Below are 72,089 nucleotides of genomic sequence, written 5' to 3'. Positions count from 1 at the left end.
ACTATTTTTTACTTCTTTTCGGAATATTTTATATTCTAACTTGAATCTAATTCAATGTAGAATAAGGAGAACATTTTTGGAGAGAAAAGAGAGCAAATTTTGTGGCTTAGGTGCTGGTCATACATGATATGTGTGTAGATTTGTATATTACATACAATTGAATTTCATAATTTAATAACTACCAAGTTTGTCTCCAAGTCAACCTATACACAAACATGCATATAGCCTTCAACCATCATGAAATAACCACTCCATTATCTTCATCATGGTGAAGAGTTTCAACTCCTTAACTTGCTCCAACCTCCCTCAAATGGGCTTGGAATTCAAGTATGGACCGAGGTTGATTTAACGAAATTAAATTAAGCCCAACAAAAATACATTGCATAATAATTAATTAAATTAATTTTTTCCCAACTAAGTCTAAAAATTTACCTAATTAAATTAAATAAATCTAAGCTCAAACTCTAATTAATTGACCAATCAATTAATTAAGCAAAACCAAATAAATTGATCCAATTAATTTAAAGGTGCTAAGCACAAACTTAATTAAACCAATTAATTAATTCTTTAGCCATCCATCAAATAAATAATCCAGTTATTTATATATTTTCTTCTTGAATTAATTTAATTCAATTAAATTATTTCGTTTCTTCTCGAATTAATTCCACCAATTCTATAGTGATTTGTGTGTGACTCTTTAGGTTCACCCTCAGCTGGACTTGGGCATTGTTTCCACCACAAATAATTAATTTAATATAATTTAATTAGTTATTTCAAATAACTATTAATAGAAAATGCCCGTAACCATGGGTGGTCGTCTAGCAACAGTCCATGGTACTAGAGACTAAGTGAATGTTGGCGTGAAAATTTAGGCTCTCGAGTTTCATATGAATGCAGTCCTTCCATCAACCATCTCCTAACCTGAGTCTAGGACATGGAATTGGGCGGCGGTTCAATCCTGGACTAGCCAACTATGTTGAATACTTGAGATGCATTTACTGTATTAATGGATAAGGAAAACCATTTCCTGTCCGACCAATTGCTCTGACCATAGATCCAGAGAGTCTAAACCATCTCAAAGAGCATAGGAGATATATCTATCATATACTGATAGGGGACGAATTCTATTTTGAAATGCACCTTCGTAAATACATAATCCAACTACACCGGAGAAGACTAATAATGACAACATCAAAGACATAGTCATCTCTCGCCAGATCCAAGATATAGCCATCATATGCATGCGACTGCCATGATTCCTTAAGTCTAAGGACAAATCCTATACTATCGGAGTCAGGAATTGAAGTTATACCCACCAAGCCTCTAAGGCTTACATTTGACGATTTCCATGGGTTAGTTCAATCAGTTAACAACCTTGTCAACTAATTCACTAAAATTGCATAGACATCCCATGTCTTTTGCCGATGAAACACGACACTCATCTAATGAATGAAATACTTAGTGCAAGTCTCTATAGGAGTCTCGATGCCCAGTTTCAGGGTCCTCGACATGAAATATTTCAGACCAACCCTCAAAAGGTGGTTTCAGAGCTGTCATCTAATGCGCAACCCAACTATATCTGTTGGTCAATTGGTTTGTGGGCATTTTTCGTAACGTTAAAACACTGTTCAACATCAATAGTAAGTACAACAAAGTATGGTGCCACAGATGAATGCTTACTAGATTCATCAAGATAATATCACATTCATAAAGATTGCTAAATGCTTCCCAAAACTACCAATCCAATTGACTTTCTGGTCACCATTTCTAAAAATCTCCAACTTGACCTAAAGCCAATTGCCCATACACCTCAAACTTATCTGAGTGAGCAATCTGCGATACCTGCTCGATCTCATGGGTCTACCATATTTTTTCTGTCGAAACGATGTGGTCCAACTATACGTCACCTCTTCCTACAATTGTTCCAAATTGATGGTGGCGTCTAAGAATACTCCTTGGATCTGTGATGAGATCTCGGTCCTTTTGCTTGTGCGATTGCCTAGATTTTATCCTCCAGGTAACTACTGGCTTGGCTATGCTAGGATGGACATTCAATTATTGGATGTGGTTTTTATCAAAAACACTTTCTGAGCAACTATTAAAGTCACTATACATTTGACTTCCTTGGTGAAAACCATTGTGGCATCCCGCTTGAAGTCATTCCAAGCCACCACAGCATCATTACGTCTGAATGTACATTCAAATTGAGACTAGTTACCATTCACATATAACTGGAAGCTCGCCATAGCCTTACAGAATCAACTCTCCATTGACTTGCATCAAGAACGCTTCTTTAATCCTTATTCAGGTACTAAAGAGTAATCTTAACTGTTATGCAGTGCCTTCTCCATACACTCGATATCCATTGTTATGCTCGAAGCACATACTGCACTCAGTCTAGTGTATCAAACCACAAACCACGCCTCGTTCACACATACTTTCATTATTTTATTTATGCAGTATTCAGAGCTTGTCTTGCTATACTTTATTATGGGGTTACTTATGTGTTTAAGTATATTAATTGTTGATGAGATGTTGTGACTTCTAAGCTTTTGTTAGTTGATACAACTTGCTCTGAGGTTACTCATGACTTTATCTTTTGAGCATTTGTTATGATCAAACTCACCTATATAGACTAGACAATGATCTTTAACTGTAGAAATATCTAAATATCAAAAAGTGTTCCTTTCTTTTCTTCTCTGTATAGTTGTGCTTCTTTTAATCAAAAGTCAGTGAGATGACCTGGCACCGACTTATACTTTGGTATATATTTACTCTACTGTGTTGTACCTATTTTCATCGAATGAAAAATTTTTCCCTTTCCTTTCCTGAATATCGAAGAATTCATATGTTTTTTTGACTTTGCTCATTTATGATGCTCACAATGCAGTAAATATGATGTTATTGTGAGATAAAGATAATTAGATACGCGAACTCGAGAGTTAGGTACCTGAACCAGTAGGTACTCTACAATGGTACCCACCATACTCGGGTTCGAGAACGGTTATGATTTTGCACAACTTGACTAATCGGGTACCAAACCTAATTTACTCAAACCAGAAGAACCTAACCCGACTCCCACCCCTAAGAACGATTACTTATCTATGCATACCAATATGACAACTATATAAATTAAGAGTATTACATCATGGTGCATGGCATGCTATATTATGATAATGATATAGTGTATATAGAGGTACTATGTGAGTTACAGTATAGAGATATGATAATATGGTATTACATGACCCTATGCCCAACATGGCCTTATATGGTGGCCCATAATATTATACAATGTGGACGGTATGCGGTGTATTATTGATACTTTTTGTATTCACCGAATATGTCAACATATGACTTATGCCCATAGCACTATATATTCGTATATTAATGTGAGTCACCATCTTCCACATGTGACATACTATATGGTACATATGGGTACCTGACAATGTAGTATCCATAACCATGTGTGTGGAATATGTGGGTATACCGATAATGTGACCCCTAACTTATTATATATATTGTATCACTAATGTACACACCATAAATCATAAGTATACTCGATATTGTCATGGGTGTGGTCCTACATAATATACACTACGAGATGGTCATATGGGACATATCGTCATATGTGGGCCATATGTATGCACTACATTATCTAAGTATAAATAATCCTTTATATTCTAAATTATATATCCAATTTGGATAATTGCCCGGATTGCTCAACTGCATGGGAGACATTATTGAAATTACCTATGCGACACATGAATATATGGCAGTTAACATTTTAATTACCGTAAGATGACGACCACCATGAATTCTGGATTGTCCATATAGATATTATTGACCTTATAGCATCAACACTTTAATGAACAACTATAGTGCTTGTCACACTAGAGGATCACCATTATAATATATTATATAGTAATTTTTTTACAATATCATGTATGTATATTACAATGTATTATTACACAATCTCCACATGGGATATTTATATAAACACGTTACACATATATAAACCATCTGAGTATTATAAAAATAAGTGCGATTAAAATGCACATGTGTTGTGTTGCGCATATTTGCATTTTAAGTAATGCTACGATCATATAAATATTTTGTATGCAAAGTATTCAGTGAGATCATGCAGGTATTTACCTAATTTGCAAGACACAAAAGGGTCATATGTGTGCTGTGCGGCCACATCATGTTGTGTCCTTTTGGTATTATACGTCCAATTAATGAGTTAAAAAAATAGGGTAAACTACAATTTGCGATCCGAATTATGCTCGTTTTTACACTTCACCATAAAAAATATTGTTTCTTGTCAACTTACCATCTCAACTTTGTGAAATATGCACTTTGCATGTACGATCGTTTTTTGTTGCTTTATTTGCAGGAAAAACATCACATGTTGTGCATAAGTAAAAAATATCACATCACATATCCCTTAAATATCACATTTGCGGTACATGTGATTTTTTTCGATAAAAAACTTGATTGAAAATCAGTTATAAATGACAAATTCCAAAGTTTTATAAAGTTGAGAGGGTAAGTTCACAAGAAAAAGAGTATAGATACCAAAATAAAAAAACAGATCATATGACAACAAATCATAGTTTGGATGGCAAGACGTAATTAACCTTAAAAAATATAAACTATCATAATGGTTATTGATGGGTGTATTTGGCATCTATTAATCATTCTAAATAGTTGACATGATTGTAATTAAGTTGGACATTATTACACTCCACTGCCGGGTGATTCGTACAATCGCCTCAATGTTATGTTCATAGTGATATATCCATTCTTGCTCACCATGGTACCACTACTGCTTTGGATAATATGTGTTTTTTCAATATGCACTTGGGCATAATAATTGCAACCAAAAACTATATATCGTTCAATGTTGGTAGTTGCTCAGCATAATTAAGTATATGTAACACGACACCAAAATTGCAACATGTTCATGTGCATATTTGGGCCTATATAGTTGAAAATGGTTGACGTGCATAGGATATGTAATATGCATAGGACATATGGCACAAGTGATCACAAAGTCATATGTGCATGTGTTGGAACCAACACATATATCGACGTGTGAAATAATGTCCTAAGTAGCATTAGATACTCAATTAGAACTTTAACACATACCACACATACTATACTTGACTGCAACGTGAATGGTCGTTCCCAACCACTGCGGAATTGTTAGGGCCTGTACTTGAACATTGACATATAATTGTATTGACAGTTGTAAATATATAATATTGGACAAACATCCATAATAGTTCGCATATTGTGGGACATCAGTCACAAATTACTAGGTATAATGCAATTGCCTTATGTACTAGGTACTATAAAATTATAGTTGTTCACATGGGGACTATCATATGCTATACACCTATCCATTATGTGATAATATGATACACACTATAAGATCTGTGTGCTTTTTATTATAAACTATTTTGTTATGCCAAAGAACATGGAGCAAAAAATGTTTTTCACTAGGAATTTTATCCCATAGCAAGACATCCCACAAGACAACATCATTTTAAGTTTTTGCTACCTTTTTATTTTGTTACAATAGAACCGTACTTATTAATAAAATAAAATCTCTGAAAAAACGACACACATTGAAACACTCTACTTCCCATCTTTGTTTGATTTCTCTCTTCAATTTTTCTCATCTTGTTCAATCCCTCTTTGTAAAGGTATTAGCTAGTATTGTGTCTATGCACATATGCACTCTCATCGTTTGTTGTATCTGTGCGCACAGGCTATTTCGTCTTTTGTGTTTTGCTTGTGCACTCCAATCTTATTAATTAACTTTATCCAATAAAAACTAAAGGTATTATTTTGGGTATTTTAAACTTTATTAGCATGTTGCTTGTCTTAGGTATGTCTTCGATTTTTTTTTGTATCGGATAAAGTTGATTTATTTGTTAATTTCTTTTTTACCAGATTCTAAAATATTAATCAGATAAAGATGTTCCTAGAGAATAAGGTAAAAACATTGAAAATGCTATGAAAAATTGTAATTCTGACTACCGATATTTATAATATCCATACTTATCACTTATAATTCACACCTGTCAATCTATTATTTAATTAATCACGTCTCTTTGGCTTGTTCATTCTAATAACTTTTATTGGCATTATTTAATCGAGCATCCAAAAATTTATAGCAATTGAAATCCTAGCACATATTTGCAACGAATGCCTACATGTAATCTCCTTGGTCAAACCAATAAGGTTATACTCATTGTAGATCTTATATATAGGACACTTTTTCTGTTCACTTGTTTTCTTGAATAACTTGTAACTCATTCAATATGCATGTAATGATATATAGACTAATAGCACAAGTGGCCATCGAAGAAAAGATGATGCAAATGACAAAAGAGAAAAATGATCCTGCAATATCTTGTTGTTGGAAGTCTGAAAGCACAAAATATTAACTAGGTAAGTTGTTTTAGCCTTGAAATGGTATATGCTTTTAATCCGATAACAAGCATATATTCTTCTGATTGTTTCACATACTTTATTTATTTATTTTATTGTGACTGATGACTGTATTTGCAAAATGGTGCTTCCTATAAGAATAAACTTAGCAATGTTAGGAATTATACACTTATTCTTATTCATGTCATCCGTGTTTGAAACTAAATAAATGCTATAATTAATCCTATAATGGAGATGAACAGTTGTCTACTTAGATGGAGACAAGGCCTAAATAACTAATTAATTAATAAAGTGATTAACTTTATGCAAATGGGAGTAATACTTTAAGAAAATGAAGGTCAAATATATTATAATGAAGCGTTTCCTTTGTGCTATGTAAACAACGTTTATTGTGTGCATCACACAAAAATTGTGCATAAATCCTAATTCTAAAAATACCAAATTTTTATGCAATATTTATTTTGCAAACAAGTTGCACAATTACTTTATTTTTCATTTTACGTTGATATCTTCGTTAATGTTGCTTTCTAAACATCATATGTTTAAGTATATTAATTGTTTGATGAGATGTTGTGACTTTGAAGCTTTTGTTAGTTGATACACCTTGTACTGGAGTTACTCATGACTTTATCTTTTGAATATTTGTTGTGATCAAACTCACCTATATAGACTAGACAGTGATCTCTAACTGTAGAAATATGTAAATATCAAGAAATATTTATTTCTTTTCTTCTCTGTATAGTTGTGCTTCTTTTAATCAAAAGTCAGTGAGATTACCTGGCACCGACTTATTCTTTGATATATATTTACTCTACTGTGTTGTACCTCTTTTCATCTAATGAAAAATTTTCGCTTTCCTTTCTTGAATATCGAAGAATTTCTATGTTTTGTTGACTTTGCGCATTTATGATGCTCACAATGCTATACAAATGATGTTGTTGTGAGATAAAGAAAATTAGATACTCGAACTTGAGGGTTAGGTACCTGAACGCATAGGTACTCTACAATTGTTACCAACCATACTCGGGTTGGAGATCGGGTATAGTTTTGCACTACTCGACTGATCGGGTACCAAACCTAATTAACCGAGACCAGAGGAACACAACCCGACTCCCACCCCTAACAACGGTTACTTATCTATGCATACCAATATGGAAACTATATAAATTAAGAGTAATACATCATAGTGTATGGCATGCTATATTATGATAAGGATATAGTGTATATAGAAGTATACTATGTGGTTACATTATAGCCATATGATAATGGGGAATTACATGATCCTATGCCCAACATGGCCCTATATGATGTGACGATATGCACAACGTGGCCCATAATATTATACTATGTGGATTGTATGTGGTGTATTGTTGATACTTATTGTCTTCACCGAATATGTCAACATATGACATATAGCACTATATATTCGTATATTAATATGAGTCACCATCTGCCACATGTGACATAATATATGGTACATATGGGTACCTGATAATGCAGTATCCATAACCATGTGTTTTGAATATATGGGTACACAGATAATGTGACCCATAACTTATTAAATATATTGTATCACTAATGTACACACCATAAATCATAAGTATACTCGACATTGTCATGGGTGTGGTCCTACATAATATACACTACGAGATGGTCATATGGGACATATCGTAATAGTGGACCATATGTATGCACTACATTATGTAAGTGTAAATACTCTTTCAGTTTCTAAATTATAAAAATCCAATTTAGATAATTGCCTGGATTGCTCAACTGCATGGGGACATTATTGAAATTACCGATGCGACAAATGAATACATGGCATTTAACATTTTAATTACAGTAAGACGATGACCACTATGAATTATGGATTGTCGATATAGATATTTTTGACCTTATAGAAGCAACACTTTAATGAACAACTATAGCGCTTCTCACACTATAGGATCACCATTATAATATAATATATAGTATTTTTTTTACAATATCATGTATGTATATTACAATGTATTATTACACAATCTCCACATGGGAGATTTATATAAACACTTTACACATATATAAACCATGTGAGTATTATAAAAAATAAGTGCGCTTAAAATGCACATGGGTTGTGTTGCGCATATTGCATTTTAAGGAATGCTACGATTGAATAAATATTTTGTATGCAAATTACTCAATAAGATCATGCACGTATTTTTGTAATTTGCAAGACACAAGAGGGTCAAAAGTGTGCCGTGTGGCCACATCATAAATTTAGGTTGTGTCCTTGTTGTATTATACGTCCAATTAATGAGTTAAAAAAAATAGGGTAAACTGCATTTTGCCATCCGACTATGCTCATTTTTACATTTCGCTATCAAAACTATTTTTTAGTGTCAACTTACCATCTCAACTTTTTGAAATGTGCACATTGCCATGTACTATCATTTTTTGTTGATTTGTTTTCCGAAAAAAATCAGATGTTGTGTCTAAGTATAAAATATCACATCACATATCCCTTAAATATCACATTTGCGCTACATGTGATATTTTTTTCGACAAAAAACTTAATTGAAAATCTGTTATAATTGACAAAGTCCAAAATTTTGTATAGTTGAGATGGTAAGTTGACACAAAAAAACGTATAGATACCAAAATGCAAAAATAAATCATACAACAACAAATCGTAGCTCGGATGGCAAAATGTGATTAACTTTAAAAAATATAAACTATATGTGTTCACATAATGGTTATTGATGGGTGTGTTTGAACCCTATTAGTCATTCTAAATAGTTGACATGATTATAATTAGGTTGGACATTATTACACTCCACTGCCGGGTGATCCGTACAACCGCCTCAATTTCATGTTCATAGTCATATATCCATTCTTGCTCACCATGGTACCACTACTGCTTTGGGTAATACGTGTTTTCCCAATATGCACTTGGACATAATAATTGCAACCAACAACTATATATCATTCAATGTTGGTAGTTGTTCAGCATAATTAAGTATATGTAGCATGACACCAAAATTGCAACATGTTCATGTGCACATGTTGGCCTATGTAGTTGAAAACGGTCGACGTGCATAGGATATGTAATATGCATTCGAGAAATATGGCACAAGTGTTCACAAAGTCATAAGTGGATGTGTTGGAACACACACATATTCACGTGTGAAATAATGTCCTAAGTAGCATTGGATACTCAATTAGAACTTGAAGACATACCACACATACTACACTTGTCTGCAGCGTGAATGGTCGTTCCGAACCACTATGGAATGTTGGGGACTATATTCGAACATTGAAATTGTATTCGTAGTTGTAAACATATAATATTGGATAAACATCCATACGAGTTCGCATATTGTGTGACATGAGTCACAAATTACTAGGTATAGGTACATATGGTCGACGTGCATAGGATATATAATATGCATTCGGGAAATATTGCACAAGTGTTCACAAAGTCATATGTGGATGTGTTGGAACACACACATATTGACATGTGAAAAAATGTCCTAAGTAGCATTGGATACTCAATTAGAACTTGAACACATACCACACATACTATACTTGTCTGCAGCGTGAATGGTCGTTACGAACCACTATGGAATGTGGGGGACTATATTCGAACATTGACGTATAATTGTATTCACAGTTGTAAACATATAATATTGGATAAACATCCATACGAGTTCGCATATTGTGTGACATGAGTCACAAATTACTAGGTATAGTGCAATTGCCTTATGTACTAGGCACTATAAAATTATAGTTGTTCACATGGGGACTATCATATGCTATACACCTATCTATTATATGATAATATGATACAAACTATAAGAAAGTGTGCTTTTTATTACAAACTATTTTTCTATGCCAAAGAACCTGGAACAAAAACTATTTTTCACTGCGAATTTTTTCCTGTAGCAAGACATCCCACGAGACAACATTATTTTAAGTTTTTTCTACCTTATTATTTTATTACAATGGAACCGTACTTATTAAAAAGAAAATCCCTGAAAAAACGACACACGTTGATATATTCTACTTTCCATCTTTGTTTGATTTCTCTCTACAATTTTTCTCATCTTATTCAATCCCTCTTTGTTGAGGTATTCATCAACATTGTGTCTATGCACATAGGCACTCTCATCTCTTGTTGTGTCTGTGCGCACAGGCCATTTCGCCTTTTGTGTTGTGCTTGTGTGCTCCAATCTTGTTAATTAACTCTATCCAATAAAAACTAAAGGTATTATTTTTGGTATTTAAACTTTATTAGCATGTTGCTTGTCTTAGGTGTGTCTTTGAATTTTTTTTTTGTATCGGATAAAGTTGATTTATGGGATATAATATTGGATAAACATCCATAACAGTTCGCATATTGTGGGACATGAGTGATAAATTACTAGGTATAGTGCAATTGCCTTATGTACTAGGTACTATAAAATTATAGTTGTTTACATGGGGACTATCATATGCCATACTATCATAGTCCAATCTTATTAACTAATTTTATCCAATATAAACAAAAGATATTATTTAGGGTATTTTACACTTTGTTAGCATGTTGCTTGTCTCAGGTATGTCTTTAATTTTTTTTTTTGTATCGCATAAAGTTGATTTATTTGTAAATGAGTTTCTATGTCTCATACTGTAAATTTCTTTCATTTTTTGATTCTAAAATACTTTTACCAGATTCTAAAATATTAATCAAATAAAAATGTTCTTAGAAAATAAGGTTAAAAGATTGAAAATTCTATGCAAAATTGTAATTCTGACTACTGAATATTTATAATATTCGTACTTTTCTCTTATAATTCAAACCTGTCAATCTATTATTCAATTAATCACATCTCTTTGGCTTGTTCCTTCTAATAACTTGTGTTGGCATTATTTAATCGTGCATCCAAAAATTTATAGCAATTGAAATCCTAGAACAGATTTGCATCTAATGGCTACATGTAATCTCCTCGGTCAAACCAATAAGGTTATACTCATTGTAAATCTTATATATAGGACACTTTTTCTGTTTATTTGTTTTCTTGAATAAGGGACCATCAAAGAAAGGACGATGCAAATGACAAAAAAGAAAAATGATCCTGCAGTATCTTGTTGTTGGAAGGCTGAAAGCACAAAACATTAACTAGGTAACTTGTTTTAGCCTAGAAATAGTATATGCTTTTAATCCGTTAACAAGCATATTTTCTTCTAATTGTTTTTCAACATGGTTTATTTATATATTTTTTTGTGACTAATGACTGTATTTGCAAAATATTACTTCCTATCAGAATAAACTTAGCAAAGTTAGGACTTATACACTTATTCGTATTCATGTCATCCGTGTCTGAAACTAAATAAATCCTATAATTAGTGTAATAATAGAGAAGAATATAAGGGTTGGCTACTTAGATGGAGACAAGGCCTAAACAACTAATTAATTAAAAAAGTGATTAACTTTATGCAAATGGGAGTAATATTTAAAGAAAATGAAGGTAAGATATTTTATAATAAAGCATTTCCTTTGTGCTATGCAAAAAACCGCCATTGTGTGCAAAGCACAAAAAGTATGCATAGATCCTAATTCTAAAAATATGAGATTTTTATGCAATATTTATTTTGCAAACAAGTTGCACAATTATTTTATTTTTATTTTACGTTGATATCTTCGTTAATGTTGCTTTCTATACTTGGTTTGTTCAAGTAAGTAACTAAATTTTAGTTTATTAATGTATACAGACATATATGTATATAATTTTGATGCTTCTCACAACAAATTCGTATTTCCGGGTGCATCAAGCTTGTAACAATCGATTTTGAGTGGACATAAAGATGTTTCATCTTCCAAACTAAAAGAACTCTATTTATATGTCATTTTTCGTATTTTAACTATACCATTGTTGGAATAGGTGACTGGCAAGTCAATGTTGTTAGAATAGATAACAACAAAGCCCATTAGACTCGGTTTTTGTAATCTATTTTCGGCAATTTTGATGTAATGTAATATTTATATTTTCACTAGAGTAATATTCAATTAATAGCATGATTCTTTGTTGTATTTACTTTATTATGTTAATTCTTTCTTACTTGACAAGAAAGACAAACCAAATGTTAAGTCCAGAAAGTCGGGTTGCGCATTAGTTGGTAGCCATCTTACTAACTTCTACCGATTGGTCTGAAACGTTACAAGTCGAAGACCTCAAGACAAGCATCAAGTGTCTTACAGAGAGTTGCATTAAGTGTTGCACCTGTATTTCGTCGACAGGAGATGTAGGTCGTCTATGAAGTACTTAGTGAGTTGGTTGATAAGGTAGTTGACTGATTCAGCTAATTCGTGGGAATCACTATATGAAAATTTCTTAAGGCTTGGTCAGTATAACTGGAATTTTCGACTACGATAGTTCGAGAGTAGTCCCTAGACTTGAGGAACCATAGCACTCACGTAGACATGATAGTTGTAGCTTAGATTTGGTGACCAATGTCAATGTCAAAAGATACAATCATTATAAGCATTAACTAATGTAGCCGAAGTGTGTAGTGAGAACAGTACATTACACGATGGAATTCGTACTCTATTAGTATTATGACAGTACCATCTCTTATATGCTCTGAAATCCATTTTTCGTATAATATGTGGCCACAATGACGAAATCAATGGGATAGGTTTCTCTGTGACAATTTAGTAGACTAAACGAGAGGTCTCGTGTTACTAATATACATACCTAGTCCAGGATGGGACCTGCCCCTAATTCTCCTTAGACTAAGGTTTGGAGATGATCGATAGAAGGATCATACTCATATGAATTCAGTTGCCTAAATGTTCATCATTATTCACCTCATCTCTAGTGCTATGAAATGTTGCTAGACAGGCTATTTCTAATTATGAGATAATAAGAAAAATTAAATTTAATTTAATTTAAGTAATCGTGTTGGGAACATACTTAAGTCTAGCAGAATGTGAATTTAAAGAGTCGCACCCTTATCATTGCACCATGATAGAATTAATTTAGAATTAATTCCGGAAGGTAGATATTAATTTAATTGGACTAAATAAGTTCTTAAATAGAATAAATTATTGAATAATTTATATAAATCCATAGGTTGGAATTTTCCAAATTGGATTTAATTCAGATCCATTGAACATGGGGCTTGATTTATTGGAGCCTAGTGTACTTTAGACCAAGCCCATGACCTAGTTTGACCTTATCTAGGTCAAATAACATGTTGGTTGAGTTTTGGAGAGGGGGTGCACGAAATTTAGACTTTGGAACACTGAAATTTTCATCTAGGGTTTGTGAGAAGAGAGGTTGGATAGGCTAGGTCTTATCTCTCACCCACACTTTACTCACGAATTTGAACCCTCAATCTCTCTTCATACTCGTTCCTTTGGTTCATCAAAATAAAGAAGAACCGAAGATAAATCAAGGCCATTAACTTAAAATGTGTTCTCAATTTTTTTTCCTTCACTTTCCCAGTCTTCCTAGAAATTGATAAGAAAGACTCCCTGGTAATTGTAGTGCATAAATTAGAGGGTTTTAAGGTTGAAACCTCGTGGAGAAAGGTATGGTTGAAAAGGGAACAACACTGGTAGCTGGTTGAAGAAACAACAAAGGTAAAGTTCTCATTATGGTTTTGTGCCTCTCGTCTTCCTTGCTTTGATTTGGCCTATTTTTTTGTTTATAGGACACGAAGAACGTCCGGGAATGATCAAGGGTAAATCTCTTGATTGGGTATTAATATATTTAATTCAATAATTTTCAAGTTCTCATGATTTTTGGGCCGACTATCTTCGTTCAAGTGGGTTGTCCCCTATCATCTATGGTACACGACAATCTTTTCAAAATATTGTCTATATAATGAATAAAGTAAAATTCATTTTGCCATTGTTGGCCATGCTTACTTATGGCTTTTGTATGCGTGTCACGGACAAAGCCCACAATCTATCAAAAGCAATAAAGTGCATATGACAATAACCATGAAAGCAACTTTCGAGTCTCGATTTGAAATGTTCCCAGTTGAGAACCCAGTGACTAGGCATTGAGGGTTCTATTTGGATTTACACTAAGTAATGTATTCATATGATGGGTGTATTGGTTCATTAATCACAGATGTCTGACTTCTATACATTACTAGTGGGTGATTGACAAAAAGTTTTCAAGATGACCAAACTAACTTGCAAGCAGTTGTCCTATGGAAATCTGTTTGATCCGATCGGTATAACTTGAACTCTTCAGCACTGATAGTACAGTATTTACTCCTCGAACTTGAGGATCTACAGTAGCATCATGCATTGGCTACTGTGTCTTGATCTTGGAAAATGGTGATTGTGTTTTGATGCGGTCACTATGAGCCACGTATTACTGCAGTCAAAACACGTATAGAGGCTAGTGATTCAAAATATAGAATCCATAGTCTACAATGACATAATAGCAATCTTCTATATTTTCTGAGGCGTGTTCAACTTCGGAATGTCCGTGGCCATGGTTGACAATCAAATAGGAAAAAAGTTACTTATGTTTTTCAAGGGAGAAGCATAATTAGATTTGATAGATAGATGTTCAGTCCATGATGGGATTCAATATTCAAATTTCATGCCCTAGACTAAGATTAAAAAATGACGAGTGCAGGATCCAACAAGTTCACCCTATATTCACATATTCTCTAGTAGCATTAATTGTTGCTAGGCGAATGAACATGAACTAAATTAATGAGATTAATCATATCCAAGCCCAATCCATCATGAGCTAAGAGCTAGTCCACCAACTGTAACTTGCGCATTAGATTGAAGACTAAATATCGAATTTGGATATTGCCTTGAATGCTCAACTACATTAGGATTATTATTCAAATTACCTATGTGACACATGAGTGTGCCATTTAACATTTATTATATCCAACAACAATAGTGTTTGTGACTATAGTTATCATTACCCACACTACACATTCCCAAAAAAAAGGCATTATTGGGATAGTTTTTGGATACAGCTAACATTTCTCGCAATTTTCGTTCCAAGTTAGGACGACTCAGGATAAATTTGGAATGGAAAATCTTGCTCTGGCACCTACCGTCAATAAAAGATTCATCCCAAATTCCGTCCAAAAATTTGACAAACAAAAGTAATCGTACGGAACCATCCCAAATGTTGTCCCAAAATTTTGGTGAATAATAGTTTGGAACGAGGTGTGTGACAAGAAGCATACTGTCCCAATTTGGCACGACATTTGGGGCAACTTGAAATTTGCTTTGGATGACCAGAAACAGATCTATTTTTTTGACAAAATATTTTTCCAAATGTCATTTCAAATAGACATCCCCAAATTGGTCCTAACCGGGTGCAGATTAAAATTTCAAAAATCACAAAAATTTGAGACTGTTTCTTGAAGGGTGGTTGGGATGGTTGTTCCTCCGTCATCCCAAATTCCTTTCCAAACATGGCATCCCTTTAAATCTTTTAACAATAGTCTAATTTTTCAAATACGATATATTGATCTCCATAATATGAATTGGCTTGAAACTTCATGTAAGGTAATATAACGTCAATGTGATCATATCTAGCGATCAAACATAAAATTGGATAATTCCATCACATGATTTTGTGTATTGATGGTTGATTACAACAACAGTCCCATAAGTATGAACATTCAATTATTGTATTCCTTCTTAGCAAACATATGACAATTTTTTCTTATAGTTTTTAGGAAATACGATTGGATTATTAATTACATCCTTACGCAATTAGGTGTTATAGATGTATTTTTTCTAATTTTTCAAATCGATAAACAACTTTAGTAATAGTCTAATTTTGTGACTGTTATATCTCAACATTTGTTATCTGGATTTTTTTCAAATTTCATGTAAATTAATATGACTTGAATGTGATTATATCTAACGATCACATTTAAGATAAGATAGTTTCTTCAAAGATTCAGTATAAGGATTGTTGATTACAACAATGATCTTTTAAGTATGACTATTCACTTATCGTATTCATCCATCACAAACATATGATATATAAATATATATATATATATATATATATATTACTTTTATTTATTACAATTCAGTTGTAACACTAATGTTAATATTTCATCATACACAATTAGGTGAGCTAGGCCTATTTTTTAAAATATATTTATTTGGAAATTATTTTTCAGTAAGTATAGGGAAATTTACTTTAGAAAAAATTCAATTTAACCAAAATAAAATTTAGCCAAAATAAAAATTCAGAAAATGAAGAAAAATATAGAAAATATAATTTTTCAAAGAGAGAAAGCACAAAATAGCCCACGCGAGCGCTGGGCGTGCGCCTGTGTGCTATCGCCTTGCTGGCACAGACGCCAACGGGCGCGCGGCTGATAGGGCAGCAAAGGCCGTACAACTCCATTTCTTAAAATTTTTTTTAAATTTCTGGAACTTAAAATTGAAATAAAACTATGCATTTACAGAACATTCAAATTTCAAAAAATGCATAGATATTCATCATTGTACATTGTACAATAATAAATTAATCAAATTTAATCAAATGGATAGGGTTTGATTTAATCAAATTAAATTAAGCCCAACCAAAGTCCATCGTACAATAATAAATTAAATTAATTTTAGCCCAAGTAAGTCTAAAGATTTATTGGATCTAATTAAATAAATCTAAGCCCAAACTCTAATTAATTGATTCAATCAATTAAATACGTCAAACCAAATAAATTAATCCAATTATTTTAAAAGTGTTAAGCCCAAAATTAATTAATCCAATTAATTAATTCTTGTGCCATCCATCATATGGATTATTAAATAAATGATCCAATCATTTATATATATTCTCCTCGAATTAATTTAATCCAATCAAATTAGTTCATTTCTTCCGAATTAATTCAAAATTAATTCAACCAATTCCACAGTGATTTGTGTGTGACTCTTTAGTTTCACCCTCAGCTAGACTTGGGCATTGTGTCGAGCACAAATAATTAATTAAATCTAATTTAATTAATTATTTCTTATTAACCATTAATTAAAAGTGCCTGTCACTATGAGTGGTCATCTAGCAATGGTCCATGGCTCTAGAGGCTAGGTGAATGTTGGCGTGAACGTTTAGACTCTCTAGTTCCAGACAGGTACGGTCCTTCCATTGACCATCTCCAGGCCTTAGTCTAGTTCATAGAATTGAGTGTCGGTTCCCATCCTGGGCTAGGCAACTATGTTGAATACTTCAAATGCGTTTACTCTATTGATCGACAAAAGAAACTATTTTCTATTCGACCAATCGCTATGGCCATACACCTAGAAAGTCTAAACCATGTCAAAGCACATAGGAGATATATCCATTACATACTGATATTGGATGGATTCTATTTTGAAATCCACCGTCCTCAATACATAATCCAAGTACACTGGAAAAGGCTTATAATGACCACATCAAAGATACAGTCATCCCTCGCCAGATCCTAGATATAGCCATCATATGAATGCAACTGTCATGATTCCTCAAGTCCAAGGACTAATCTTGTACTATTGGAGCCGGGAATTCAAGTAATGCCGACCAAGCATCAAAGGCTTCCATATGAGGATTTCCTTCAGTTCAATTAATTAACAACCTTATCAACTAATCCACTAAAATTGCATAGACATCCCTTGTCTGTCGCCGATAAAATATAACACTCATCTAATGAATGAAAGACTTTGTTCAAGTCTCTATAGGACTCTCGATGCTCAGTTTTGTGGACCTTGCTCTAGAATGTTTCAGACCAACCCTCAGAAGTTGGTTTCGTAGCTATCATCCAATGCGCCTCCCCAACTACATGGGTTATTCAATGGGTCTGTGGACATTTGTTGTGACATTAAAATACTATTCAATACAAATAGTAAGCACAACAACCACATGGTGCCACAGATGAATGCTTACTACATTCATCAACATAATATCGCATTCATAAAGATTGCTACATGGTTCCCAAAACCGCCAATCCAATTGGCTTTCTTGTGACCATTACTAAGAGAAGTGACCACTCGAATATCTTCATCATGGTGAGAAGTTTCAACTACTTCTTAACTTGCTCCAACGTCCCTCAAATGAGCTTAGACTTCAAGTATGGATCGGACTTGATTTAATCAAATTAAATTAAGTCGAACCAAAGTGCATAATTAATTAAATTAATTTTAGCCCAACTAAGTCTAAATATTCATTTAATACAATAAAATAAATCTAAGTCCAAACTCTAATTAATTGATCCAATTAATTAATTAAGCCAAACCAAATAAATTAATTCAATTAAGTTAAAGGTATTAAACCCAAAATTAATTGATCCAATTAGATAATTATAGAGCCATCCATCAAATAAATGATACTGTCATTTATATATTCTCCTTGAATTAATTAAATTAAATTAAATTAATTTCTTTCTTCTCAAATTAATTCCACCAATTTCATGTTGATTTCTGTGTGACTCTTAGGTTCACCCTCATCTAGACTTGGGCATTGTGTCCAACAGAAGTAATTAATTAAATCTAATTTAATTAATCATTTTCAATTTACCATTAATCGGGAACACTTGTGTCCACGGGTGACCATCTAGCAATGGTCCATGGCACTAGAGACTACGTGAATGTTGGCGTGAATATTTAGGCTCTCGAGTTCGATACAGGTACGGTCCTTCCATTGACTATCTCCTCGCCTTAATCAAGGACATGAAATTGGGTGTTGATTCCCATCGTGGACTAGGCAACTATGTTGAGTTATTGAGATGCGTTTACTCTATTGATTGACAAAGGATATCATTCCCAAATGGACCAATGCTATGCCTATAGACTTAGAGAGTCTAAATCATCTCAAAGCACATAGGAGATATGTCCATCCTATACTGATAGGGGAGGGATTCTATCTTGAAATCCACCATCCTCAAGAAATTCGATTACACTGGACAAGCCTTATAATGACCACATTGAAGACACAGTCATCTCTTGTCAGATCCAAAAATATAGCCATCATATGCATGCGACTGCCATGATGAATAGTAAGCAAAGCAAACACATGGTGTCACAGATGAATGCTTACTACATTCATCAAGATCATATCACGTTCATAACGATCGCTAAATTGTTCCCAAAACTACTATCCAATTGGCTTTCTGTTCACCATTTAATTAAATATAATCTTATTAATTGTTTTTTATTATCACATAACTAGAAATGACCATTAGCATGGGTGGCCATCTAGAAATAATCCATGGTACAAGAGACTGGGTGAATAATGATATGAATATATAGTCTCCAAGTTCCATAGAGGTATGGTCCTACTGTCAATCGTCTTTCGGTCTTTCTCTAGGGAATGGAATTGACCATCAGTTCCCATCTTTGATTTGGTATCCATCCTTCATACTCAAATTGTATTTAGTCTATTGATCGGCTTCATAAATTCCTTCCACTCAATCAAGTGCTATGATCATAGATTACCGAGTTCAAACTGTCTCAGAGTGCATTGGACATCTTGCTGTCACATACTGATAAGGAACAAATTGTTTCTTCAAATCACCGTCCTTGCTACTTACTGCAATTATACTAAACAAGACTTATAATGACCATATTTGACAATATAATCACTTTTTTCCAATCCAATATACAGTCTTTATATGCACACAATTGTCATTATTCCTAAGGTCCGATGAGTAATCTCGTACTATTGATAATAAGACTTGCAGTCCTAACAACCAAGCCTACAAGGTGTTCGTATAAAGATTCTCACAAATTAGTCGATTACCTAGCCAATTAACCCACTAAAATTGCATAGACGACTTATGTCTCCTATAGATGAAACACGACACTACAATACTTAGTACCACTCCATATACGACTCTCGATGCCTTATCTCGAACTCATCGACATAAAATGTTTTAAACCAACCCTCATAAGTTAGTTTCATATCCTTCGACCTATGCCCAACCCAACTCCAATGGTTAAACCATTCTATCTGTAGGAATTTATTGTGACGTGGAAACCTTGTTCCATTAATGAGTACTTACTTTATTGATCATTATATTAGTATGATAAATATTGAAGAACAGTAACAAACCTAATTTGCTTTCTAGTCACTTATTCTGAAATTGGTGTGATATCACCATGTTTTTCCATATCCCTATGCTAGACTTCCACACCTTTTTATATGTGAAATTAGTTATGTTGTATTTAAGCACTAATGTGGGTTGATTTTATGGATGTTTCTGTAATTATGTGACTGTCTATCCTGTTACCAGTTACGAACAAATTGTTTATTATGTTGATGATAAGTACTTATGAACTTTTGTATATTACTCTAATTAATGGGCAAGGTTGCTCCTGCCCTTTTCTTTATTTACTGTGAATGTTATTCTCTTTAGTGCTTGATGTAACATAGTCAAATTATTTGTATGTCATTTAGGATGAGGTCAACTAGGTAAATACTAGTTTTGATTGCTGCATACTAAATTATGCTTGAGATTGTTGTTGCTCTTACCCTTTTTTTCTTTATGTAATTCAATATCTCAACTGTACAAGCACTACTCAAACACGTGTTCATCCTCGGTGATACACACTTACATCTAGGATTCTTCACCAAGTTATGAACCTACATAGGTTAGTAGCCATTACTGATGAGTCGTGTCTACAAGACCTAAGTATGGATCGTCATTCTTCGATCTTTGTTTTTTCTTTTGGAACATTTTGGTGGGGTTTCTAGGATTAGGCATGTAACCATCTCAAAACAAGTGGCCATATTCATAACTGTTATTTCCCACCACAAAAATAATTGTGTGGTCAAACATGAGTTCATAAAATCTGCCCGAACAGTGACCAAGCATTTTCATGATATGCTCAACAGCATTATAAAATTGCATACCATTTTCTTGGAAATCCGGCTCCAATCATAGCAGATTTTCCCAACCCCAGCTAGAGATGGTCCCAGGAAACTTTTTGCTTGTTATAATAAATGATTAGTTCTAGCTTGATACATGAAGTTTCCAACCGTTGCATGCTTTTAAAAATGTAATGTTATCATTTATGGGAATTGTTGTAGGGTTGTTTAGGTGCTCAGGATAGAAAATTCATTGAAGTTAGAGTCCTTGAAGAGGTCATTTACGCACATTGAAAGGTCAAGTAGCCATCAATGTCCTTAGGGTTTCCAATCCAAACATGCAATTTATATATGTCCTCATCAGTTGGGAAAGTAGTGGAGATGATAGCCATATTTTACACGATCCGATCCACAGACCCAATGCTCTCTAAGTGCCTTTAGGTATGCCAGATGTACTAGTATAATACAACCACATTACATATTAATCCTGTAGTATAATGAACAATTAATGAAAACTTTTATTTTGTATTATTAATAAGTGACTTCATGCTTATCTAAATGTGTCTTCGTGTTATAACGGGCAACTACTATTTAAGTGACAATGGTTATGCAAATGCTGAAGGCATCTTGAAACCATACAGTGGTTTTCACTACCACCTATGAAAATGGGATTCTGGTGCAGGAGGCCTCAAAATCGAGAAAAGCTCTTTAACTTGAAACAGTCATTGGCACCTACTGTCATAGAGAGAGCTTCAGGATTTCTAGAAATCCGATCGGGAATACTACTTAGTCATTTTAGCCTGTTAAAGTCCAAAAATAGGATAATCCTAGAATGTCGCCTTCTATATAACTTCTTACAAGATGAAATGCTTGATGATCCTTTAGAACTTGAGATGGGATGCAAGTGACGGCGGTGAGGAAACTCATGTGAACTGCGTGTGGGCTATTGAGACCAGTACCGCTGGACTACTTGGTAGATAATTTGGCTAGCTCTATGTATAATGAGTGGTTGAACCGGCAGTGGGAAGAAATAAATTAATTATTATTGTATTCACAATTACTAAGCTAGAGTTTTCCTGTGATGTCATATGGCTCTGCTTTTTGTATGTTATGTTATCCATAACGTAGTTTATATGTTTGTTCTTTGTTTTCACTCGTGGTTTTCTTTGTTTGTAACAGAACATAAGGGCACACACACTATAGACACGTTTTCTACACAATGACATGTTATGTGCATATATAGTGTAATAATATATTTTGGCCATACATGTGTGCTCGTGGTGTTATTCACACATTAAGTATCCATATTTTGCTACTGAATTAATTGTGGCAATAAGTGCGGCATATTTGTCAGGTATGCATAGTAGTATGGATCCCATTTAACACCCACAAATCAACAATATACTATGAATATATGTTTCTTATCATTAATATATCACTGCGAAAAAAGGCGTGACTTGGGGAGGATTTTAGAACCTTTTTTTTTTGTGTTTGGAATGGTTTTCAAGATACAAAACTTATTTGAAGCGGAATTTAGAACGGTTGAAAATCCGTCCTGGCAGACGACATTAAAAAAATTTAGGAAAAGTTATGGGAAAATTTTTTTTATTTGGGACGGGAATTGTAACGGTCATTCAAAACCCTTATTAATTTTGAATTTGTCCAAATTATTTTTATTTTTTGAATTGGAATGGTTTGGGGTGGGTGTTGGACCGGATGAATTAATTTTGTCAGGGAACTTTTGGAATGGACATTTTAATACTCGTGCCTAAATTTTGAAACTAATTTTATTTGTGTAGGTGATAAATCTAGGAATGGGTTTTGGAACTTCAAATTGTTATGGGTTTAGGAACGATTATCTTAACTAGGAACACGTTTGTAGAACTGTTTTAGTAATAGTATTAGGAACGATTTTCTTAGTTTGAAACACATATTAGAAATTGAGAAAGCAATGGTATTTGGAACGGGAAGTTAGTTAAATTTCGAGGACAAAATTTTTATTAGGAGGGGAGAATTGTGACGCCTCAAAGATTATTATACATAATTGGGGGATTAATTGGTAAAATTTTTATGAAACTTGGTTAATTAGTAAATAAATTATGTTCCATAATTGGAATATAATAAAGCTTGAACAGATTAAATTGGAGCTCGTTATAATATTTGAGAGCAAATTATATTAATGTAGAAATTAGGAAAGACGTAATTGGTATTTTGAGAAAAGTTTAGTTAAATAAATAAAATAATAATATTATTATATATAATATATATTACTAAATAATATATATATATATGTAAATAATATATAAATATAATACATACCTATATATAAAAGAAAAGGACAAAAAAAAAAAAGGAAAGAAAAGGATTTTGGGGGTGGGCCATCACCCACCGGCCCACCCCCTACATATATATATGTGAGCCAATTATCATAATCTCACAAATATAAATTTGCAATTTCCTTCTCTGTTCGGCAATTCGCAGCGGGAGGTAAGTTTTATTTTAATTTCTATTAATTTATATAATTATATTATTTATTTAGTTCATTTATTAAATATTGATTATAGTGAGCGGTGTACTATTTAACTGAAATATTTTGTGAGTTTGGCTATTTAAAATAATGTCGAATTAAATATCAAATTTAATATAAAAATGATATCGTTGGTTAATTAGATTATTAAATTCATTAGATTTGAATATTGTTATAGCCAATTTATACAATCCCATCGGAATTGTTAACTAAATACGCAATTCTACGTATTGTTATTTAATTAAATTATATAATAGCGAGAAATTGATAAGAAATCCGTAGAAATATTCAGAAAATTATATTTAATAAATGGTATGTTAATAAAGAGGAAAAACGAAGACTTGTACTTCGATAAAAGTGGAATATTAAAGAATTAGTAGAAATTGTACGAATAATATTTAATATTGTATTTAAAAGAAATTATGATATTCTTGATATATTAATTGTATGTGGTATAACTCATTATAGGATACGGGGGTGAGGTGAAAGGGCTGACAATTAGTGGTTGAGTAGAAAGAAACGTTTTGAGGTTGAGGTAAGTTAATAATTAATATTATCTATATATGTTCTCTTTATTTGTGGTATTACTATTATATGACTTTGTCGTTTATGTTGATATAGATGTATCTGAAAATATATGAGTTGTGAATGACTTGATTTGACTGACGATATTGTCTACGTGGAATGAGGAAATTCGTTGGAATATTATGTTTGTTGTTTGATGTATTGTGGGTGTCTGAAAATGAGAATGTATTGATATATGGTTTTACGTTACTAGTTACTTACAAGAATGGTGATATGTGGAAATGAGGGAGTGGTGGAAATTGAATATAATTGTGGTGTGAATACCCCTTGATGTGTTGAAAAGCCTATAAGGCGATATAAAAAGTGTTATGTGCGAAAAGAAAGTGCTATGTGCGAAAAGAAAATGCTATGTGCGAAATGAAACAGCTATGTGCGAAAAGAAAATGTTATGTGCGAAATGAGATTGATGAGTCGGCTGTCAAGGGGGTTCACTTGAATTTATATAACGGTGAGATTGAGTTGGCGGGAAAAACACAATATCACCTCCTGGTAAGCAAACTATGAAAAATGGAGTTTGGTTGATTGTCTTATTATGAGATAGTCATGTGGTGTAATAAAGCTGATTATGTTGGAATTAAATTGATTGTATTCCATGCGTGTTGCATGTTCCTCTTGTTTGGACTGTGTTTGATATGCATATATAGGTAGGGCTGGTTATTTACTTACTGAGTGGCAGACTCATCCCTCTGCTGACATTTTCTTTCAGGAGTAGACTTTGAGGTGTCTGACTGTTGAAGAGTAGGTCTACGCTATACTCAGGCAGGTCGGGCCAGTATGCGGTTTTCTCCTCTTTGTCAGTTAGAGTACAAATCACATTTTGTTTGTACAGAGAAAATATAAGCGTATGGATTACCTGTGACGAATCACTTTGTGATGTGTGATATGTTTATATGTATATAATGTTGAAATGATGCAGAGGACATGAGAGAAAAATATCCATATTTATTCCCTGAGCCGAGAAGTTAGTTAAATTTCGAGGACGAAATTTTTATTAGGAGGGGAGAACTGTGACGCCCCAAAGATTATAATACATAATTGGGGGATTAATTGACAAATTTTTATGAAATTTGGTTAATTAGTAAATAAATATGTTCCATAATTGGAATATAATAAAGCTTGAACGGGTTAAATTGGAGTTCGTTATAATATTTTAGAGCAAATTATATTAATGTAGAAATTAGGAAGGACGTAATTGATATTTTTAGAAAAGTTTAATTAAATAAATAAAATAATAATATTACTATATATAATATATATTACTAAATAATGTATATATATGTAAATAATATATATACATACCTATATATAAAAGAAAAGGACAAAAAAAAAAAAAGGAAAGAAAAGGATTTTGGGGGTGGGCCATCACCCACAGCCCCACCCCCTACATATATGTATTTAAATTTGTAACATTTCTGTATATTACTAAACCCATTCCTAATTTTTGAATTTTATAATTTATTAACATATTTAATAAATATATAATTAATTTAATTTAATGAATATTTAAAAAATAATGATAAAGCATCGTATTTACTTACCAACTTACTCTTGTGCATGCTAACTGAGGAAGACCCCTCCCGGTACATAGTTGAGGACGCCGTGGGGTTCGCTGCTCGGTTCGCCTTATTCGTCGATGACTCCTACTGGAAGTCCTCACTGGCCTAATACGTATGCATACACAGTTGCCCAATGCATGAGGCTATTGTAGACCTTCAAGTTTATGGACTAAATAATGTATTATCGGAGTTGAAGAGTTCAAGTCATACCAATCATGTCATGGGCTTTGATATGACAACTCCTTCCATGTCAGTTTAGTCGGCTAGATAAACGTTTGTCAACCATCCATTAATAATGTATAGATGCACACGTCTATCGTTAATGAGCTAAAACACCCATCATATGGATACACTAATTAGTGTAAATCTCAGTAGAACCCTTGATGCCTAGTCATGGGGTTCTCGATTTCGAACGTTCAAGATCATTTCTCAAAAGTTGGTTTCATGGTCACTATCATCTGCATGACCCAATTTTGTTGGTTCTGATGGTTTGTGGGCTTGCTTCGTGATATCCATATAAAGCCATAAGTAAATACGCAGAAGAATAACCAAATGAATTGTACTATATTCATTATATTAGCACGATGCTAAACAAGATTGTCCTCTACCATAGATGACATGGGCTAATTTATTGATTTTTCGGTCACATGTTCCAAAATTGAGATAGTTTCAAAAACAAATTCAGAAATAGATAGAGGATGTTTTGTTCATTGAAAGATGAAACATCTCACAATCCACTCAATGTCGGTTGTTGCAAGCTTGATGCGCTCGAAACCTGTGAACAAACCCAGTTTACAAAACAACATTACTTACAACATCATAGTAAAACGAAAATACAATAACTATGCAACTTGCTTTGAAAATAAATATTGCACAAATATTCTATTTTTAAAGCTAGAATTTATGCACACTTTTCGTGCACTGCAAATATAGGTTGTTTGCGTAGCATTGAGGAAAAGCTATATTTTAATATATCTTAATTCCATTTGCTTCATATTAATTAATTTATTCATTAATTAGTTTTTTAAGACTTGTGTCCATCTAAGTAATCAACCCTTATATTCATCTCTATTTTATTACTTGTAGATTTATTTAATTCCAGACATGGATGACATAGATTAGAACAAGTGTATAATTTCTACACTCTGCTAAGTTTATTCTGATAGGAAGTAATACTATGCAAATACAATCATTAGTCACAAAAAATGAACAAATAAACTATGTGCGACCAATCAGAAGAAAATATGCTCTTTATCGGAGTGAAAGCATATATTACTTCTAGGATAAAACAACTTTACGTGATTAATATTTTGTGCTTTCAGCCTTCCAACAACAAGATGCTCTAGGACCATTTTCTTTTTGGTCAATTGGATCATCCTTTCTTCGGTTTCCTTTCGTGCTATGAGTTTATATATATTACATGCATATTAAAAGTGTTAAAAGTGATTGAAGCAAAGCAGTGAACATGAAAAGTGTCTGATATATATGATATACAATGAGTATAATCTTATTCGTTTGACCAAGCCAATGAGCTCCAGACCATGCATGCATGTCCGCGTGAGGATTCCAATTGCTACAATTTTTTGGATGCTCGATTAAATGATGCCAATACAAGTTATCCAAATGAACAAGCCAAAGAGACGTGATTAATTGAAGAATATATTGATATGTGTGCATGTCAGAGAAAAGTGTGGATATTATAAATATTCAACAGACAAAACCACAGTTCTGCACAGATTTTCAACATTTTTACCTTATTCTCTAAGAACATTTTTACCTAATTAATATTTTACTTTGAAGTAAAAATAGTTTAGACTTGACAAATAAAAGAAAAGTTACAGTATGAGATAGATAAAATCAGTTATAGATAAATCAACTCCATCCGATACAAATAAAAGAAGGAATCAAAGACATACATGTGACAAGCAACATGGTAATAAAGTGTAAAGTATCCCAACTAAATACCATTGTTTTGTAGATGATAAAGTTCATTAACAAGATTGGGGCCCCCAAACAAAAGAAAAGGTGAAAGTGTCTATTCAAACATAAATTCGTCTAATACCTTTTTTGTTCTTATTATTGTGGTATTTATTTATAGAATGAATCAAGTTTATCAAGTACAACATGAGTTCTTATTATCATGGCACACAGACATAGATTGGGGATTTTGAGAAAAACAAATAGAGGTTTAATAAGATACAAACAATTGTAGATTGAAGCCGAGCGAAGATGGGAAGTAGAGTAAATCGATGTTGTGACATTGTCTAGTTCACTTTGTTTATCAATAAATACAGTTCTTCTGTAACAAAATAATATCATTGCAAAAATAGAGAATGAAGTCATTTTTGGTGGAAGTCTTGCTACGAGGTAAAATTCATAGTAAAAAATAGCTTTTGTTATAGATTGTTTTGTGCAGCAAAATAGTTGGTAGTAAACAACATATTTTATTTTGGATTGTGTATCATATTATCACATGATAGCTCCATGGACATGGACATTATATGATAGTCTCCATGTCAACCACATTACTTTTATGTACATGGGACACAAATCAATTGCACTATACCGAGTAATTTGGTAACTATGGTCCGTAGTATGTGACTATTATGGATTCTTATCCACATGTGTCTTTTATAACTATCGATATAATTATACGTCAGTATTCAATTACAGGCCACAAGTATGCCACAGTTGTCGGGGACGGTCATGCACGCTATAGACAAACGCAATATCTGTGAAGTTGTGATTGAGTATTGGATCATTAATATATGATATGGTATTGTATTCTACTTAGGACATAATTGCACACGTCGACATGTGTATGTTCGGACACATGTATATGTGACTGTGTGATCACATGTGCCATAGGTCTCCTATGCACACCTACCATTTTCAACTACATAGGCCCACAAGTGCATATGAACGTGTCACAATGTAGGTGTCATGCTACATGTGCGCGATTATAGAACAACTATTAACATGTAATGATATGCACCCCGGAGTTGTTCAGCACACAACATGCACAGATGTTGTACAATACATTATATGATGTGTTGCCCCAACACTGGAATTGGGTGCTCTAGCTACAATAACTTGTAGATCATGACTTGTTGCTCTGTCCAGGCTCCTTAGATCCAATGATCTACAAAATGTTCATATGGTTGTTGGTCTACCAAATTAGTGTTTGTATAATGGTGAGCAAGAATGGACATATGACCATGACTATGAAATTTAGGTGGTAGTAAGGATCATCCATCAATGGAGAGTCATAATGTTCCAACTTAATTACAATCATGTCAATTACAATGATTGATTTGTGCCAAATACACCCATCAATAACATTATGAACATATAGTTTATGTTTTTAAACTCATTTCGAAGCCATAATCCCACAAGGGTACACATTAAATATATGATGTGGCCATATGGTATGCTTATCACCCTCTTATGTCCATATTAGGGAAATATGGGCATATTCTCACCTAACAATTTGCATATGAAAAATCTATGCAATTGTAACATTCCTTACAAAACAAATATGCGAGACACAATTCATATGCACTTTAGGGATATACATATGTTCATAATACTCACATGATTTTCATATATATAATTATATAAATCTCCCATAAGAGAATTGTATAATATTGTATTATAATATTCACACATAATATTGCATAAATACTATATAATTGTTAGAAATGGTGACCAGAAAGCCAATTGGATTGACGGTTTTAGAAATTATTTTGCAATCTTTATGAATGTGATAGTATCTTGATGAATGTAGTAAGCATTCATCTGTGGCACCATGTGTTTGTTGTGCTTACTATTTATGTTGAACAGTGTTTTAACGTCACAACAAATACCCACAGAGGAATTGAATAACCCATGTAGTTGGGCTGTGCATTGGATGATAACTTTGAAACTACTTCTGAGGTTCGTCTGAAACGCATTGGAGGCAAACTTGGCGGTTATTGAATTTTGAATTCAATTGTATGTAATATACAAAAACTACATACATATCATGCATAACCAACAACAAAAGCCATGAAATATTGCTCCCGTTTTTCTCTCAAAAAATGTTCTCCTTTTGTTCTATATTGAATTGGATTCAATTTAGAATATAAAACATTCCGAAAACACTAATCAATAGTGTTTGTTTGGAGTTATTTTTTCTTCTAGTTCTTTGTTCTCTCTAGCAATAGAACAAGAACTATATCTTTTCCTTAGCGTGGTGTGGACAAATTAGAGGGGTTGTAATTTGAATCCGAAAGTGAACGGGAGAACATAAAGAGAACAATGCATGTTGCTGCTCAACTATAGAAACAAAAGGTAAGGTTTCAATTTTGTTTCCATGTTTTTGTTTCATCCTCTTGCCACTTGTCTTGCATTGTTATTTCTTTATTATTATACTTTTGAAAAAAAGCGAACGCTTGGGAATTTCAAAGTGAACATCCCTTTGAACCGTTTTAAATAATTTTTTATTTAACGCTTCTGTCGCGTTCCCGGGCTATATCGATTCTTGCAATAATATATTATAATGGTGACCCTATAGTACGAGTAAAAACTAACATAGTTATTCATTAAAGTGTTGACCCTATAAGCTCAATAATATCTATATGGACAATCCATAATGTAAAGTGGTCACCATCTTGGTGTAATGAGTGCATGTATCTGCATTCTTACCATGTTGTTGACGTGAACCATAGTTCTTAGATATATTAACATTAAATCAAATATATTCATGTGTCACATAGGTAATTGAAGGCAAGATGGATCGGCCCGGGAATGCGCGAGCGAAAGTGCGGGAAAAGATAAAGCGATAAAACGCACATAATTAACGACCAACCAAGGGATGTACGCTTGGTGTTCCCGGGTATTCTATGTAGTATGTGGATCAAAGAAAATAGAACAACACATTCAACATACAAGGCTATCGATAAGGAATAAAAGAGAGATACGGTATTTTAATGAGACTTCACCCCTTTCATTTCTCGTTTCAACCAGCGTTGCATGTATGACCCCTTGTTCACCCTAGGCTCCAATGTAGGAGCCCTCTAGAGATGATCTGTACCACACCATGGCAAGATGACTTTGTTCTCTTGGCTAGAAGAAAACAAAGCCTATTGACAGAAATGAACGAACAGAACTACACTATTAGTTGCTTTATTATCTTCATGAAAATTCCATACATCTCTACATGTTGATCCTATATCAATGAGAGTTAGATAATTAAAGGAATCAGAAGGAAAGCTAGAGAAAGAGAGAGACGGAGTGTTATTGCTTGGAGAAGGGTGGAGTGTGTGTTCTTCACACTTTTCACTACGTATGCTTTATTTGGAAGGTGGAAATGTGTCTAGATATATTCCACCTACCTACGAGACACCCTCTTCCTATAAGGTATGATCAACTCGTGCCATATAAAGAAGGGCTCCAACTTTGGTCAATACACTTTCCAAAAGTGCAATTTAACCAACCTTGTTCCAACAATAGAAGTCAACTCCCTTTTGCTAGTAGACCTTAATTTAGTGGACCAAGAATCAAATTAAAATAAGTCCATGGCCCATTGAATTTAATTAAATTCAATTTAATAAAATTCGAACTAAATTAAGCCCAATGTCATTTAATTTGATTAGAGATATAAGTCCAATTCTCTCTACGTGATAAATTCAATTTATTAATTAAGACAAACTCAATTAAATTAATCCAATTAATTAAATATTGGACTATCCATCCAATGAATCATCCCATATGTAAATAATCCAATTATTTACATCTTTCGAAATTAATTCTAAATTGATTCATTCTCCTTCCACAATGATTTGTGTGTGACTTTTTAGGTTCACCTTTTAACTAAACTTGGCTAGTATCCAATGCTACTGATTAATTAAATGTTATCTAATTTATCATTCTTGGTCAAATATTGATCAAGAGAGCCTATTACAATGGTTGGCTGTCTAGCAAAATTTTATGTTACTAGAGACTAGTTGAATATTCGTGTAAATATTTAGGCTCCCAATTCCATACGTGTACACTCATTTCGTCTGTCGTCTCCCAACCTCAGTCTAGGACATGGGATTTGGTATCGGTTCCAATCCTCGACTAGGCATCTATGCTTCAATACTCGAATAGGAAAATAATTTCGACCACTCCAGCTATAGATTTTGTGAGGTGTAAACACGTCTCCAAGTGCATAGGAGATACCGTTGTAGTTAGTGAAAGAATCGGTATGGCCTGAGAATGCGATGGAAGCATGAAATAAAAATTTTAAAAACTGGTTCAAAGGGGTGTTCCTTTTGAAATTTCCGGACGTTCGGTGTTGGTCAAAAGCATAATAATAACCATGCAAACATGCTAGACATGTGGCTAGAGGATGAAATAAAAAGTACAGAAACATAATCTGAAACTTTACTTTTTGTTTCTTTGGAAATCTACAACGTGCGTATGTTCCCTTTATGTTCTCTCCTGTTCCGTTCACTTGGAATTCAAACTAGAATTCCTCTAAGTTGTCCAGACCACAAAATGGAAAAGTAAAGTTCTTTTTCTAGTGCTAGATAGGACAAAGAACCAAGAAGAAAAACAACTCCAAACACAACGCTATTGTTTAGTGCTTTTGGATTGTTTTTTGTGTTCTAATTTCAATCCTATTCAAATTAGAACCAAAAGGAGAATATTTTTTAGATAAAAATGGAGATAAAATTCGTGGCTTTTGTGGTGATTATGATGGATATGTGTGTAGTTCTGTATATCACATACAATTGAATTCAAAATTCAATAACTACTAAGTTTGCCTCCAAGGCAACCTATCACATAACCTCCAACCATGATGAAATAACTCCATCATGTTCGTTATGGTGAGGAGTTTCTACTCCTTCTTAACTTGCTCCAACCACTCTCAAATGGGCTTGGGCTTCAAATATGCACCGGTCCATTGATTCATCAACCCAAATAAATAAATCTAAGCCCAATTACTAATTAATTGATCCAATCAATTAATTAAGTCAAACTCAATAAATTAATCCAATTAATCTAAAGGTGTTAAGCCCAAAAAATTAATTAATTCTTGAGCTATCCATCAAATGGATTGCTAAATAAATGATCCAATCATTTATATATATTCTCCTTGAATTAATTTAATCCAATTAAATTAATTCATTTATCCTTGAATTAATTTCAAATTAATTCCACCAATTTCATAGTAATTTTTGTGTTACTCTTTAGGTTCACCCTCAGCTATACTTGGGCTTATGTCCAACACAATGATTAATTAAATCTACTATAATTATTTTCAATTAACTATTAGTCAGTTCAACTGGCTTGACAACCTTATCAACCACCCACTAATATTGCATAGACGTCTAACATCTGTCGTCGATGAAACACGACACTCACCCAATGATTGGAATTTTAGTGCCAGTCTCAATAGGCTCTCGATTACCAGTCTCGAGGTCCTCGACCCGGAACATTTCAAACCTAACCTTTAGAAATTGATTTCATGGCCACCATCCAATGCGCAAACCCACTGCATAGGTTTTACAATTTGGTTTGTGGGCTTTGATGTGATGTTAAGCCTATAAACATAATCAATGAGCACAACAAATACAATTGGCAGATAATGAATACTCACTTTATTCATAAACAATGCTAAAATTACATCAAAATTATCGGAACAGATTACATAAAGGCGAATCCAATTAGCTTTTTGGTAACCTATTCTAACAGTTAGGATAGATGACTAAAAAGCTTATATGATTGGCTTGGATGTGTTCTCTTCTGACAAATACTCGATATTATTTAATATTATTTTAAGTAATTAAAATGAGTATTCTCTTATATGGCATTTACTTTGTTGTGCTAATTTGTATGCTTGCATCAGCTTGAACATAAGAACAAAGTCAACAGACCAATTGGTAACCGTGCAGTTGGGATGCGAACTGGATGATGGTCATGAAACCAACTACCAAAAGGTTAGGTTCGAAATGTACCAAGTTGAGGACCTCGGGATCCCAATGGATACTTGCACTAAGATTTGCATTCATTTAGTGAATATCGAGTTTCATTGGTCACAGTCCTGGAACGTCAATGGGATCTTGGTGGGTTGATTGATTAGGTGTCAAATCAATTGAACTGACTCATGGGGATCATCATATGAAAGTCTTGAAATCTTAGTAGGTATGACTGCAATCCCTAGCCCCGATAGTACAGAAGTAGTCCTCAGACTTAAGGAATCACGACAGTCACGTGCATACGATGACTGTATCTTGAATGAGTGTGAGAGGTGATTGTCTCGCAGACATGATCATTATAAGCTTTGTCTAGTGCAGTCGGAGTATGTAGTGAGGACGGTGAGTTTCAAGAAGAGGATCCATCCCCTATCAGTATTTGATAGAGGTATCTTCTATGCACTTGAAGACGCGCTTATGCCTTATAAATCTATAGCTACAGTCGTTGATCGATCAAGAAAGGAGGTTCCCATGTTAATCAATTAAGCGTAGTGCAGTCTTAAATATTAAGGCATAGATTCCTAGTTCAAGATGGGAACCGAAATCAAACCATGCCCTAGACTAAGATTTGGAGACGGTAGATGGAATGACCATACCCGTATGGACACGAGAGTCTAAATGTTCACATGAACATTCACGTAGTCTCTAGTACCATGTACCGTTGCTAGATGACAAATCATGGTGATGGGCTTTCTTTATTAAGTGTTAATTCGGAATTATTAATTAGATTAGAGTTATTTAATAATAGTGTTAGACACTAAGCCAAGTCTAGCTGAAATGTAAACCTAAAGAGTCACACACAAATCACTGGAAAAGAACAAGGAATTGGATTACATGGAAATGAGAGATCCATTGGATGGAAAGCCCAAGGATAAATTAATCGGATTACTTTATAATGGGCTTGTCTTGATTATTTAATAAGGTGGACCTTATTAATTATTGAAGGCAATTAGGGCTTATGTATTTAATTATATTAAATTCATATTGTGCTCAATTGGGTGGATTTTTCTTAAAATTTGATTTTATTTTAAAATTCATTGGGCCTTGTAATTTTAATCATAAAAATTGGGCACCCCTTTCTCTTCAACTTCTTGGAGTTCTTTTCTCTTACTTTCTTCTACCAAATGAAGCATTGGGATTCTAGTATTGCCTTTGTAGGGAAGAATCGGAGGTTTCCTGCATTGGAGCCTTGCGTGAACGTTTAAAGTAGGCGGATTCCTACAAAGGTAAAATTTTATTCCTTTGATCCCATTTTTGTTTCTTTATGCAATTTTACTTCAGTCCCTTTTTTGTTATCATTAATTGTTAATTCTACATCGAACGCCCGAGAACTCCAAGGGTACACCCCTTGAATTCATTTATTTTATCCATTCATTTTTATTATTGTATGCATTTTATGCTACCGCTTTCGCCTGTGTGTTCGCGGGCCGTACCAAAAGATCCTTTAACTAGTATGAGAGCTTGATCGATGTAGAGGCTGATGATTGTGTGTAATAAGCATGTTGACGTGATCTTCATGGCTTTTGAAGCATGTTTTGTTACCCTTTTCTTTTAGGTAATTAGTTGATGAAAATTTCTCCCTTTTTTTGTGATTAATTCGATGATTCAAGCAATTTTATAATTTCGAATTTTTTGTTTAATGCTTGTTTTTTTGTTATACATAAATAAACTGTTGGGATGGTTGGCCAAAAACCAATTGGATTGGAGGTTTTGAGAACCATTCAAGCAATATTTATTTAAGCAATGTTGTCCTCATGAATGTGGTAAGAATTCATCGTCATCACACGTATCTGTTGTGCTTATCAAATTATGTCAAGCACTCCTTAAACGTCATAACAGATGCACACAGACCACTTTAACAATTGTGTAGCAGTTAGACTGCACATTGGATGGTGATCATTAAACCAACTATTTAGGGTAGGGTCTGAAATGTTTCAAGTCGAGGACCTCGAGACTGGCATCGAGAGTCCTACTGATACTTGTATTAAGAGTCGTATTCATTTGATGAGTGCCAGGTTTCATTAGCGACACCTGTGGAATGTCTATGCGATATTGATAGGTTTATTGGCTAGGTGTCGAATCGACTAACTGATTTGCGGGGTCGTCATATGGAAGGCTTGGTCAGTATGACTTGAGTCCTCGGCTCCGATACTACGGGAGTAGTCTTCAGACTTGAGAAATCACGACAGTCACGTGCATGCGATGAATGCATCTTAGATTTGTGCGAGAGGTGATCGTCTTAGACGTACTCATCATAAGTATTGTCAAGTGCAGTCAAAGTATGAAGCGAGGATGGTGAGTTTCGAGAAGAGAATCCGACCCCAGTCAAAACATGACAGAGTTATCTCCTATCAAAGGTAAATATTTATTCCTTTGATCCCATTTTTGTTTCTTTATGCGATTTTACCTCAGTCCCTTTTTTGTTATCATTAATTGTTAATTCTACATCGAACGCCCGAGAACTCCAAGGGTACACCGCTTGAATTCATTTAGTTTATCCATTAATTTTTATTATTGTATACATTTTATGCTACCGCTTTCGCTCGTGTGTTCGCGGGCCGTACCAAAAGATCCTTTAACTAGTATCAGAGCTTGATCGATGTAGAGGATGATGCTTTTGTGTAATAAGCATGTTGATGTGATCTTTATGGCTTTTGAAGCATGTTTTGTTACCCTTTTGTTTTAGAATATTAGTTTATGAAAATTGCTCCCTTTTTTTGTGATTAATTCGATGATTCAAGCAATTTTATAATTTTGAATTTTTTGTTTAATGCTCGTTTTTTTGTTATACATAAATAATCTGTTGGAATGTGTGACGAAAAGTCAATTGGATTGGAGGTTTTGAGAACCATTCAAGCAATATTTATTTAAGCAATGTTGTCATCATGAATGTGGTAAGAATTCATCGTCATCACACGTATCTGTTGTGCTTATCAAATTATGTCAAGCACTCCTTAAACGTCACAACAGATGCACATAGACCACTTTAACAATTGTGTAGCAGTTAGACTGCACATTGGATGGTGTCATGAAACCAACTGTTTAGGGTAGGGTCTGAAGTGTTTCAAGTCGAGGACCTCGAGACTGGCATCGAGAGTCCTATTGAGACTTGTATTAAGAGTCGTATTCATTTGATGAGTGCCATGTTTCATTAGTGACACTTGTGGCATGTCTATGCGATATTGATAGGTTTATTGACTAGGTGTCGAATCGACTAACTGACTCGCGGAGTCGTCATATGGAAGGCTTGGAGGCTTGATCGGTATGACTTGTGTCCTCGGCTCCGATACTACGGGCGTAGTCTTTAGTCTTGAGGAATCACGACAGTCACGTGCATGCGATGACTGAATCTTAGATTTGTGCGAGAGGTGATCGTCTTAAACGTGGTCATCATAAGTATTGTCTAGTGCAGTCAAAGTATGAAGCGAGGACGGTGAGTTCCAAGAAGAGGATCCGACCCCAGTCAAAATGTGACAGAGTTATCTCCTATCAAAGGTAAATATTTATTCCTTTGATCCCATTTTTGTTTCTTTATGCAATTTTACCTCAATCCCTTTTTTTTTATCATTAATTGTTAATTCTACATCAAATGCCCGAGAACTCCAAGGGTACTCCCCTTGGATTCATTTATTTTATCCATTAATTTTTATTATTGTATGCATTTTATGCTACCGCTTTCGCTTGTGTCTTCGTGGGCCGTACCAAAAGATCCTTTAACTAGTATCAGAGCTTGATCGAGGTAGAGGCTGATGGTTTTGTGTAATAAGCATGTTGACGTGATCTTTATGGCTTTTGAAGCATGTTTTGTTACCCTTTTATTTTAGTTAATTAGTTTATGAAAATTGCTCCCTTTTTTGGTGATTAATTCGATGATTCAAGCAATTTTATAATTTCGAAATTTTTGTTTAATGCTTGGTTTTTTGTTATACATAAATAAACTATTGGAATGGGTGATCAAAAGCCAATTGGATTAGAGGTTTTGAGAATCATTCAAGCAATATTTATTTAAGCAATGTTGTCCTCATGAATGTGGTAAGAATTCATCGTCATCACACGTATCTGTTGTGCTTATCAAATTATGTCAAGCACTCCTTAAACTTCATAACAGATGCACACAGACAACTTTAACAACTGTGTAGCAGTTAGACTGCACATTGGATGGTGATCATGAAACCAACTGTTTAGGGTAGGGTCTGAAATGTTTCAAGTTGAGGACCTCGAGACTGGCATCGAGAGTCCTACTGAGACTTGTATTGAGAGTTGTATTCATTTGATGAGTGCCATGTTTCATTAGCGACACTTGTGGGATGTCTATGCAATATTGATAGGTTTATTGGCTAGGTGTCGAATCGAGTAACTGACTCGCGGGGTCGTCATATGGAAGGCTTGGAGGCTTGGTCAGTATGACTTGAGTCCTCGGCTCCGATGCTACTGGAGTAGTCTTCAGATTTGAGGAATCACGACAGTCACGTGCATGCGATGACTGCATCTTAGATTTGTGCGAGAGGTGATCGTCTTAGACGTGGTCATCAGAAGTATTGTCTAGTGCAGTCAAAGTATGAAGCGAGGACGGTGAGTTCCGAGAAGAGGATCCGACCCCAGTCAAAACATTACAGAGTTATCTCCTATCAAAGGTAAATATTTATTCCTTTGATCCCATTTTTGTTTCTTTATGCAATTTTGCCTCAGTCCCTTTTTTGTTATTATTAATTGTTAATTCTACATCGAACGCCCGAGAACTCCAAGGGTACACCGCTTGAATTCATTTATTTTATCCATTAATTTTTATTATTGGATGCATTTTATGCTACCGCTTTCGCTTGTGTGTTCGCGGGCAGTACCAAAAGTTCCTTTAACTAGTATCAGAGCTTGATCGATGTAGAGGCTGATGGTTTTGTGTAATAAGCATGTTGACGTGGTCTTTATGGCTTTTGAAGCATGTTTTGTTACCCTTTTGTTTTAGATAATTAGTCTATGAAAATTGCTCCCTTTTTTTGTGATTAATTCGATGATTCAAGCAATTTTATAATTTTGAATTTTTTGTTTAATGCTCGTTTTTTTGTTATACATAAATAAATTGTAGGAATGGGTGACTAAAAGTCAATTGGATTGGAGGTTTTGAGAACCATTCAATCAATATTTATTTAAGCAATGTTGTCCTCATGAATGTGGTAAGAATTCATGGTCATCACACGTATCTGTTGTGCTTATCAAATTATGTCAAGCACTCCTTAAACGTCATAACAGATGCACACAGACCATTTTAACAACTATGTAGCAGTTAGACTACGCATTGGATGGTGATCATGAAACCAACTGTTTAGGGTAGGGTCTGAAATGTTTCAAGTCGAGGACCTCGAGACTGGCATCGAGAGTCCTACTGAGTCTTGTATTAAGAGTTGTATTCATTTGATGAGTGCCATGTTTCATTAGCGACACTTGTTAGATGTCTATGCGATATTGATAGGTTTATTAGCTAGGTGTCGAATCGACTAACTGACTCGTGGGGTCGTCATATGGAAGGCTTGGAGGCTTGGTCGGTATGACTTGAGTCCTTGGCTCCGATACTACGGGAGTAGTCTTCAGACTTGAGGAATCACGACAGTCACTTGCATGCGATGACTGCATCTTAGATTTGTGCGAGAGGTGATCGTCTTAGACGTGGTCATTATAAGTATTGTCTAGTGCAGTCAAAGTATGAAGCGAGAACAGTGAGTTCCAAGAAGAGGATCCGACCCCAGTCAAAATGTGATAGAGTTATCTCCTATCAAATTGCAGATGCGTCTAGGCTCTTTAAAGCTATGGCTGCAGTCATTGGTCGAATAGGAGAGAGATTCCTAGGTCGAGCAATTAAGTATAGATTTCATGCCCTAGACTGAGGCCGAGATACGGTATACGAAAGGACCATACCCGTATTGACTCAGGAGCCCAAACATTCACATGGAAATTCACCTAGTTTCTAGTGCCATGAACCATTGCTATACGGCCACCCTTGGTGAAGGGCTTTCTTGATCAAGCGTTGATCTAAACTTATTAATTAAATTGAATGTAATTAATAAATATATTGGATAGTAGCCCAAGTCTAGCTGAAAGGTGAACCTAAAGACTCACACACAAATCACCGAGAAGAGACGAGGAATTAATTGAAAAACATATGATTGTGAACATATGATGGATTATTTAATAAAGGATTATTGGGCTCATATATTTAATTGGATCAAACATATGATGGACTTAATTAAGTGGATTTTAATTAAATTAAATTTAATTAATTGGGATTTGTATTTTAATTAATTAAAATCGACCAGAACCCATTTATTATGGGATTGAGAAGTTAGACTTGAGGTGGAAAACCAAATAGGTTATTTAGACAAACCCTTCGATGGGATTGAGATTAGTGCGTATTTAGTACGAATGGTCCTGCATACGTCAAAGGACTAGTAGGAAGAAAGTTATACTCGGAGTCTGATTTATACAGGTTCATTATGGAATAATGCAAACATCACTTGTAATCGAAACTTTAACTGACCATTTCTTAGTTCTTTGAAGGATAATCAGAAAACCCCAGTTACCCGAGAGGTAGGAGTTTCTGAAATTGAACAAGGAAAAGTGAAGTAGGACACCGATCCGGATAAATGGCTTGGAGCAATAAAATCCACTATGGAGTTCGAACTGGCTTTGAACGTCCAACATACTTGTTTTGACAAGATCATGAGGTGCATCACTTGGTCAAGAATAACGTAGAAGGTCAGTGGGAGCTCATTGTGCTCCATGTGTTCTAGATATTAAATGTCTTTGATCATTTGGAATGATAGAAAGATGTTGTAGACGTCTAAAACATGAAAATTATTCATAAATTTCTCCAAAATAGGAATTGTATTCCTATCTAGGGATAAGTTGTCAAAGATTCAGTCATGGTATATTGATGAGGAGCTTAGATGTTTGACTTCCTCTACGTTTTTGCTGTAAGCAACATGGAATATTGTTTGGTGCAGTGAAACTAATGTTGCTTATTCTTTTTGAGCATAACAACGGATATCGAGTGTGCACCGACGAAGCAACATACAACTGTTGAAGGGCTATCTTTAATACATGAATAAGGATTGAGGAAGCGCCCTTGATGCACATAAATGGAGAGTTGATTTTGGAAAGCTATAGTGATAGTAGCTTCCAGGATCATATGAATAATATTTAATATCAAAATTAACTTACATTCGAGATTTATGATGATGTGGTAACGTTGGAAGGGTTCCAAGTGGAATACCACAAGGAATATTATCAGGAAAAATTGAATATATGGAATTTTTAAAGTTATATTAGAAAACGATTGGGGCCGAAAAACAACGCCCAATTATTGGGTGTGCTACCTAGCACAAACGTGCCAATAGTCACTTTGGAGGATGATAATTGGGTTATGGCACAAGGTAAAAGGCCCGAGATCCCATCACAGGTCCAAATGAAAAAATTTAGACACCCTCATCTGCTTGGATCATTGATAGGAAGATGTAGTGTGCGGTTGGACCACAGGACATCAGTAGAAATGCAAAGTAGACACATAATACCTAGCTGATATCGCAGATTGCTCATAATCAGTTTAGTCTGAAAGGCATGAGGAATGGGTTTTTAGGTCAAGTGGGAGATTATTGGAATGGGTGATTGAAAACCAATTGGATTGGAGGTTTTGAGAATCATTCAAGCAATCTTTATTTAAACAATGTTGTCTTTATGAATCTGGTAAGAATTCGTCGTTGGCACACGTATCTGTTGTGCTTACCAAATTACGTCAAACACTGTTTGGACGTCATAATAGATGCCCACAGACCACTTTAACAATTGTGTAACAGTTGGACTGCACATTGGATGGCGGTCATAAAATCAACTATTTAGGGTTGGGTCAAAAATGTTCCAAGTCGAGGACCTCGAGAGTAGGCATCGAGAGTCCTACTAAGACTTGAATTTTAAGAGTTGTATTAATTTGATGAGAGTAGGCAGCGACAGAAGTGGGACGTCTATGCGATCTTGATGGGTCGATCAGCTAGGTGTCGAATCGATTGAGCTGACTCATGGGGATCGTCATATGGAAGCCTTAGAGGCTTAGTCGGTATGACTTGTGTCCCCGGTCATGTGTATGCCATGAATGTTTCTTAGATTTGTGAGAGAGGTGATCGTGTCTCAGATATGGTCATCATAAGTCTTGTCTAGTGCAGCTAAAGTATGTATCGAGGATGGTGAGTTTCAAGAAGAGGATCCTTCCCCTGTCAAAACGTGACAGAGGTATTTCTCATGCACTTGGAGATGCGTGTACGCTCTATAAAGCTGTGGCCACAGTCACTAGTCGAATAGAAAGAAGAGGTTCCTATGTCAAGCAATTTGGTTAAATGCGATTTCAAGTATTCAGCATAGACGCCTAGTCCATGATGGGAATCGACGCCCAATTCTATGCCCTAGACTAAGATCAAGAGATGGTAGATGGAAGGATTGTACCCGTATGGACTCGAGAGCCTAAACGTTCACATAGAAATTCGCCTAGTCTCTAGTGCCATGGACCATTGCTAATGGCCACCCATGGTGACGGGCTTTCTTGGTCAAGGATTGATCGAGAATTATTAATTAAATTGAATTTAATTAATAATAGTGTTGGACACTAGCTTAAGTGTAGCTGAAAGATGAACCTAAAGAGTCACACACAATTCACCGAGAAGGGACGAGGAATTAATTGGGAATTAATTTCGTAAGTAATTGGATTACTTATATATGAGAAAGATCTATTGGATGTATAAGCCGAAGGATAAATTGATTGGATTAATTTATATTGGGCTTGCCCTTATTATTTAAGAAGTTGGAGTTATTATTTAATAAAGGGTTATTGGGCTTATATATTTAATTAGATTAAATATATGATGGACTTCATTAATTGGACTTTAATTAAATTAGATTTGATTAATTGGGCTTGTATTTTAATTAATTACAATCGGCCCAAGCCCATTTATGTTGGTGGAAATTATTAAAAAAGAAAATTATTATCTAACAAATCCTCTTTTGGAAAATATCATGTTAGTCATCCTTTATTTGGAATAAAGATTTTATTACCTTATTGATGGTTAAATGAACCCTGATATATTTTAATTCATCCATTAAGGTATATATATGTGTATTAATTATTTGGCATAACTAACAAATTAATTCACAAAGAAAATAATTTCCTCTCCACTAATTCTACCATTCGGCCGCCCCTTCCTCTCATACACACTTGGTGTGTTTTCTCTGTAATTTTCTTCTAGCAAAGAGAATTGAGGGATTCCAATTCCGTTGTGGTGTGGACGTGACTTTAGAGGGTCTCTATGTTGAGGCCTTGGCTGAACGAAGCAAATGAAGGGGGTTCAAAATAATTTAAGAAAAGATAATTCTTGATTTACATTCTAGTACCTCTCATTTTCATTCTACCCATAGTCCCGTTTACTTTATTCTTGTTTATTTTACTATATCGAACGCCTGGGACCTCCAAGGATACACCGCTTGGAATTATAATTTTAGTGCGATTTCATTTTAATTTACGCAATTTATTATCCCCGCTTCCGCTTGCGCATTCCCACGCCGATCCGCTCGCACCTCGTGGTGGCTTTCAAGTAGTATCAAAGCCTGGTTCAATATAGGGGCTATGGTATTGTGTGAATAACCATGATAATATGTTCTTTATTGCTTTTGAAGAATGATATATTTTTTGCTTATTGTTAAACAATTATGTGAGAAAATTAATTTGTTTAATTTTTGCAATTTTGGATGATTTTAAGTATTTTATGAGAATTTGATTTTCTCATAAAATAGTTAGTTAATTTCAGATTAGCAGTTCACAGTATGCGCAGGCTTGGCCAGCGTGCGCCCGCTCGTAGTCCTTGCGGAGCCAGTCTGTGCGTGAGTACGTGCCTGCAAGTGCATGATTGTATGGGAGCCAACACGCATGCATGCGGTCGGTTGTGCGACCTTGGTTCGAACGAATCAAACAAAGGAGGTCTCAAATAAATCAAGAAAAGATAATTCTTGATTTACGTTCTAGTACCTCCTGTTTCCATTCTACCCATAGCCTCATTAATTTATTGTTGTTTATTTTATTAACTACATCGAACGTCCGGAAAATTCAAGGGCACACAGTTATGGTTTTATTGCGATTACGTTTTAATTTAAAAAATTTATTATCGTCGATTTCGCTTGCACGTTCTTAAAAAATTTATTACGCCTCGCGGTGCCTTTCATAAACAAGTAAAAGAAAAACTACAGCAGCACTGCCGCTATTGCCGCACAGTGTGTGTGCGGTCGGGTGTGTGAGTAGGAAGCGGCCCAGCACATGCACGCGAGCACAACAAGCAGCGTGCGCGCGCTATAGGCTGACAGTTGGGCCGTTTTCATCGTTTTTTCTGAAAATTTGATCTTTTGGACTTTTCTAAATTATTAATTATGCTATTTTAATTGTTTTTTGACAAAAAATAGATTTTTTTCTAAAATTAAAATTGCATGATTAATTGGATTTATTACGTGCATTGGATACACATGATTTTTTGTCATCCTTTTATTGCAATTTTCGAACTTGCGTTTTGATCCTATAATTGATTTTGATATTGGACATCGTGGTCTGGATTGTAGTATGTATGATTATTTGTTTGTTGATGGTCTCGTATGCCTCTTCTATATATCCTTTCTTATGTTTTGCCTTAGAATAATAAGGCTTTCTATCCTCTCCACTATGTACTCCTCCCAACTACTGATCAGGAATTCTTTTTTAATTGTAATGAGAGTAGAATAGGTTTTTGGTGAGAATGTCTATTTTATTTTTATAAGGCAAGCCCATGGAGAAAGGAGGCAAACCTACGAAGAAAGGAGACCCAAGAAGAAGTTACAATACCAATTAGCATGTTAATGGGTAAATCAATTGTTTGTAATAGCATGGGGCCACCCTAGATAGACCTTAGACTCACTACAGGTTCAGTGGGTCGCATAGGTGGGCTCGTTGTCATCTAACAAGGGTATACTCGATTTTATTGCATGCAATGTTTTCTTTATTGCTTTAACATTTGATGTTTATGCATGCAATATAATTATGTGATGAGGTCTCGGTCAAGCACTCAAACATAAGGCTCACTTGGTTGGTCCAAGTTAAATATTAGGCCCAAAATGGACTTGGATTATAATTGCCAAGCCTTTCATGTTGTATTGTACTGATGCACTACCATTAATTTAATGAAATTTATATTTACCGAAAAAATAAGATTGCCTTGATCGGTCCAAGACTTCCATCTGCACTAATGTGATGAGGAAGCTACCACTATTCAAGTGTGGTCTCACGAATCATGACATACTTGGAATAGAGGAAAGCTGCACCATGATTGTGAACAACGCAGCACGTTCATGGTTTCCCTGTCTCATGAGGACAACCACAAGATCTGTATTATCATATTAGCTTCGATGACCAATGACATCCAATGCAATATAATAGGCTGGAAGATATTCCCTCGATAATATTTTGCATGAAAGAGGTTTATGTTGTTCCTGATAGGCATATTACATATGCCGCTACAAAAGAATTTTTTAGGACAAAGTGATGGAGTCAAGATGATATCCCTTATGGAGAAGCTTGAAGACCTCAAAGCTGGGCATGACAATGACGTGTACATCAATGTTATCCTCCAATCACTTCTTCCATCCTACGATCGGTTTATTATTAATTATAACAGAACGAACTTGAGAAGTCTATTCATGAGTTTATTAATATGATGGTCTAACACGAGGCAAGGACCCAGAAGTCTGCGCCGTAGTACTAATAGGAGAGGCTCCGACCTCCAAGCTGAAAGGCAAGACAGTCGGATGCTGGAAGAAGAAGAAGGGAAAGGGAAACATTGTCACAGCCACTACTAGTGCTCCAAGCTCCAGTGTTGCTCTGATGGAAAAAGGCAAGGAAAAGTGAAGAATGGTGGTTCATAGTAGTCGAGGGCAAATAGTGTCTGTATTCATTTTCGTGAAAAGGGGCATTGGAAGAGGCAGCCCACAACTGCTCTCCAGCGCAAGTATATTTGTGATTGAAGTGAAAGTGATAACTAATTCAACTTCTTGGGTATTGGATATTAGCTATGGAGCTCACATCTGTAATGATTTGCAAGTGCTAGAAAGAAGCAGAAGGCACCGTAAGGACGAGATCATCATAAGGCTTGGTGATGGCAAGGCCATTGCTGCGAAAGCCGTAGGATCTCTCAACTTAGCTATTAGTGATGATATTCGGATATAATTAAAGAACTGTTATTATATATCGAAAATGATAAAAAATATTATTTCCGTTCGTGTTCGAGAAAATGACAGTTATGCAGTGTTGATCAATAAAAAAAAATTTGTTTGATGATTGATGATAACCTTCATCTGCTTCGTACATTAATAAATGGTCTTGACATTCTCCAACAGTCAAATTGGATTATGACTGTGAAACACAAACGAAAATTAGATAATCATGACAGCGCACAGATTTGGCATACGAGGTTACGTCATATGTTTGTATAGAGGATTAAGGTGTTGGTAGAGTCAAGGAGTCTAGAGGTTGATGACTAGGATAAACTGCCAACTTGCAAATCCTGTCTTAAAGGGAAAATGACCAACAAACCTTTTGTTGGACAAAGTACATTTGCAACTGGTCTATTAGACTTAATCCATATGAACGTTTGTCGACCACCAAATACTCCAGCCAAAGGAGGATACTTATACTTCATATCCTTTACTAATCATCACTCGCGGTATGGTTATGTTTACCTTATGAGGTACAAGTTTGAGAACTTTGGAAGCTTTAACAAATTCAGACCTGAAGTAGAGAATCAAACTGGTTGTAAGATCAAAACCCTTCGGTCAAACCGAGGTGGGTAGTATTTAAGTGGTGAGTTCATGGATTACTTAAAAGAGAATGGAAATCTCTCTTAGTGGACTCGTCCTGTAATGCCGCAGCTTAATGACGTGGCTAAAAGGAGAAATCAAGCCCTGTTAACATGGTTAGATCCAGGATGAGTTTTATCGAATTGCCCCTATCCTTCTAGAGACATGCTCTTGAGATTGCAGCCAAGTTACTCAACATGGTGAGTCCAAAGATGTGCCCCAGATGCTATATGAGATGGCACGACAAGCCTGCATCCTACAAGTACTTGAGCGTGTGGGGGTAGCCCCGCATATGTCAAGAGGCTAGTGGGAGATAAACTAGAATCAAGGTCTAGTCTGTGCAAGTTTGTCGGATATCTGAATGAAACTGTGGGGTACTATTTCTATGACTCGTTAGAACAGAACGTCTTTGTCTCATGGAACATAGTATTCTTGAAAAATGGATTTCCTACGGATCACCGACATGATGAGAAACTCCTTGGAGAGTCAAGTGGGATCATTAGGATAATGCGACACCATCTATACCTACGGTTCCTAGTGTTAGTGCTCCAATTCTCCGTAGGTCAACCAGAGTATCCCAACCACCTAAATGGACTGTATCCTTAAGCTTGACTAACTAATTGAATGATGATCCAAGAGCATATGTAGAAGCAATGATTGACATCGAATCAGATAAGCGGCTTAAGGCCATGAAATCCGAAATGGACTCAATAGGTTCAAACCAAGTTTGGAACCTCATGGACCCATCTAAAGGTGTTAAGATGTAAGCTCAAAACTGACTAGGAGGTTACTGCCCTCAAGGCTAGGCTCATGGCAGAAGGGTACATTTAATGACCCGGGGTCAACTTTGAGGAAACTTATTCGCCCGCTGCAATGGCCAAGTCTATTTGGATACTTCTTGCCATAGCAGCATGCTATGACTATGAGATATGGCATATGGACCTGAAAACGCCCTTCCTAAATGGTTTGAGCGAGGAAGAGATCTCCGTGGATCAACATGAAGGTTTTAACCTCTGGTAGAAAAGAATAGAAAGTCTGTCATATTAAAAGGTCCATCTATGGCCTCAAACAAATTTTCCAAAGCTGGAACACACGTTTTGATGAAGTCATTCGGGGATATGATTTCTTCAAGAACGAATCTGATCCTTGTGTATACAAGAAGATTAGTGGGAGAACTTAGTTGCATACCTTGTGCTTCATCTTGATGACATCTTGCTTAATGGGAATGATGTCAAGATGTTGGGAAATGTAAAAGCATGGTAGTCCACTTAATTTTCCATTAACGATATGGGTGAGACTTCTTACATCCTTGCAATCAAGATCTCAAGCGATAGATCTAAAAGGATGATAGGATTGACTCAATCCTCGTACATTGAGAAAGTCTTGAAAAGATTCAAAATGGAGATCTCAAAAACGAGGATTCTTTTCAATGAGGCATGGGATTAAGCTATCCAAGAAATAGTCTCCCAAGAATAATGAGGAACTTAAGCGGATGTCGGACATCTGTTGTGTTAGCCGTGGGCAGTATTCAGTATGTTGTTCAATGCACTAGGCCCAATGTCGCATACGCTTTGAGCGTAACGAGCAGATCAGGTGTGTGTAGGTGAGACCCACTAGATTGCAGTCAAGAACATACCTAAGTAGTTGAAAAGGACTAAAGATATGTTCTTGATCTACGGTGGGGTTGTATTGATATTTGAAGGCTATAATAGCTTCCAATCGGCTTATGATGATGCCAAGTCCCAGTCAAGTTTTGGAATCAAGCTTAATGGTGGTGTGTTTACTTGGAAGAGTTCCAAACAGGCTACTACAATAGATTCCACCACAGAAGCTAAATACATAGCAGCTTCAGAAGCAACTAAGGAAGCGCTTTGGATAAAAAACTACATCCAAGAGTTGGGTGCAGTGCCTAGCAATACTGAAGCCTTAGTTATCTTCTGTAATAATAATGGAGCAATTGCACAAGCAAAGACACAGAGATCTCATCACCAGTGCAAGCACATTCTTAGACCCTGCCATCTTCTTAGAGAGATGGTGAGCAAAGGTGACGTACGGATGGACTAAGTCAACTCAGCAAAAAACACAGCAAATCTACTAACTAAACCATAGTCGCAAATTGCTCATACTCAACATTTTGATACGATGGTTCTTAGGTCGATGGGTGATTTGCCTTAGGTCAAGTGGGAGATTGTTAGGATAGATGACCACAAAGCCAATTAGATTGGCCTGGATGTGTTCTATATTGACTATTAATTGATATTATGTAATATTATTTTAAGTTAATAAAATTAGTATTTGCTTATTTGGCATTTACATTGTTGTGCTGATTATGTATGCTTGCATTTGCTTGACCATCATAAAAATGCTCACACACCAATTGGCAATCGTACGGTTGGACCGAAGGATGGCGGTCTTGAAACCAATAGCCAAAATGTTAGGCCTGAAACGTCCGAGTCAAGGACCTCGAGATTGGGTATCAAGAGTCTTATGGAGACTTACACTAAGAGCCGCATTCAATTAGTGAGTACCGTGTATCACCAGTGACAGACGTAGAGCATCTATACGATCTTGATGAGTTGATGGACTAGGTGTCTAATCAACTGAACTGTGAAAGAATTGGTATGCCCCGGGAACGTGGCAGAAGCGTTAAATAAAAACATTATTTGAAACGGTTCAAAGGGGTTCTCCTTTTGAAACTTTTGGACGTTCGGTGTTTTTCAAAAGCATAATAATCAACACATAAACATGCTAGACAAGTGGGTAAAAGATGAAACAAAAAGCATAGAAATAAAAATGGAACTTTACCTTTTATTTCTATAGGTTAGCAGCAACGTGCATTGCTCCCTTTACGTTCTTTGGTTCCGTTCACTTTAGGATCCAAATAGAACTCCTGTAATTTCTCCACACCACACTAAGGAAGAGATGTAGTTCTTTTTCTATTCCTAGATAGAACAAAGAACAAGAAGAAAAACAACTCCAAACTAACACTATTTTTTACTGCTTTTCGGAATATTTTATATTCTAACTTGAATCTAATTCAATGTAGAACAAGGAGAACATTTTTGGAGAGAAAAGAGAGCAAATTTTGTGGCTTAGGTGCTGGTCATACATGATATGTGTGTAGATTTGTATATTACATACAATTGAATTTCATAATTTAATAACTACCAAGTTTGCCTCCAAGTCAACCTATACACAAATATGCATATAACCTTCAACCATCATGAAATAACCACTCCATTATCTTCATCATGGTGAGGAGTTTCAACTCCTTAACTTGCTCCAACCTCCCTCAAATGGGCTTGGAATTCAAGTATGGACCGAGGTTGATTTAATGAAATTAAATTAAGCCCAACAAAAATACATTGCATAATAATTAATTAAATTAATTTTTTCCCACCTAAGTCTAAAGATTCACCTAATTAAATTAAATAAATCTAAGCTCAAACTCTAATTAATTGACCAATCAATTAATTAAGCAAAACCAAGATAAATTGATCCAATTAATTAAGCAAAACCAAGATAAATTGATCCAATTAATTTAAAGGTGCTAAGCCGAAAATTCATTAAACCAATTAATTAATTCTTTAGCCATCCATCAAATAAATAATCCAATTATTTATATATTTTCTTCTTGAATTAATTTAATGCAATTAAATTATTTTGTTTCTTCTCGAATTAATTCCACCAATTCTATAGTGATTTGTGTGTGACTCTTTAGGTTCACCCTCAGCTAGACTTGGGCATTGTTTCCACCACAAATAATTTATTAAATATAATTTAATTAGTTATTTTCAAATAACTATTAATAAAAAATACCCGTAACCATGGGTGGTCGTCTAGCAACGGTCCATGGTACTAGAGACTAGGTGAATGTTGGCGTAAAAATTTAGGCTCTCGAGTTTCATACGAATGCAGTCCTTCCATCAACCATCTCCTAACCTTAGTCTAGGACATGGAATTGGGCGGCGGTTCAGTCCTGGACTAGGCAACTATGCTAAATACTTGAGTTGCGTTTACTGTATTAATGGATAAGGGAAACCATTTCCTGTCCGACCAATTGCTCTGACCATAGATTTAGAGAGTCTAAACCATCTCAAAGAGCATAGGAGATATATCTATCATATACTGATAGGGGACGAATTCTATTTTGAAATGCACCTTCGTCAATACATAATCCAACTACACCGGAAAAGACTAATAATGAGAACATCAAAGACATAGTCATCTCCCGCTAGATCCAAGATATAGCCATCATATGCATTTGACTGCCATGATTCCTTAAGTCTATGGACAAATCCTATACTATCAGAGTCAGGAATTGAAGTTATACCCACCAAGCCTCTAAAGCTTACATTTGACGATTTCCATGGGTAAGTTCAATCAGTTAACAACCTTGTCAACTAATTCACTAAAATTGCATAGACATCCCATGTCTGATGCCGATGAAACACGACACTCATCTAATGAATGAAATACTTAGTGCAAGTCTCTATAGGACTCTCGATGCCCAGTTTCAGGGTCCTCGACATGAAATATTTCAGACCAACCCTCAAAAGGTGGTTTCAGAGCTGTCATCTAATGCGCAACCCAACTATATCTGTTGGTCAATTGGTCTGTGGGCATTTTTCGTAACGTTAAAACACTGTTCAACATCAATAGTAAGTACAAGAAAGTATGGTGCCACAGATGAATGCTTACTAGATTCATCAAGATAATATCACATTCATAAAGATTGCTAAATGCTTCCCAAAACTACCAATCCAATTGAGTTTCTGGTCACCATTTCTAAAAATCTCCAACTTGACCTAAAGCCAATTGCCCATACACCTCAAACTTATCTGAGTGAGCAATCTGCGATACCTGCTCGATCTCATGGGTCTACCATATTTTTTCTGTCGAAACGATGTGGTCCAACTATACGTCACCTCTTCCTACAATTGTTCCAAATTGATGGTGGCGTCTAAGAATACTCCTTGGATCTGTGATGAGATCTCGGTCCTTTTGCTTCTGCGATTGCCTAGGTTTTATCCTCCAAGTAACTACTGGCTTGGCTATGCTAGGATGGAACATTCAATCATTGGATGTGGTTCTTATCAAAAACACTTCCTGAGCAACTATTAAAGTCACTATACATTTGACTTCCATGGTGAAAACCATTGTGGCATCCCGCTTGAAATCATTCCAAGCCAACACATCATCATTAAGTCTGAATGTACATTCAAATTGAGACTAGTCACCATTCACATATAACTGGAAGCACGCCATAGCCTTACAAAATCAACTCTCCATTGACTTGCATCAAGAACACTTCTTTAATCCTTATCCAGGTACTAAAGAGTAATCTTAACTATTATGCAGTGCCTTCTCCATACACTCTCGATATCCATTGTTATGCTCGAAGGACATACTGCACTCAGTCTAGTGTATCGGACCACAAACCATGCCTCGTTCATACATACTTTCATTATTTTATTTATGTAGTATTCAGAGCTTGTCTTGCTATACTTTATTATGGGATTACTTATGTGTTTAAGTATATTAATTGTTTGATGAGATGTTGTGACTTCTAAGCTTTTGTTAGTTGATACAACTTGCTCTGGGGTTACTCATGACTTTATCTTTTGAACATTTGTTATGATCAAACTCACCTATATAGACTAGACAATGATCTTTAACTGTAGAAATATCTAAATATCAAAAAATGTTTCTTTTCTTCTCTGTATAGTTGTGCTTCTTTTAATCGAAAGCCAGTGAGATGACCTAGCACCGACTTATACTTTGGTATATATTTACTCTACTGTGTTGTACCTCTTTTCATCGAATGAAAATATTTTCCGTTTCCTTTCCTGAATATCGAAGAATTCGTATGTTTTGTTGTTTTGCTCATTTATGATGCTCACAATGCAGTAAATATGATGTTACTGTGAGATAAAGATAATTAGATACGCGAACTCGAGAGTTAGGTACCTGAACCAGTAGGTACTCTACAATGGTACCCACCATACTCGGGTTCGAGAACGGGTATGGTTTTGCACTACTTCACTAATCGGGTACCAAACCTAATTTACCCAAACCAGAAGAACCCAACCCGACTCCCACCCCTAAGAACGATTACATATCTATGCATACCAATATGACAACTATATAAATTAAGAGTATTACATCATGGTGCATGGCATGCTATATTATGATAATGATATAGTGTATATAAAGGTACTATGTGAGTTACAGTATAGAGATATGATAATATGGTATTACATGACCCTATGCCAACATGGCCTTATATGGTGGCCCATAATATTATACAATGTGGACGGTATGCGGTGTATCATTGATACTTTTTGTATTCACCGAATATGTCAACATATGACTTATGCCCATAGCACTATATATTCGTATATTAATGTGACATAATATATGGTACATATAGGTACCTGACAATGCAGTATCCATAACCATGTGTGTGGAATATGTGGGTATATCGATAATGTGACCCCTAACTTATTATATATATTTGTATCACTAATGTACACACCATAAATCATAAGTATACTCGATCTTGTCATGGGTGTGGTCCTACATAATATACACTACGAGATGGTCATATGGGACACATCATAATATGTGGGCCATATGTATGCACTATATTATCTAAGTATAAATAATCCTTTATATTCTAAATTATATATCCAATTTGGATAATTGCCCGGATTGCTCAACTGCATGGGAAACATTATTGAAATTACCTATGCGACACATGAATATATGGCAGTTAACATTTTAATTACCGTAAGATGACGACCACCATGAATTCTGGATTGTCCATATAGATATTATTGACCTTATAGCATCAACACTTTAATGAACAACTATAGTGCTTGTCACACTAGAGGATCACCATTATAATACATTATATAGTAATTTTTATACAATATCATGTATGTATATTACAATGTATTATTACACAATCTCTACATGAGATATTTATATAAACACGTTACACATATATAAACCATGTGAGTATTATAAAAATAAGTGCGATTAAAATGCAAATGGGTTGTGTTGCGCATATTTGCATTTTAAGTAATGCTACGATCGTATAAATATTTTGTATGCAAAGTATTCAGTGAGATCATGCAGGTATTTTCCTAATTTGCAAGACACAAGAGGGTCATAAGTGTGCTGTGCGGCCACATCATAAATTTATGTTGTGTCCTTTTGGTATTATACGCCCAATTAATGAGATAAAAAAATAGGGTAAACTACATTTTGCGATCCGAATTATGCTCGTTTTTACACTTCACTATAAAAAATATTTTTTCTTGTCGACTTACCATCTCAACTTTGTGAAATATGCACTTTGCCATGTATGATCGTTTTTTGTTGATTTATTTGCAGGAAAAACATCACATGTTGTGCATAAGTAAAAAATATCACATCACATATCCCTTAAATATCACATTTGCGCTACATGTGATTTTTTTCGATAAAAACTTGATTGAAAATCAGTTATAAATGACAAAGTCCAAAATTTCATAAAGTTGAGATGGTATGTTCACAAGAAAAAGAGTATAGATACAAAAATAAAAAAAACAGATCATATGACAACAAATCATAGTTTGGATGGCAAGATGTAATTAACTTAAAAAATATAAACTATCACAATGGTTATTGATGGGTGTATTTGGCACCTATTAATCATTCTAAATAGTTGACATGATTGTAATTAAGTTGGACATTATTACACTCCATTGCCGGGTGATCCGTACAATCGCCTCAATTTTATGTTCATAGTGATATATCCATTCTTGCTCACCATGGTACCACTACTGCTTTGGATAATATGTGTTTTTCCAATATGCACTTGGGCATAATAATTGCAACCAAAAACTATATATCGTTCAATGTTGGTAGTTGTTCAGCATAATTAAGTATATGTAACACGACACCAAAATTGCAACATGTTCATGTGCACATTTGGCCCTACATAGTTGAAAATGGTTGACGTGCATAGGATATGTAATATGCATAGGACATATGGCACAAGTGATCACAAAGTCATATGTGCATGTGTTGGAACACACATATATCGACGTGTGAAATAATGTCCTAAGTAGCATTAGATACTCAATTAGAACTTGAACACATACCACAAATACTACACTTGACTGCAACGTGAATGGTCGTTCCCAACCACTACGGAATTGTTGGGGCCTGTACTTGAACATTGACATATAATTGTATTGACAGTTGTAAACATATAATATTGGACAAACATCCAGAATAGTTCGCATATTGTGGGACATCAGTCACAAATTACTAGGTATAGTGCAATTGCCTTATGTACTAGGTAGTATAAAATTATAGTTGTTCACATGGGGACTATCATATGCTATACACCTATCCATTATGTGATAATATGATACACACTATAAGAACTGTGTGCTTTTTATTATAAACTATTTTGCTATGCCAAAGAACATGGAGCAAAAACTGTTTTTCACTAGGAATTTTATCCCATAGCAAGATATTCCACGAGACAACATCATTTTAAGTTTTTGCTACCTTTTTATTTTGTTACAATAGAACCGTACTTATTAATAAAATAAATCTCTGAAAAAATGACACACATTGAAACACTCTACTTCCCATCTTTGTTTGATTTCTCTCTTCCATTTTTCTCATCTTGTTCAATCCCTCTTTGTAAAGGTATTAGCTAGCATTGTGTCTATGCACATATGCACTCTCATCTTTTGTTGTATCTGTGCGCACAGGCTATTTTGTCTTTTGTGTTTTGCTTGTGTGCTCCAATCTTGTTAATTAACTTTATCCAATAAAAACTAAAGGTATTATTTTGGATATTTTAAACATTATTAGCATGTTTCTTGTCTTAGGTATGTCTTCGATTTTTTTTTGTATCGGATAAATTGATTTATTTGTTAATTTCTTTTTTACCAGATTCTAAAATATTAATCAGATAAAGATGTTCCTAGAGAATAAGGTAAAAACATTGAAAATGCTATGAAAAATTGTAATTCAGACTACCGATATTTATAATATCCATACTTATCTCTTATAATTCACACCTGTCAATCTATTATTTAATTAATCACGTCTGTTTGGCTTGTTCATTCTAATAACTTTTATTAGCATTATATAATCGAGCATCCAAAAATTTATAGCAATTGAAATCCTAGCACATATTTGCAACGAATGCCTACATGTAATCTCCTTGGTCAAACCAATAAGGTTATACTCATTGTAGATCTTATATATAGGACACTTTTTCTGTTCACTTGTTTTCTTGAATAACTTGTAACTCATTCAATATGCATGTAATGATATATAGACTAATAGCACAAGTGACAATCGAAGAAAAGATGATGCAAATGACAAAAGAGAAAAATGATCCTGCAGTATCTTGTTGTTGGAAGTCTGAAAGCACAAAATATTAACTAGGTAAGTTGTTTTAGCCTTGAAATGGTATGCTTTTAATCCGATAACAAGCATATATTCTTCTGATTGTTTTTGCACATACTTTATTTATTTATTTTATTGTGACTGATGACTGTATTTGCAAAATGGTGCTTCCTATAAGAATAAACTTAGCAAAGTTAGGAATTATACACTTATTCTTATTCATGTCATCCGTGTTTGAAACTAAATAAATCCTATAATTAATCCTATAATGGAGATGAACAGTTGTCTACTTAGATGGAGACAAGGCCTAAATAACTAATTAATTAATAAAGTGATTAACTTTATGCAAATGGGAGTAATACTTTAAGAAAATGAAGGTCAGATATATTATAATGAAGCGTTTCCTTTGTGCTATGTAAACAACGTTTATTGTGTGCATCACACAAAAATTGTGCATAAATCCTAATTCTAAAAATACCAAATTTTTATGCAATATTTATTTTGCAAACAAGTTGCACAATTACTTTATTTTTCATTTTACGTTGATATCTTCGTTAATGTTGCTTTCTAAACATCATATGTTTAAGTATATTAATTGTTTGATGAGATGTTGTGACTTTAAAGCTTTTGTTAGTTGATACACCTTGTACTGGAGTTACTCATGACTTTATCTTTTGAATATTTGTTGTGATCAAACTCACCTATATAGACTAGACAGTGATCTCTAACTGTAAAAATATGTAAATATCAAAAAATATTTATTTCTTTTCTTCTCTGTATAGTTGTGCTTCTTTTAATCAAAAGTCAGTGAGATTACCTGGCACCGACTTATTCTTTGGTATATATTTACTCTACTTGTTGTACCTCTTTTCATCTAATGAAAAATTTTTCGCTTTCCTTTCTTGAATATCGAAGAATTTCTATGTTTTGTTGACTTTGCGCATTTATGATGCTCACAATGCTATACAAATGATGTTGTTGTGAGATAAAGAAAATTAGATACTCGAACTTGAGGGTTAGGTACCTGAACGCATAGGTACTCTACAATTGTTACCAACCATACTCGGGTTGGAGATCGGGTATAGTTTTGCACTACTCGACTGATCGGGTACCAAACCTAATTAACCGAGACCAGAGGAACACAACCCGACTCCCACCCCTAACAACGGTTACTTATCTATGCATACCAATATGGAAACTATATAAATTAAGAGTAATACATCATAGTGTATGGCATGCTATATTATGATAAGGATATAGTGTATATAGAAGTATACTATGTGAGTTACATTATAGCCATATGATAATGGGGAATTACATGATCCTATGCCCAACATGGCCCTATATGATGTGACGATATGCACAACGTGGCCCATAATATTATACTATGTGGATTGTATGTGGTATATTGTTGATACTTATTGTCCTCACCGAATATGTCAACATATGACATATAGCACTATATATTCGTATATTAATATGAGTCACCATCTGCCACATGTGACATAATATATGGTACATATGGGTACCTGATAATGCAGTATCCATAACCATGTGTGTTGAATATGTGGGTACACAGATAATGTGACCCATAACTTATTAAATATATTGTATCACTAATGTACACACCATAAATCATAAGTATACTCGACATTGTCATGGGTGTGGTCCTACATAATATACACTACGAGATGGTCATATGGTGCATATTGTAATAGTGGACCATATGTATGCACTACATTATGTAAGTGTAAATACTCTTTCAGTTTCTAAATTATAAAAATCCAATTTAGATAATTGCCTGGATTGCTCAACTGCATGGGGACATTATTGAAATTACAGATGCGACAAATGAATACATGGAATTTAACATTTTAATTACAGTAAGACGATGACCACTATGAATTATGGATTGTCCATATAGATATTTTTGACCTTATAGCATCAACACTTTAATGAACAACTATAGCGCTTCTCACACTATAGGATCACCATTATAATATAATATATAGTATTTTTTTTACAATATCATGTATGTATATTACAACGTATTATTACACAATCTCCACATGGGAGATTTATATAAACACGTTACACATATATAAACCATGTGAGTATTATAAAAATAAGTGCGCTTAAAATGCACATGGGTTGTGTTGCGCATATTGCATTTTAAGGAATGCTACGATTGAATAAATATTTTGTATGCAAATTACTCAATAAGATCATGCACGTATTTTTGTAATTTGCAAGACACAAGAGGGTCATAAGTATGTCGTGTGGCCACATCATAAATTTATGTTGTGTCCTTGTTGTATTATACGTCCAATTAATGAGTTAAAAAAATAGGGTAAACTGCATTTTGCCATCCGACTATGCTCATTTTTACATTTCGCTATCAAAAATATTTTTTAGTGTCAACTTACCATCTCAACTTTTTGAAATGTGCACATTGCCATGTACTATCATTTTTTGTTGATTTGTTTTCCGAAAAAAATCAGATGTTGTGTCTAAGTATAAAATATCACATCACATATCCCTTAAATATCACATTTGCGCTACATGTGATATTTTTTCCGACAAAAAACTTAATTGAAAATCTGTTATAATTGACAAAGTCCAAAATTTTGTATAGTTGAGATGGTAAGTTGACACAAAAAAACGTATAGATACCAAAATGCAAAAATAAATCATACAACAACAAATCGTAGCTCAGATGGCAAAATGTGATTAACTTTAAAAAATATAAACTATATGTGTTCACATAATGGTTATTGATGGGTGTGTTAGAAACCTATTAATCATTCTAAATAGTTGACATGATTATAATTAGGTTGGACATTATTACACTCCACTGCCGGGTGATCCGTACAACCGCCTCAATTTCATGTTCATAGTCATATATCCATTCTTGCTCACCATGGTACCACTACTGCTTTGGGTAATACGTGTTTTCCCAATATGCACTTGGACATAATAATTGCAACCAACAACTATATATCATTCAATGTTGATAGTTGTTCAGCATAATTAAGTATATGTAGCATGACACCAAAATTGCAACATGTTCATGTGCACATGTTGGCCTATGTAGTTGAAAACGGTCGACGTGCATAGGATATGTAATATGCATTCGAGAAATATGGCACAAGTGTTCACAAAGTCATAAGTGGATGTGTTGGAACACACACATATTGACGTGTGAAATAATGTCCTAAGTAGCATTGGATACTCAATTAGAACTTGAAGACATACCACACATACTACACTTGTCTGCAGCGTGAATGGTCGTTCCGAACCACTATGGAATGTTGGGGACTATATTCGAACATTGAAATTGTATTCGTAGTTGTAAACATATAATATTGGATAAACATCCATACGAGTTCGCATATTGTATGACATGAGTCACAAATTACTAGGTATAGTGCAATTGCCTTATGTACTAGGTACTATAAAATTATAGTTGTTCACATGGGGACTATCATATGCTATACACCTATCTATTATATGATAATATGATACAAACTATAAGAAAGTGTGCTTTTTATTACAAACTATTTTGCCATGCCAAAGAACCTAGAACAAAAACTGTTTTTCACTGCGAATTTTTTCCCGTAGCAAGACATCCCACGAGACAACATTATTTTATATTTTTTCTACCTTATTATTTTATTACTATAGAACCGTATTTATTAAAAAGAAAATCCCTAAAAAAACGACACACATTGATATATTCTACTTCCCATCTTTGTTTGATTTCTCTCTACAATTTTTCTCATCTTATTCAAACCCTCTTTGTTGAGGTATTAGTCAACATTGTGTCTATGCACATAGGCACTCTCATCTCTTGTTGTGTCTGTGCACACAGGCCATTTCGCCTTTTGTGTTGGCCATTTATCCAATAAAAACTAAAGGTATAATTTTCGGTAATTAAACTTTATTAGCATGTTGCTTGTCTTAGGTATGTCTTTGAATTTCTTTTGTTTTTGTATCGGATAAAGTTGATTTATTTTTAAATTTCTTTAATTTGTCAAGTCTAAAATATTTTTACTAGATTCTAAACTATTAATCAAATAAAAATGTTCTTCGAGAATAAGGTAAAAAAATATTGAAAATGCTATGAAAAATTATAATTCTGACTACCAAATATTTATAATATCCATACTTTTCTCTTATAATTCGCACCTGCAAATCTATTATTCAATTAATGACGTCTCTTTGGCTTGTTCATTCTAATAACTTGGATTGACATTATTTAATCGTGCATCCAAAAATTTATAGCAATTGAAATCCTAGCATAGATTTGCAACCAATGGCTACATGTAATCTCCTTTCAATATGCAGCTAATGATATATAGAGTAATAGCACAAGGGACCATCGAAGAAAGGATGATGCAAATGACAAAAAAGAAAAATTATCCTGTAGCATCTTGTTGTGGGAAGGCTGAAAGCACAAAATATTAGCGAGGTAAGTTGTTTTAGCCTAGAAATGGTATATGCTTTTAATCCGATAACAAACATATTTTCTTCTGATTGTTTTTGCACATGGTTTATTTGTTTATTTTTTTTGTGACTAATGACTGTATTTTCAAAATGTTGCTTCCTATCCGAATAAACTTAGCAAAGTTAGGAATTATACACTTATTCCTATCCATGTCATCCGTGTCTGAAACTAAATAAATCCTATAATTAGTATAATAATGGAGATGAATATAAGGGTTGGTTACTTAGATGGAGACAGGCCTAAACAACTAATTAATTAATAAATGATTAAGTTTATGCAAATGGAAGTAATACTTTAAGAAAATGAAGGTAAGATATATTATAATGAAGCGTTTCTTTTGTGCTATGCATATAACCTCTATTGTGTGCATAGCACATAAAGTGTGCATAAATCCTAATTCTAAAAATACCATATTTTTATGCAATATTTTTTTTGCAAATAAGTTGCACAATTATTTTATTTTTCATTTTACGTTGATATCTTCGTTAATGTTGCTTTCTAAACTTTATGTGTTTAAGTATATTAATTGTTTGATGAGATGTTGTGACTTCTAAGCTTTTGTTAGTTGATACACCTTGTTCTGGGGTTACGCATGACTTTATCTTCTGAACGTTTGTTGTGATCAAACTCACCTATGTAGACTAGACAATGATCTTTAACTGTATAAATGTGTAAATATCAAACAATGATTCTTTCTTTTCTTCTCTGTATAGTTGTGCTTCTTTTAATCAAAAGTCAGTGAGATTACCTGGCACCGACTTATTGTTTGGTATATATTTACTCTGCTGTGTTGTACCTCTTTTCATCGAATGAAAATTTTTTCGCTTTCCTTTCTTGAATATCGAAGAATTTCTATAAATTATTGACTTTGCTCATTTATGATGCTCACAATGAGGTACAAATGATGTTGTTGTGAGATAAAGATAATTAGATACTCGAACTCAAGAGTTAGGTACCTGAACGCATAGGCACTCTACAATGGGTACCATACTCGGGTTCGAGATTGGGTATGTTTTTGGTTTTGACTCGACTAATCGGGTACCAAACCTAATTAACCCAAACCAAAGGAACCCAACCCGACTCCCACCTCTAACAACGGTTACTTATTTATGTATACCAATATGGCAATTATATAAATTTAGAGTATTACAACATAGTGTAAGGCATGCTATATTATGATAATGATATAGTGTATATAGAGGTATACTATGTGAGTTACATTATAGCCATATGATAATGTGGTATTACATGACCCTATGCCCCACATGGCCCTATATGATGTGAGCATATGCACTACCTGGCCCATAACATTATACTATGTGGATGGTATGCGGTATATTGTTGATACTTTTTGTGTTCAACGAATATGTCAACATATGACATATGCCCATAGCACTATATATTCATATATTAATATGAGTTACCATCTGCCACATGTGACATAATATATGGCACATATGGGTACCTGATAATGCAGCATCCATAATCATGTGTGTGGAATATGTGGGTACACCGATAATGTGACCCACAACTTATTAAATATCATTCTAAATAGTTAACATGATTGTAATTAAATTGGACATTATTACACTCCACTGCCGGGTGATCCGTACAATCGCCTCAATTTCATGTTCATAGTCATATATCCATTTTTTCTCACCATGGTACCACTACTGCTTTTGGTAATACGTATCTTCCTAATATGCACTTGGGCATAATAATTGCAACCAACAACTATATATCATTTAATGTTGGTAGTTGTTCAGCATAATTAAGTATATGTAACACGACACAAAAAGTGCAATATGTTCATGTGCACATTTCGGCCTATGTAGTTGAAAACGGTCGACGTGCATATGATATGTAATATGCATAGGAAAAATAGCACAAGTGATCACAAAGTCATATGTGCATGTGTTGGAACACACACATATCGACGTGTGAAATAATGTTCTAAGCAGCATTGGATACTCAATTAGAACTTGAACACATACCACACATACTACACATACCACACATCATTTGAATTTCAATCCATTATGAGCCTAATATTTAACTTGGACCATCCAAGTCTATCCATGTCTTCCATATCTGGAACTAAATAAATTCTTTAAGTAATATCATAGATACGAATAAAAGAGTTGGGTGATAAGATGGAAACAATGTCTCAGGAACCAATTAATGATTAAAGTAATTATCTTTAGACAAATGGGTTTAATGTTAAAAGAAAATGAAGTTAAGATATCTTAAAACTTTCCTCTATGCTATGCAAACAACTTCTATTCACTGTGTATAGAAAGTGTGCATAAACGCTAGTTTTTAAAATAGGTGATTTATGCAATATTTAATTAAAAAGCAAGTTGCATATATATTTTTTTTATTTTCGTCTAACTATAATACTGTGGGTAATATTGCTTTGTAAATTTGGCTTCAAGGAAGTAAATAAATGTTATTTTATTTATATATATATTTACGTATATCATCTTGATATATCTCACATAATTCATAGGTTTCGGGAGCATCAAGCTTGAAACAATCGACGTTGAGTAGATTGAGAGATGTTTCATCTTGCAAAGAATATGAAATACTCTATTTATTTGCAAGTTTTCTTTTCTTAACTATCTCATTGTTGGAAGAGGTGAGTGGCAAGTCAATGAGTTGTCCTTTATCATATATGGTAGAGGACAATCTTATTCAAAATAGTTTTAATATAATGAATAAAGTAAATTCATTTGACCATTCTTTTTTTTATTTTTTGGGGGGGGGGGATGGTAAGCTTTATAAAAGTAAGGGAGAAGATACAAAAAATGGTTCAAGAATTGGGACAAACCTGCATGTCAAGCATACAACTATAAGCACCTAGGAACAAAAGAAATGAAGACTGAAGAAATTTTCAATGTTAATAAAGGATCAATGATTCCAAAGTATATTGTACTTTTTCACAGGGCTTCGGAAGAGAATTTGTTCCTCAACAAGTCTTGCTATTTCCGTCGAGGTGGAGGTACAGTTGTTGAAACGTCTGCTGATATGTCCTCTCCAAATGTTCTAGATCAAAGAGGCTAAGGTGGCTTGATATGTGGCGGCCTCTCTATCGCTTTTGGACATATGCCTCCGATCCCTACTAAAGTAAGGCCATTGAAAATGGGCCTAATGTTGAAGCATGGCAATGCAATACTGGAAAAAGGACATTCAAAGAAGAGGTAAGATAGTGTTTCCAGGCGGGGTCACAGAGGCTACAATCTAGGCATGAAATCTGTAGCCATGGCTTTTCACAAGTTCAAAGGTTTTCAAGGATTGGAACCAATAAAAGAAACTGATTACGAGGTATCTTGAAGGCGCCATGAAACAATGAAAACCAAAACACCTTGTGGGTCGAAAGTGTGAAGAGGGTGTAGGCAGACGTTGAGGCAAACTGACGAGTGTGAAAATGCCATAAAATTCCACTAGTACCTTCAAATAAAGAAGGCAATTTCTCTATGACAGGAAAAACTTCAAATGATTTTTGGGAGGGCTTATTCTAGCTGCCATGGGAATAAGATGTATGGTATTATGCACCCTATGTAACCCCTATAAGGGGCCATCAATATATCATATGCCTACGTCATCCTATTGTACTGTATGCGCATATTTGTATGGTTAATACCTCAAAATATAGATGGGTGAGCATAGTTTCTCACAGTACTCCTCATTGCCAGACACCCAACAACACACGTCAAGGTGGCCTTATCTCCAATGCTGGTACTAGAGCTAGCACAATATTTTTTGGTAGTATTATAAAAATTTTCACAGCATGCAGACCTCATATTTGAATTGTTGCCATGACATAAAGCACCGCCACCTCATCTGTAGTGTCGTAAGTTTCAAGCCAAACCCAGCATATGGACCATCGACATGTATATCCATATATGTTATACCATTGGTAGTATCATTGGGGTGACATTATTTATATACAATGGGTGAGGTGGCATTCGGATGGGTTCTTTTTAGGTCCTAACACTTTCGAAACGGGCTCCATTTAGTTAGGTTGGTTGTTTTGGATTTTTGGTCAATTTCAGATAACTCGATAACTGACTCTTTAAATGGCATCAGGTATCGGGTGTTATGATGGAACCTAATACACAAAATCATGCACCGAACAAGAATTAAAGAAAAAGACCCGGCCTCTTTCACACATACTTTCATTATTTTATTTATGTAGTATATGAGCTTGTCTTGCTATACTTTATTATGGGGTTACTTTATGTGTTTAAGTATGTTAATTTTTTGATGAGATGTTGTAACTTCTAAACTTTTGTTGGTTGATACACCTTGTTTTGGGGTTACTCATGACTTTATCTTTTGAACATTTATTGTGATCAAACTCACCTATATAGACTAGACAGTGATCTTTAACTGTAGAAATATGTAAATATCAAAAAATATTTCTTTCTTTACTTCTTTGTATAGTTGTGCTTCTTTTAATCAAAAGTCAGTGAGATTACCTGGTACCGACTTATTCTTTGGTATATATTTGCCTACTGTGTTGTACCTCTTTTCATCCATGAAATTTTTTTCCCTTTCCTCTCTTGAATATTGAAGAATTGCTGTGTTATGTTGACTTTGCTCATTTATGATGCTCACAATGCAGTACAAATAATGTTGTTATGAGATAAAGATAATTAGATACTCAAACTCGAGAGTTAGGTACCTGAACCCATAGGTACTCTACAATCCTTACTCGGGTTCCAGATCGGATATAGTTTTGCACTACTCGACTAATCCGGTACCAAACCTAATTAACCCAAACCAGAGGAACCCAACCCGACATTTCCCATCACAACAGTTACTTATCTATGCATACTAATATGGCAACTATATAAAATTTACAGTATTACAACATGGTGTATGACATGTTATATTATGATAATGATATAGTATATATAGAGGTGTACTATGTGAGTTAAATTATAGCCATATGATAATGTGGAATTACATGACCCTATGTCCAACATGGCCCTATATGATGTGGGCATATGCACTACGTGGCCTATAATATTATACTATGTGGACTTTATGCGGTATATTATTGATACTTTTTGTGTTCACTGAATATGTCAACATATGACATATGCCCATAGCACTATATATTCGTATATTAATGTGAGTCACCATCTGCCACATGTGACACAACATATGGTACATATGGGTACCTGACAATGCAGTATCCATAACCATGTGTGTGGAATATGTGGGTACACCGATAACGTGGCCTATATCTTATTAAATATATTGTATCACTAATATACACACCATAAATCGTAAATATACTCCTCATTGTCATGGGTGTGGTCCTACATAGGGACATATCGTAATATGTGGGCCATATGTATGCACTACATTATCTTAGTGTAAATAATCCTTTAGATTCTAAATTAAATATCCAATTTGGATAATTGCCCGGATTGCTCAACTGCATGGGGGACATTATTGAAATTACCTATGGGACACATGAATATATGGTATTTAACATTTTAATTACAGTAAGACGATGACCATCATGAATTATGTATGGTCCATATAGATATTATTGATCTTATAGCATCAACACTTTAATGAAAAACTATAGTACTTGTCACACTATAGGATCACCATTATAATATATTATATAGTATTTTTTTTGCAATATCATTTATGTATTATTACACAATTTCCGCATGGGAGATTTAAATAAACACGTTACACATATATAAACTATGTGAGTATTATAAAAATAAGTGCGCTTAAAATGCACAGGGGTTGTGTTGCGCATATTGTCGTTTGAAGGAAAGCTACGATTGTATAAATATTTTGTATGCAAAGTATTGAGTAAGATCATGCACGTATTTCTCTATTTTGCAAGACACAAGAGGGTCATAAGTGTGACGTGTGGCCACATCATAAATTTATGTTGTGTTCTGGTGGTATTATACGTCCAATTAATGAGTTAAAAAAATAGGATAAATTCACTCCACTTCCGGATGATCCCTACAACCGGCTCAATTACATGTTCATAGTCATATATCTATTCTTGCTCACCATGGTACCTCTACTGCTTTGGGTAATACGTGTCTTCCCAATATGCACTTGGGCATAGTAATTGCAACCAAAAACTATATATCGTTTAATGCTGGTAGTTGTTCAACATAATTAAGTATATGTAAACAAGTTCATGTGCACATTTCGGCCTATGTAGTTGAAAATGGTCGACGTGCATAGGATATATAATATGCATAGGGGACATATGGCATAAGTGATCACAAAGTCATATCTGTATGTGTTGGACTACACACATATCGATCTGTGAAATAATGTCCTAAGCAGCATTAGATACTCAACTAGAACTTGAACGCAGACCACACATACTACACTTGTCTGCAGCGTGAATGGTAAACATATAATATTGGATAAACATCCATAACAGTTCGCATATTGTGGGACATGAGTGATAAATTACTAGGTATAGTGCAATTGCCTTATGTAATAGGTACTATAAAATTATAGTTGTTCACATGGGGACTATCATATGCCATAGACCTAGCCATTATGTGATAATATGAAACACACTATAAGAAAGTATTCTTTTTATTACAAACTATTTTGCTATGCCAAAGAACCCATAGCAAAAACTGTTTTTCACTATGAATTTTATCCCATAGCAAGACATCCGACGAGACAACATCATTTTAAGTTTTTGCTACCTTATTATTTTGTTACAATAAAAGCATACTTATTAATAAAAGAAAATCTCTAAAGAAATGACACACATTGATATACTCTACTTCGCATCTTTATTTGATTTCTCTCTACAATTTTTCTCATATTATTCAATCCTTCTTTTTTGAGGTATTAGTCAGCATTGTGTCTATGCACATAGGCACTCTCACCTTTCGGTGTGTCTGTGCGCACAGGCCATTACGCCTTTTGTGTTGTGCTTGTCCGTTCCAATCTTGTTAACTAATTTTATCCAATATAAACTAAAGATATTATTTAGGGTATTTTACACTTTATTAGCATGTTGCTTGTCTGAGGTATGTCTTTGGTTTTTTTTTTTTTTTGTATCGGATAAAGTTGATTTATTTGTTAATGAGTTTCTATGTCTCATACTGTAAATTTCTTTGATTTGTTAATTCTAAAATACTTTTACCAGATTCTAAAATATTAATCAAATAAAAATGTTCTTAGAAAATAAGGTTAAAAGATTGAAAATGCTATGCAAAATTGTAATTCTGACTACTGAATATTTATAATATTCATACTTTTCTCTTATAATTCAAATCTGTAAATCTATTATTCAATTAATCACGTCTCTTTGGCTTGTTCATTCTAATAACTTGTATTGACATTATTTAATCGTGCATCTAAAAATTTATAGCAATTGAAATCCTAGCACAGATTTGCATCCAATGGCTACATGTAATCTCCTCGTCAAACCAATAAGGTTATACTCATTGTAGATCTTATATATAGGACACTTTTTCTGTTTATTTCTTTTCTTGAATAAGGGACCAGCGAAGAAAGGACGATGCAAATGACAAAAAAGAAAAATGATCCTGCAGTATCTTGTTGTTGGAAGGCTGAAAGCACAAAACATTAACTAGGTAACTTGTTGTAGCCTAGAAATAGTATATGCTTTTAATCCGATAACAAGCATATTTTCTTCTAATTGTTTTTCAACATGGTTTATTTATATATTTTTTTGTGACTAATGACTGTATTTGCAAAATGTTACTTCCTATCAGAATAAACTTAGCAAAGTTAGGAATTATACACTTATTCGTATCCATGTCATTCGTGTCTGAAACTAAATAAATCCTATAATTAGTGTAATAATGGAGAAGAATATAAGGGTTGGCTACTTAGATGGAGACAAGGCCTAAACAACTAATTAATTAATAAAGTGATTAACTTTATGCAAATGGGAGTAATACTTAAAGCAAATGAAGGTAAGATATTTTATAATAAAGCGTTTCCTTTGTGCTATGCAAAAAACCTCCATTGTGTGCAAAGCACAAAAAGTGTGTATAAATCCTAATTCTAAAAATACGAGATTTTTATGCAATATTTATTTTGCAAACAAGTTGCACAATTATTTTATTTTCATTTTACGTTGATATCTTCGTTAATGTTGCTTTGTCAACTTGGTTTGTTCAAGTAAGTAACTAAATTTTATTTTATTAATGTATACAGACATATATGTATATAATTTTGATGCTTCTCACAACAAATTCATATTTCCGAGTGCATCAAGCTTGTAACAATCGATTTTGAGTGGACAGAAAGATGTTTCATCTTCCAAACTAAAAGAACTCTATTTATGTCACTTTTCGTATTTTAACTATACCATTGTTGGAATAGGTGACTGGCAAGTCAATGTTGTTAGAATAGATAACAACAAAGCCAATTATACTAGGTTTTTGTAATCTATTTTCGACAATTTCGATGTAATGTAATATTTATATTTTGAATAGAGTAATATTCAATCAATGGCATGATTCTTTGTTGTATTTACTTTATTATGTTAATTCTTTCTTACTTCACAAGAAAGACAAACCAAATGTTAATTCCAGAAAGTCGGGTTGCGTATTAGTTGGTAGCCATCTTACTAACTTCTACTGATTGGTCTGAAACGTTATAAGTCGAGGACCTCGAGACAAGCATCAAGTGTCTTACAGAGACTTGAATTAAGTGTTGCACCTGTATTTCGTCGACAGGAGATGTAGGCCGTCTATGAAGTACTCAGTGAGTTGGTTGATAAGGTAGTCGACTGATTGAGCTGATTCATGGGAATCACCATATGAAAGTTTCTTAAGGCTTGGTCAGTATAACTGGAATTTTCGAGTACGATAGTTCAAGAGTAGTCCCTAGACTTGAGGAACCATAGCAATCACGTAGACATGATAGTTGTAGCTTAGATCTGGTCACGAATGTCAATGTCAAAAGATACAATCATTTTAAGCATTAACCAATGTAGCCGAAGTGTGTAGTGAGAATAGTGCATTACACGATAGAATTCGTACCCTATTAGTATTATGACAGTACCATCTCCTATATGCTCTGAAATCCATTTTTCGTATAATATGTGGCCACAATGACTAAATCAATGGGATCGGTTTCTCTGTGATAATTTAGTAGAGTAAACTAGAGGTCTCGTGTTACTAATGTACATACCTAGTCCAGGATGGGACCTGCCCCTAATTCTCCTTAGACTAAGGTTTGGAGATGATCGATAGAATGATCATACTCATATGAATTCAGTTGCATAAATGTTCATCATTATTCACCTCATCTCTAGTGCTATGAACTGTTGCTAGACAGGCTATTTCTAATTATGAGATAATGAAAAATATTAAATTTAATTTAATTTAATTAATTGTGTTGGGAACACACTTAAGTCTAGAAGAATGTGAATCTAAAGAGTCGCACCCTTATCATTGCACCATGATAGAATTAATTTAGAATTAATTCCGGAAGGTAGAAATTAATTTAATTGGACTAAATTAAGTTCTTAAATAGAATAAATCATTGAATAATTTATATAAATCCATAGGTTGGAATTTTCCAAATTGGATTTAATTTAGATCCATTGAACATGGGGCTTGATTTATTGGAGCCTAGTGAACTTTAGACCAAGCCCATGACCTAGTTTGACCTTATCTAGGTCAAATAACATGTTGGTTGAGTTTAGGAGAGAGGGTGCACGAAATTTAGACTTTGGAACGCTGAAATTTTCATCTAGAGTTTGTGAGAAGAGAGGTTGGATAGGCTAGGTCTTATCTCTCACCCACACTTTACTCACGAATTTGAACCCTCAATCTCTCTTCAAACTTGTTCCTTTGGTTCATCAAAATAAATAAGAACCGAAGATAAATCAAGGCCATTAACTTAAAATGTTTTCTCAATTTTTTTTCCTTCACTTTCCCAGTCTTCCTAGAAATTGATAAGAAAGACTCCCTGGTAATTATAGTGCATGAATTAGAGGGTTTTATGGTTGAAACCTCGTGGAGAAAGGTATGGTTGAAAAGGGAACAACACTTGTAGCTGGTTGAAAAAAACAACAAAGGTAAAGTTCTCATTATGGTTTGTGCCTCTCGTCCTCCTTGCTTTGATTTGGCCTATTTTTTTGTTTATAGGACACCAAGAACGTCCGGGAATGATCAAGGGTAAATCTCTTGATTGGGTATTAATATATTTAATTCAATAATTTTCAAGTTCTCGTGATTTTCGGGCCGATTATCTTCCTTCAAGTGGGTTGTCCCCTATCATCTATGGTACACGACAATCTTTTCAAAATATTGTCTATATAATGAATAAAGTAAAATTCATTTCGCCATTCTTGGCCATGCTTACTTATGGCTTTGTATGCGTGTCACAGACAAAGCCCACAATCTATCAAAAGCAATAAAGTGCATATGACAATAACCATGAAAGCAACTTTCGAGTCTCGATTTGAAATATTCCCAGTTGAGAACCCAGTGACTAGGCATTGAGGGTTCTATTTGGATTTACACTAAGTAATGTATTCATATGATGGGTGTATTGGTTCATTAATCACAGATGTTTGACTTCTATACATTACTAGTGGGTGATTGACAAAAAGTTTTCAAGATGACCAAACTAACTTGCAAGCAGTTGTCCTATGGAAACCTGTTTGATCCGATCGGTATAACTTGAACTCTTCAGCACTGATAGTACAGTATTTACTCCTCGAACTTGAGGATCTACAGTAGCATCATGCATTGGCTACTGTGCCTTGATCTTGGAAAATGGTGATTGTGTTTTGATGCGGTCACTATGAGCCACGTATTAGTGCAGTCAAAACACGTATAGAGGCTAGTGAGTCAAAATATAGAATCCATAGTCTACAATGATATAATAGCGATCTTCTGTATTTTTTGAGGCGTGTTCAACTTCGGAATGTCCGTGGCCATGGCCGACAATCAAAGAGGAAAAAAGTTACCTATGTTTATCAAGGGAGAAGCATAATTAGATTTGATAGATAGATGTTCAGTCCATGATGGGATTCGATATTCAAATTTCATGCCCTAGACTAAGATTAAAAAATGGCGAGTGAAGGATCCAACAAGTTCACCCTATATTCACATATTCTCTAGTAGCATGAACTGTAGCTAGGCGAATAGACATGAACTAAATTAATGGGATTAATCATATCCAAGCCCAATCCATCAGGAGCTAAGAGCTAGTCCACCATCTGTAACTTGCGCATTAGATTGAAGACTAAATATCGAATTTGGATATTGCCTTGAATGCTCAACTACATGACGAATATTATTCAAATTACCT

This window comes from Sesamum indicum, linkage group LG13 (genome assembly GCF_026168435.1).
Source record: "Sesamum indicum cultivar Baizhima isolate 11 linkage group LG13, ASM2616843v1, whole genome shotgun sequence".
Taxonomy (NCBI): Eukaryota; Viridiplantae; Streptophyta; class Magnoliopsida; order Lamiales; family Pedaliaceae; genus Sesamum; species Sesamum indicum.
Note: the sequence above shows the minus strand (reverse complement) of the source record.